We start from the raw sequence: 72089 nt of genomic DNA, 5'->3' as shown, positions 1-72089 counted from the left end.
GGAAGCTAGCAAGGAAAGGGGAGGGTATGAGGAGTCCTCTGTGTCATACTGAGGACTCTGGGTTTTCATTGCATGGCATGGAAAATGATTGGATGGTTTTGTGCAAGGTTCTGACAATATCTGAATTAAAATTTAGTAAGATTAGTTCAGCTGCCATGGTGAGAATCAATTGAAATTTGTGACTTGAAGAAGATTAAAACAAGATGACCAGTTAGGAGGATATTGCATTGATTCAAAATAGAGATGGTAATTTAAATAAAACAATGCAGACATATTCCTCGATTGGCAGAATGTCTCGGGTTTACGTCATTTCTCATTATGATTCTATGTGAATTAGCACCGTTTTGCAATCTAAACATATCTTAGATAAATCCAAAATGCTTTTAGAAGCTATAAACCTGCAGAGGAATCCACATATTGCTTTCCTTGCCACTACCATTGTTTCGGCTAAGACACATTCTTGGAAACTATGGAGAAACTAACATTATAGTTGAAAAATAAAGTTTAAAAATAAACAGTAGATAAATAGATGAGAGATAATTAGTATTAATAAGAACATTGCAATAATTACAGAATAAACATTTTTAAGTAGACATAAAATATTAACAGAAGTTACCATATGAATCAAATCATGTTCTGTGGCTATAATGTGATTAAATCAGATAGAAATAAGAGAATGGTATCTAGGAAAATTCCCAATATTTGGAAATTAAACCATAAACTTCAAACAATCCAATGTATCAAGTATGAAGTAACAAGGAAGACTAGAATGGACTTTGAATACAATGCACATATAACATGTTAAAATTTATAGAAGATAGGTAAAGCTGTACTTACTGGGGAATTTATAACATTAATTGCTTATTTTAGGAAATAAGAAAGGTATCAGCTAAATAATTTGTTCTTCTATCATAGGAGTAGAAAAAGACAACCAGAATAACCAAAAGCAACCAAAAAGCAGCAAATACTAAAAATAAAACAGAAATAAAAATAGAAAAACAACAGGGAAAAATCAATTAAACCAATTTATTTATGTTTAATTTTCTCTTTGTTTCCTTACTTCTTGAGGTAGAAACAGATCATTGATTTGTTAATATATATAAAAGCAATAGAACAAACCACTAAATAATGGACATTTCAAGGACACACAAAATAAACTTTATAGTGGGCCAAAATGTGAATCTTACTACATTTCAAGTATTTAAATTTTCAAAAAGTATTCCCTGATTGCAGTGAAATTAAATTAGAATTCAATAGTTTATCAAGAATCCTTAAATATGTGGAAATCAAGCAGCATATATCTCAATATGTCAAGAATTAACACAGGAGTCACAGTGAATATTAGTCTTATTTTAATTGAATAAGAATGAAAATACAGAATGTCAAAATGCGTACTGCAGAAAAATTAAGATTCAAATGCATATATTACAAAAGAAAGAGTTTAAAATACAATAAACAAATCTTTCTTAGCAAGAAGTAAAAAGAACTGCAAATTAAATACACACAAAAAAGAAATGATAAAGATTGAATTAGAAGCCAAATACATTAGCAGTAGACAGGTAATATTAGTCTTAACCCAAATACTTTTTAAGCCTAGATGTAGTTTTGAAAATAAATGCCTTTAAGATCCAGGATGACGATGTGAAACACCAAAGATGAACACACAGGGTCCAAATTGTCGCCATCTCTAGGAAATATAAAAGCATCCTCTACATGGCCATCATTTTCTAGATAATTGCTAAGATCCATGATTCAGAAGAAAAATCTTAGCTACACGGTTACAGATCACCTTATTTTTTACACCATAGACAATAGGATTGAGTGCAGGTGGCACAAGGAGGTAGATGGTAGACAAAAGAATGTGGGTAGAGGGGGCAACGTGTCCAAAACGGTGGCTGAAAAAAGAGAAAAAGGCAAGAATATAGAACTCCAGGAAGACAAAAATATGAGCTGTGCATGTGTTAAATGCTTTTAGCCGTGCCTCCTTTTGTTGTAGATGAAAAACAGCTTGGAAAATCAGAACATAGGATATGAGGATAGAAATCATGTCAAATCCAAGAACTGTAAAGCCTACAAAAAGACCGCATGTCTTATTGACTAAAATGTCTTCTGCAGCCAGCTTGACCACAGCCATGTGCTCACAGTAAGAGTGGGCAATAAGGATGGAATGGAAAACATGCAGTCTTTTGATTAGAATGGTTAATAGACCAACCAGCACTATAGCTCGAATTGCCACCACCACTATCATGCGACCCACAATGGAAGGAGTGAGGATGGATGTGTGCCTCAAAGGATCACAGATGGCAATGTAGCGGTCAAAGGCCATGGCCAACAGAACGCCAGACTCCATGCCCTGCAAGGTATGGATGAAAAACAGCTGGGCTAGGCAGGCATCAAAGGCCATGGAGCAAGATCTGAACCAAAAGATGGCCAGCATCTTAGGGACAATGGCTGCACAGAGTCCTATGTCAGTGGCTGCCAGCACAGCCAGGAAGATGTACATGGGCTGGTGCAAACTACGTTCTGTAGGGATGATGATTAGTAAGATGCTATTTCCCAAAAGAGCCACTAGGCATACGGCAAAAAAAGGAAACCCAATCCAAAACTGCACATGCTCTAGTCCAGGGATGCCAATCAGGGTAAGCGTTCTGGGGTTCAAATATGACATGTTGATAAATGCCATTGAAGTTGGGATTCTGTCACCTCACGAGTGATTCCAATACCTGAGGAAGAAAGCTTGGATGGAAAGTGAAAATGTTTCAGTCCTTATTAACATCCTACCATATTGTGCATTGAGCAAATAAATTCAGTGGTTTGAATGGCAGTTTGGCCAGATTATTCTGAGGTTCTACAATAAATGTCAAGATAGAGACAGCAAACAATTATGTAAAAGCTTTACTAGAGCCATGTGGGAGATAAAAGTGTGAAACTTTCAGGATTTCTGACTTAACTCTTGTGGAAATGGAAACTTGACACTAAGAGCACTAATTTTCTGCATCTTCCATGATCTCTACTCTAGTTTGCCTGAAAAGTCACCATTAGGTGTCTCTTCTTTATCTGCTTCCAGAATCCAGACAATTTCACCAGACCTAGCCGTTCTTCTAGGAGCCTTGGTGTCCCACAGAAAATTCCATTTCTGTTGCCCTGTGTGCATTAGTAAGGAATCTTATGATAAATTTTACTATTAACCACACCACTCTTGGTTCCAATAAATGAAATATTTAACTCTGAGTCATTATCATTTGTTCTCCAGTGGGGTTTATTAAAGGAGAGTTTTAGTTGTCTTATATTAACTCATTCCTTCATCAAAATACTGAATAATCCATTATTTTTCAGGGCACAAAGCATGGTTCTTAGAGGATATTTGATGAGTCCAGTCTTCTTTCAGAAACAGTCATTGGTTTCTCAGTGAATTACAGACCATTTATGTTTTAGGTAGACTTGCTGTGTGGAATAGGAAATGTGGAATACAGAGGCTGTTTTTTACGAGGGCGTGGAATATTAAAAGCAACAAGAAGAAGAATATAAAGGTTTCATATTCAAGAAGAAATAGCAATTTAAAATCAGATAGTATATAGCCAAAAGCAAAAGCTGGCAAGTTTAGATATATACCAAAGCTGGATTAGCATAAGTGTGTGTATTTGTATGTGTTTATCAGAAGCTAAAAGTCAGAGCATTACCAGACTCCTTGGGTTCTGGGTAAGATTTCATACTTTGCTTTGTAAAATGGACTCCCTACTTTCTCTTTTAAATAACTTTACACTATACCATGAGTAATTAACTGTGATTTGAATCCTGAAGATCCACTGAATGTAATGCCCACCTCATAATCCCTCTTTAGTTTACAATCTTGCCAGATTTTGATTTATGTTCCTTTTAGGGAGAATCAAATCCATTTAGCAAAACCTTGTTTTCCCCTTTAGTCTCACTTTTATTTATCACTTTCTAATTTTTCAACCATTTCTAATTTTGCTCCAAGCTGTCCATACCTAAACACTGATCCCAATCTTTCCCATAAAGAGATGTTTTCTATCTGGTCATATTCATACACCCTGAAAAAGGATCCTCTTTATGAATATCACTGGAAATCTATTTTCTCTTTCTCTCTGGATAGCAATTTCTGGAAAAGTGTCAGACAACCAACTGTATAATCTTCTCATGGAGTAAATGTGTAGGAGTTTAGAAAACAGTTGTGGTACCATAATTTTTATACTAAAGAAGAAAATATTGACACTGAGATCTCTTTGCTTGTAATGCTGCAACAATACTGCTGAGTGGACTGTAGTCATAATAGCCATAAATATGGGCTAATGCAATAAAAATTGTAAGAAAGAATTTCCTTTGATGCTTACATTTTATATTGGAATATATGGTAGAAGAAATGGTGAAGTATGTGGACTATGTTTGTATTTCTCAATATGAGTTGCCAGACATTATAAACACTGAAAAAGAAGGAGATTTCATAAGCTAAAGCTATTGGTATTTCTTTAATCATTCAATAATTGTCTAATAGTCTAAAGGCAAAATAAATATTGTAATTACACCCAGCCACTTGATTATGATTCTTTTATCAGATAACTTGCCTAGTATTCATCAAGTGGTTAAAATCAAGGGCTTGAAAATCAGAAAGATGACCTGCCTACTAATCTTGGATCCCTCAGTTACCATTTATGGCACCTTGTCTAAGTACCTTACCCACCGTTTACTCATCTGCAAATTAAGGACACTAACCTCACTTACCTGAATGTTAAACAAGATGCTACCCAGAAAAGAATAGTTTCTGGAAAAATTCAAGTATGTATATGGTAGTCTAATAAAAGTCCATATTTTCTCCAGACAGAAGCAGGCTGTGGAAGACTGGGGAGAGATAAAACAAAAATACAAAGTAGTGAAAACTTCTTGACATTAGAAATGAAGAAATCCTGCATGAGAAGAAGAAAGTTCTAGAGTCAAAGAGCTTTCTTCCACCATACTGTATTAATATATTAGAATTTATCATTCTTCCAAGCAGTCATCAAATGATCAGAGTTGAAATAAGAAGGTTACAATCTGTTTACATATTTTTGTAGTTAAAAATGCGTATGGTTTCTCCTCATTTACAGGCTTCCTGAGTGTGTATAATTTAATGGGGGAAATACATGCATCTGAATTTCCTTAAACCGGGTTTCTATAAGAGATAACAGGGTCTGAGCTTGATGTCTCTTTGCTTTCTAAAATAGTCTAACTGCTGTCATATAAAGGGTCTTCTCATTCCTGCTGACTAAGAATTTGAAGAACCTTTATGGTAACAGATGATCTCCAGTAAAGGCAAAAGGGCAAAAAGGAGGTTGGAGTGTCCTCTGCCAGGCAGAAAGAAGACTGAGCTGCTGGGTAAATACATCAGATACTAAATCTTTTGAAGACATATGATTCTCCTGTCTATGCCCTACTTTTTACATTACTCAACCACCTGCCACATTTCTACAGAGACCAATGGTAGTGCCTATAAATATTCTTTTTCATTTTCAATAAATCAGTGAACATTAGAAGTAATTGGTATGGAATTGTCTGGAATCCAGAAAGCGTGGTTACAGTCTTGCTTATGTCAATAATTATTCAGGGGCCAGAAACACAAGACAATATTACATAATTACCTATGAAAATATTTAACTCCAAATTATATTAATCCAGCCCTTCATTATTTTTTATGAAAAATTATAAACAGGGAAAACATGGACAAAGGAATCATTGAGTGAAGCAAGATTTAGAAACCCCTATTCTATCATTTTTTTCTAAAATTAACTGCCATCACGGCTTTATCCATTCTCAGTTCCCAAGTTCTAGAGGGAGAAACTTACCTGGATAGAGCTGAGGACTGGCCTGGCACATGCATGGTCTGGTTTTATCAACTTGTTGCCACCAAATTTCCAGCACATGTAAATATTAATGGAAGAGAGTCACTGGGCTTTCCTTAAAGCCTGGACTGATCGCAGACCGTCATTATCCTGATATCCCTAGAGTGTCATTATCCTTCTCAACCCCAGGTTTCCTTACTAGGAGCAAGTTGGTCTCAAAGCTGGAACAGAGAGTCAGAAAGTTCTCTGATTTTTAAAAGAAAGGAGTCTCCCAGGAATGAGAACTAGGAAATACCTAGTCGGGTTTTCATTCAGAGCAAGTTGATTCTGTGATAAGCGAATGTGAGAGATGGAGATTTCTTAAGATGTGGAAATGAAGAATAATTGTCTTTTCTACCCTCTGTCAACTGGCAGAGCCTGTAACTGAAGTAGAAAAGTAGAGCTATTCTGCTTATAAATACAGTACTGCTACTATTACTGCGACAACTACTTAATGACTCTTACTCCTGTTGCCCAGTATTTTATAGTCACTTTCAATTTTCAGTGAGACTTAAATACAATTTTTTTAGGGGTAAGATTTTCCAAGTTTCCTCTGTTGATTGAAACATCAGATAATTCATCACTTTCTCCTCTCTTGATAGAGATTGAAACTAACTTCAGTCACTAACCTCAGTAACATTACTGATCTGCTAAAAATCACCCGATAACAAGTTTTACAGAATATATCCATAATGTGTTTTCCCTGCCAACAATCTGTGGATATGTCAAATACAGGCTGTTCTTCTAACTTCAGAGTTTGAACAGTTCAATTATTTTCCATATAAGACCAGTGATTCACTGATTGCAACATGGACCTGACAAACTACCCTTCTCTAGCAGGTTCCCAGGTAACAGAATGTTAAATTATAATGACCAAAATGCAGGCATAGTTTGCACATAGATTTTTTGTTTTTCTCAGAGTGTGGCTTAACTGCCTATGCTCACTTTCCAGCCTCATGTGAGAACATGGCTGAGTGGTTTACCTTGTTTTTAGTATTCCTAATTTGTCAGTAGCTTTCCAAGGTCAGCATCACTTGTCTAGCCTCATTAGACATAAAAATGGACTTGATATGTAGAGGAGAGAAGAAAATATTTTCAGGTACTATCAGTTGCCTTCTGTTTTTTTCCTTATTCTCATCTCTGTATCTTCAGAATCTATTTTTCTTTTGTACTCCTCCTCCCCTTCTACCTCCTCCTATTTCTTCTCTATTTCACTCAGTTCCTCAGGGTCACATCGCATCAATCTTCTACACTTTAATGTGCACTGCTACATTTAACTAACACCCTCTTACTTGTCCTAGATGTACATACACATGTATTTACATGTGTGATTATACTAAAATAATATAATCTCTCTTTTGCCCAGAAATATTCCAGAGATTTTTCCCATTGTACCTGATAGCTATGTTCTTGAGATAATAGTTTATGTTCGTGTTTTCTTTCTTTCATACCATATTAGTATGGTTTAATTTGTTTCTTTTTTGCTGAAAGTTTCCATGCAAAAAAACACATATCTACATTATGACCTAACAATTCCACTATTCGGTATTTACTCAAGAGTAACAAGCACATGAATCCACCATACGATTTGTACAGCAATTTTTATAGCAGCTTTTGTATACTAGCACTAAAACAAAAATCAATCCAAATGTCCATCAAAAGTATAATGAGTCTTAAGCATTCCATTTGAGAAACTTAACACATGTATACTACTGTGTAACCATCTACCTAAAATAAGATATTGAAAACTTTCCAATATCCCAATGATTCCATAGGGACCTATTAGTGTCACATGTTATTCTTGCTTATCCTTTGAGAATACTACACTGGAGCTGTTACATATAGAAGCTGCATGTGTAGATAGCTTCTTGGCTCTGAATTACTTTCTTTATGAGCTAATTAAGGTTTTTATGACATTAGTGAGTGATGGAGATAAGGAAACTAGCTGAATGATGGATGGAAAATTTTAAGTGATATCAGATTCCCCCACACAATACCTTCTGAGCTTTCAAATGATAAAGATTCAAGGGAAGAGATATAAATCTTGAATAGAGGGAATGCACATTATTTTATTCTCCATGAATTGAATGAAGAAACCTCTTGCTTATGGGAAACATAGATCTTTTTTAAAGGATATGATGGAAGTGAGGATTATCTCTCATTTTGACCATATTTTATACTCTATGAATATATTGAAGGAACTAAAATATGGATACCTTGTGAATTCTGGACTCAACTACAGGTTGCCATTTTCAAGGAGATGATATTACAAAAATTGTATCATGAGTGCTTGTACAAAAAAATATTTTGTGAATAAGTGTGTTTACCTGTCAGTGTGCACACTTTCCAGTTCTGCTCTTGCAATGTTCTGTATTGCATTTATACATCCAACACATACTTATTGATCACCTAATGGGAGAAAGTCACCAGTCTAGAGACTGCATATAATCTCATCTAATGTGAATATCTTTGTACTCTTTGAGTCCCAACTATATTAGGTAGGTTTTAATTAATTATGTCATGATTCCTCTTTCTCATGAAACTTTGTTTATGTTCTCTTCCTTTTCCTTTGTTTATGTGTACATTGATAGATAGGAATATCTATATATTTGTATATAATTGTGTCTATCTTTATCTATCTCTATTTAAATCTCATGAACCAACGTTATATATATTCTTGACAGTTTTCGCCAAAGTGCCATTTATTCAGAAACACTTTCTTTGATTCAGTAAACTCAATTTCGGTCCCTTGTTATTATTTCTACATCACTTATCCTTTGCTCCCTTCTGGGATAATTTTTTTGCCTAATAAATTACTTGATTAAAGTTGTTTTATAAAGGCAAAATGAATAAACTATAGTTTCATTGCTCAAGTGTTATTCCATACAGTAAAACTCACTGTCTAGCAAGTGTGAAAGCCTAGAAAACATTCCCTTAAGTAATGGTATTCGAAGAGCATGAGTGTCTTGTCATGATTCTGTAAAGCACCTTTAGAGGTAACTCTTCTAAAGTTCTTACGAATGTGTATTACATGTATAAAAATTCATTTGAGACATAAGAAAATCAGATTCTTTTTGAGGGCTGATAGATTTAGTACTACTCAAGGTCACTATCTTGATGGGAGATGGGAAACACAGGAAATTAGTAATCTAGTGTTTCCTTACAATTGAGGCATTTGTGGTGATTTAGAGCCCTTCTCTTCTTTAACCTCCTACTCCTTGCCTTGTGTTCAACCACCTGATCCTAGGGCTTTTCTGCCATGGAGACTTGACTATCCAGTGGAATTATGAGAAGAAACATAATAAAGAAAACTGCCTTAGTAAGTAACTGATGTCTCTGACATTATTAAGTCAGTTTACCAATCCAATAAAGTAACTGCCTTGTGTATGTCATAATGTGAGCTTCTGAATCAACAAATGAAAATGCACGATAAGGATCTATCTGCCTAATGAAATGGTCTAAGTCAGAATAAATGAGGATGGTAGGTACTGAGTAGAGTTAATGTTAAGAAATACATTTTCCTTAAAATTAGATATTTATTAGTACAAAAGAACATATAATATGTCCTACTTCAAGGATACATGATAGAAATAAATAAATAATAGGAAATTACCACATACTATTTTATTTTTCAGATTAATTACATATTCAATGTGACAAATGAAAGCCTGAATATATAGATTATGTTAATACTATTTTAGAAACCACACCAAGGACTTCAATATAATGTTCATACAGAAAGGGACAGAGACCATTTGTTTCCATTCTCTAAGTGTATTAGAATGTGGATTGGGGAATCTTCTAGCTAAAACAAGGGTCCTTATAATAACTCCATGAAATTTCACGGGGCCTCTGCTTGATCTCTTCCATTCATGGAAGTCATTCACAGGAGAGAAATACTAAATATGAGCTCTAAGAAAGAGCACTCCAAATGCCCTGTTTCATCCAACATAAGGTCTGCTTATCACTGATGTGAAAGCAACCTGCAGAGAATTACAGGGCATAAATATAAATCCAAGATACCATTGAATGGCATTTCTATGTTCTAGGGAATAATTTTCTATATATTTCATAGTTTGATATCTGAAGTATATACTCCATAAACTCTAATTTTTTGATTGTCTTAAATTCAGGATTTCAACATTTGCTGTGTCCATATTACACTGGAGTAAGCACTTTTGGTAAAACAGTGGACAGTTTTGACATAAAGCTTTTTGGCAGTTAAGACTAGGGGAGCAGAAAGGGAAAAAAAATCAAGGAAAATACTATGTAATAAATGATATTATGGAGAGCTTACTATGAGATATGGATGAAAAATATGATCACTCATGGAATTGTTACCTATAAAAGATTTGCTACTAATTTGATTCCAAAATAGGTGTTGTTCAGAAAGTCCTGATAAAAGGAAATGAAGGAGAAAAGTTTCCAATATTCTCCAGATAACTGTTAGTGTAACTGATATTTCTCTACAATGGGCAGGGGAAACAGTAAACACATGAAGAAGCTGACAGGGATAAATTGACCTTACCTCCTACAACTTTCTTCCTTGCTTACTAAGTTTTAGAATCATCGGCCTTCTTATCTTTTCCTGTTTGTTCCTTCTGTATGGCAATTTTTCTTGATATTTTCACTAACAGAATATATAATATCCCAGACTCTGAATAATGTAAGCTTCCTCATTCAAGTACCAACATAAATGTTCCATTCTCACCAAGTAATCTAATGCCCACACCCACTAGTCACTATTTATCACATTATGGTGTCTTACTTTTCTTGTCTCTTACTTGTATGATCTTTCCATTTTTTTTATTCCCAGTTCCTAGGACATGTTTTGCTATAGAGTAACTGCTCAGTAAATATTTGTTGAATGAAGTAAAAACATGACTATAGATGGAATCTCTGACTGAAAATCAATGGACAAAGTGACTTATACGTCCCTGTGATACTATGAAATGATTTAAGAATTGCTTTTTGGTATTTCTAAGTACAATAATTTAGTGAGTTGTAAATAATTTCCTTATTGTGTTCCTAGAGAAAGTAAATACTCCAGATTGTTTTTAACAACGGGCACTTAAAGGTCCTTCTGAAACATATCACCATACTTTTTGGCACCTGGTTGTGATCATATTGTCACAGCAACTTTAATTTCAGAAGAACTAACAGAACCCAAAGGGAACAAAAAAATGCCTCCTCTCAACACTTCTCGCCCCTCCCCCGTCACCTTCTTGCTGCTGGGCATCCCAGGACTAGAGCACCTGCACGCCTGGATTGGGATCCCCTTCTGCTCCATGTACGTGGTGGCCGTGGTGGGCAACGTGACCATCCTGGCTGTGGTGAGGGCGGAGCGCAGCCTCCACGAGCCTATGTTCCTGTTTCTGTGCATGCTCTCGGGCACCGACCTGGTCCTCTCCACATCTACACTGCCCCGCATGCTCTGCCTCTTCTGGCTCGGAGCCCATGACATCGCCTTTGATGCGTGCCTGGCGCAGATGTTCTTCATCCACAGCTTTACTGCCATGGAGTCGGGTTTCTTCCTGGCCATGGCCATTGACCGCTATGTGGCCATCTGTGACCCACTGCACCATAGCACCATTCTCACCCGTAGTCGCATCATCATAATCGGTATCATTGTGGTGTGTCGGGGGGTAGCCTTCTTCTCTCCCCACCCCATCCTTCTCAAGCAGCTGCCCTACTGTAGAACACGAATCATTGCCCACACCTACTGTGAGTTCATGGCCGTGGTGAAGCTGGCATGTATGGACGCAGGGGCCACCAAGAGTTACAGCCTCAGTATGGCTTCTATCATTGGTTCATGTGATGCTGTCCTCATTGCTGTATCCTACGCCTTCATCCTGCGCTCTGTATTCCGCCTGCCCTCCCGAGAAGCTAGCTTTAAGGCTTTGGGTACATGTGGCTCCCATGTCTGTGTCATTCTTGTTTTCTATTCCACAGCTGGCTTTTCCATTTTCACTCACCGTTTTGGGAAAAACGTGCCAGCACATATTCATATTTTTATTGCAAATATGTACCTTTTAGTTCCCCCTTTTCTCAACCCTATCGTGTATGGAGTAAGGACCAAGAAAATACGGGAGAACGTTCTTAGGATATTAAGCGTCAAAGTTGCTTGATTTTAGTTGGATCAATACAAGAGATGATTCAAGAATAAATCTAAATTGAAGAGATGATGAAAATAACTGGCTGTTCTCACTCACATAACCTGAAGTGCATTCATCATCTGTAAGTTCTGTTATTTACCAGATGACTATAAATTCCAAAAATTCTAACTCAAGAAGTTGTTTTAGCTTTCTCATTTAGTAAATATTGGAGAAGAGATTGTTAGTCTTCCCCTAAACATGTGTCTTTTTGAGGATAATTACAACTAGAGAGTGAACAGTCTAGGAAAGGGAGAAATGATAAATAGACATTATAGGAGAAAATATAAAGAAGATTCTCTAGATAACAAATGCTGAATAGCATATACCTACCAGTTTCAAACCATTTTGATTCATGTATGTGGCTGTGATTTCATACAAGTGAGGAATATCATGCTGTTTCTCTAATGGGATCAAATTGAGGGCTTATTATTTGTCTAGATAAAGGAGTACACTAATAATACATAAATTTTAAAATTTAGTATTTAGAAGAACCGAACGCCCTAAGAACAAAGAAACAAACATGAAATCTCTAATTTTGGTGTCATGGCTGCTCTGTTTTCTAGATAAATTTTGATAAAAATGGAGTGTATTTTATAAAATAAGTCAATATTTTGGAGTCTATTGACTGCCAAAATTGACATCATGAATTCCAATTTCATATTTAGTAGTCAAAATAACCAAGTTACCAGGCTATTATGTGCATTACGTCTGTTTCATTGATTAGGTGAAGTACCACGGACTTCTAAGGAGAGTTAATTTTCACTAGTTTTGCAGCCCAGTCAGTCATCCATTTCTCATATTCTTATTATAGTCTAAGATCTATGGGCTTTTTATGTTTTTGATCTCTAAAAATTGTTTTTGGCATACTTGTGCTTTGAAACTTTTCACCACTCCTTGTTTATCAGCCTTAGGAGTTCACAGGCATAGTCAAACAAAGACAAACATTTCTGGAGTCACCAATACTCAGTTCAGAATTCAAATCTGGTTATAGTGTATAGTTTTCTATTTTGAAGAACTTCACGTATTTGTCATCCTTTCCTTGACTAGGAAACTCTGGATCGCAAGTAATTTGAAGGCTATATTAATGAGATTTATTTAGAAGTATTAGGTTTGAGATTCATGTAGAATATTAAAAAGCATATATCTTGTAGGAGAAAAGTCTCAGCTAAGGTGAATATCCAGGTGTCTTCAACTTGTAGGTAAAAATGAGGTCTATTATGAGTGAACTCACTAAAAGTGCAATTGGGTAATAAAAAAAAGAATACAGAGAATCTGAAAAGTGCTAAAGTGTGTGCTGCCGTGCCCCATCCATCTTTTTGAAGTGTCTCAGTTTTAAATATTTTGTATCAAGGATTGAGACTATGGTGACTCTAAGACATTGTTTGGAAGTCAGAATGCTATGTTCCTGGTCAACATTTTTGCCTAAACAGCCTTCTCAATTCTGACATAGCTTTCCTTTCCCACTGATCTGCCCATTTAATTGCAGACCATGGTCCTTCAAATGTATGAATTTTCATTACAAAGAAAAAAAACATTTCTCCTAAAAATAGAATAAAAGCAGAATGCACCAGAAGCATGGAAAGATATTTATGGTTTTTCTTCTTTGTCTGTTTTGTTTTATCAGAAAAACCTTGGCCAGATTAGAGATGATATTTCACCTTTTTACACCTCTTTTATTTAAAGATTGATTAAAAGATTGTTTAAGGGTTTTATTTAAGTTTTTTTAAAATCTAAATGAGTGTTTATAGTAATAGTAAATCAGTTTCAACTTTCAAAGCACAGTTACATATTTTTATGGAGCAGTTTTTTTTGAAACCACGGAAAGCTCTGCCTATGTTTCAGTTAACTATACATCTGCATTACATTTGTCAAGACATTCTCAGTTTCCTCTTCTTGTCTCATTATAGTTACTAATAGTGCACTCTTTCAACATTTTTTGCATAAAATGTTAATGTGTTACCACTGTCAGAAGGACATCAATGACTCAAGTTATGTTTTTAACAATTTTAGACCACCGCATTTGTATATGTAAATTTGTAAGTTTGTATGTATGTATGTACTCATTTTTTTGATATGTAATACAGTTAGTAAGTTTGGACAAATGTATGGCATGTGTAGTCCATAACCAAATTACCATATACAACATTTCCCATTACCCCCAGAAAGTCGCCTCCATTTCCTCTCTTGAAAGTGCACTGGTAGGTCAATGTATATTTTATACAATAAGAGTTGTTATTTTGTTTCACTATCTTACTCCCAATTTTTGCTTATTAATTTACAGTTTTGATTTAAAATAATACAGTCTTTTATTTATACCTATTTTGTCTCGTTGCTCTAGTACTCTGCAAAATGCTAGATGTCTGTTTAACCCTAAATTAGTTAATCTTTCTTCCTCCACCCTTTCTGCTTCACTTTCTCACCCCCTTCCCCTCTACTTTTACTTCTTATCCTCCTTTTTAATAATCTTATTCCCATTCTCATCTTCTCATTCTTCAGTTTTATATTTTCACTGATGAACAATATTCCTTAATTAGAAGGCTCACATTTTGTTTCCTTTAATTAAACATGTCTCTTTCTGATAGATGCTTAAACTGAGAACATAGCTTTCTGATAGATGCCTAAACTGAACACATATTCTTATATTTTGTAGAATTTAAAGTCCATGATATTTTTCTGGGTAGTCTTAATAGCTTATTGGTTAAGAGTTTAGGCTTTGGAGTTAGACTGCCTAAGTTCAGGTCCAATATTCTTCCCTGGATATTTATATTTAAGTTTAATTCATCTTTGCCTGAGTTTCCTGATATATCAAAACAAGTGATAATAGAATCTGCCTCATGAGGTTGTGTGAGTATTAAATGAGATATGTAAATCCCAGTGACACAAAGGAAACACTCCATAAATGTTATTTTATTTTTCCCAATGATTATGATTTTCTATGTTCTCCACCTTTCACTTGTCTAAAGTGTTTAAAGAGAATACACCTATTATATTCTATTTAGTGTCTTCACAACTGTGTTATATTTGTATTTTTTGATGTTTATATAATGAATATATTTGATTCCATTCTCTTAGTCACATATTTGCTAAATCTGGCAACATCTCAAAACATTTTTTTTTTTCTTTTCCTATGGAGTATTTTGCTTACTATCATGTACTCAAGATACTATTAAAGCTTTCAGAAGAATAAAACAACTTTATTGTTTTTCAACAGAACAGTAATAAGAAACATTTTCATCTTTTTTGTTGACATGGTCATTCATTAATTTATTTAAATGCCTTTTAATTTGGATTAGATTGATTTGGACTAATTTTCATAACTCTCTTATTCTTTCTTTATTATTGAGTAATTCTATCTTTTCCTTAGAAGAAATTTGCACAAAGATACCATAGAATTCTTTGATACATTAGAACTCTTTGACGCCAGATGTACCTGGTAAACATTGAAACAATCATTGATGTTACGTGAGCTCAGGAATCCTGTGGATTTCTCTGATTGTTTAGGACTTCCAACTTGCTTGTTTTGTCATGTGAACTGAGTAAGCAGATGGGATCAAATTAGAATGCCATGGGCTAAACTGTAAAGACAACAAGCTATATTATGCTTCACTCCACTTATATACTGTCACATATGCTTTTCTTTCTTCCTCAAATACCTTATACTGCTATACATCATCGCCATGCCCTTTCCACTCCTATCTATCTTTTATGGTACAGATCAGTGTCAACCAACGGAATCCTTCCTGAATGTTTCTCTTTGTTAAGATATATTTATATGTTAATAATAAAGAAAAATATATGTATAAAATCATTGCTTATGTTGTCAGCATTAGATGGAAAATAACTAAAGGACATTTCACGGGTGGTTTTAATTTTTTCAATTGTGGTAAAACATGTATAAACATAAAATCTATCACTGTAACTATTTTAGCAGTACAATTCAGTGGTATTAAGTCCATTCACATTGCAACCATCACCACCATTCATCTCCAGTACTTTTTTGTCTTCCCCAATTGAAACTCCATATCCATCAAACATTAAGTCCCCATTCTTCCTGCCCCTCATTCCCTGACAACTACCATTCTAGTTACTATTTCTATGAATTTGACAACTCCAGGTACCTTATATGTGGAATCATTCAATATCTGTCCTTTAGTGACTGGCTCACTTCACTTAACATATTGTCTTCAAGGTTCATCCATTTTGTTTGTAGCATGTGTCAGCATTTCCATCTTTTTAAGGTTGAATATTCCATTGTATGTATGTATGACATTTTGCTCATCCATTCATCTGTTGATGGACATGTGGGTTGTTTCCACTTTGCTTATTGTGAATAATGGTATCAGGAACATGGGTATCCAAGTATCCATTCAAGTCCCTAGTTTTGCTTCATTTGGGTATATGCTCAGAAATAGAATTGCTTGACCACATGAAAATTGTATGTTTAATTATTTGAGGAATTGCCATGCCCTTTTTCCACAGCAGATTTGTCACTATACGTTCTCACAGCCATGCTCAACAATTCCAATTTCTTCACACGTATGCCAGCACTTGTTATCTTCTTACTTTTTTTCTGTAATAATCATCCTCATGGCTATGGAGTGGTATCTCATTTTTAGTTTTCAGTGTACATGTATTTTGCCTTCCTACTTAAGTTTATTCCTATTTTATTCTTTTTGATAGTAGTGTAAATAGAATTGTTATTTTACTTTACTTTTTCAGATTGGTCATGGTTAGTACACAAAAATACAACTGATTTGTTATTTTGATTTTGTTTATTAGCTCTATCAGGTTGTTTTGGTTTGTGTGTTTGTTTTCTTTCTTTTTTTCATGTGTACATGTGAAATCTTTATGATTTTCTACTTATAAGGTCATGTCATTGTGAACAGAGATAATTTTACTTCTTTCTTTCCAACTTGAATGTCTTTTATTTCCTTTTTTTGCCTAATAGCTCTGGCTAGGACTTTCAGTAACATGTTTAGTAGAAGTGATAAAACCAGACATTTTGCCTTATTTCTGATCTTAGTGGAAAAGCTTTCACTGTTTTACCATGGAGTATGACGTGACCTCTGGGTGTTTCATATATGGCTTCTATTATCTTGAGGTTGCTGGCAGCTTTTTATTGTTCCCTTTGTAATCTTTAAGATGAGATAACTATGAGGGCAACACTGTGTCCTTCTTTTTACTAAAATCCCAATTACTAAAATCTCTAGCCCTAAAATTATTATAAAAGGAATCTAAACCAATCACCAAAATCTCTAGCTCTATAATTATTATTATATGAAAGCAATCTATATTAGTCAGAGTCTGACCACATAACAGAAAGCACTTGAATATATTGTACAGGGCATCCTTAATGCAAGCAGCTATTTACACAAATTATAGAATTGCTGAAGATTCAAATATTTGAGAATGAAGTCTCCCAGAAATTAGAAACAACTGGAATCCACATTGACTCTAGGCCAGTGAAACAGAGAGAGAGGCACCAGCATTATAATTATACTCAGTGGAAATTAAGAACATGGCAGTCCCCTCTGGCAGGATCTCGTGCTATGGAATAAATGCAGCTGAAAAAGTGAGAAGTAGGAAGAAATGGCATTCCCTTCATCTTCCCTAACATTTTTCTGCCAGTGTCCCCATTTAAGAAACCCAGTAGAAAGAAAAATGATCTGTTATCCTGGGAAGCACAGCCTGAAAAGTCCAGCCTTCCTGAAATACAGGGCAAAAAAGGAGGATGAGAAGGATCACATCTGTAGGAAAACAAATCTAATCTTTACATAACATCCCATAACAATTAGTGATATCCCTATACATAGGGATAGTGCATACACTATACTTAATCAAGGAAGTGAAGTTCAGGGGGATTTAGAAATAGGAATATGGCTAAGAAGTTTTCTGAAGGTTTAAAGCTTTAATTGTTTGGTTTTTTGTTTGTTTATTTGTTTGTTTTGGAACTAAGTCTAGTTCAAGTAAGCTGCTTAAGAATATCTGGAGGAATATGAAGATGTTAATATGATCATCCTGAATTATTAATAGACTTGTCCCTCCATGATGTCATCCACTTCTTCCATCTCTGATTACATATAGTTTAAACAAGCATTTAGTTTACAACATTTGCATGTGCTTAAGCCCAACAAGTATAATAAATCAAGGATCTTAAGAGTCCTGGAGTCAAGGATCTTCTTTTGGTTTCTAAGCTCAGAGGTCAGGTGATAAAGATATCACAAGAATGAGTCCCTTAAAGAGACCAAATTGTACCTGGAGACACTGTGTGAAGTTGGTAAAACTGCTCACAATTAGACAGCATTCTCATGAGAGAATATACACATATATATATATGTAATGTTCCTTGCAGGGATCTGGTTCCCCAGGATAGGAAGTATTAGGGTAACTGTTATAGCCAGAATTTATCTGAGTCTTTGGCTGGGAAGTGAGAACATCTAGTTACAGAGGTAAGAGAACCAGGCTATAAGCAATAGAGGGATGGTTGAGCTGGGAAGGGAGGATTCAGTGCTTCCATGAGAAGAGAATGTTGGAACTTAGGATGGAAGTTATTGGTCCAATAATAAGTAGGGAATAATCAGACCTTGTGGTTGTCTGAAAGATGATTCAACCTCTTGACTACAAAAAGTAATACAGAAAACAGAGACTAATTCAGTATTCAAGCTGAGACTTACCCATTATTCACAACTTTTAATAACCTAGTCATAGGATTTAGTCAGAAAATGTATTGGTCAAAACCCTAATTTTCTTATTACACATAGTTTTATTCAGATTAAAGGACATTATATAGGCTCATCATATGCTGATTGCTGATATTTAAACCAAAATAATGATTTATTTTTACTGTATATATTTAAGGTATACAACATGATGTATTGATATGCTTACCTTGAGAGAGAGAGAGACATATACACACACACGTACATACGTATACACACAGTGAAATAAATATTATAGTCAAGCAAATTAGCATACCTATTATCTTATATAGTTAACTTTCTGTTTTGTTTGTTTTTTAAGATTATCTAAAAATCTAGTCTCTTGGTCAATTACTAGTTTACGGTACAATACTATTAACTCAAAATATTGATTTACTAATTTAAAATTTAGTATTTTTCCAAAATAATTGTTCACATTTTTCAAGACACCATTTTGGATAACTTGTATCTGTGAACCAAGAGTTTGTTATAAAAGTTTCCTTGGAAAACAAAAAAACTAATGTCAAGTGTATTGTGTGATTTTGAGGAATATATTATACATATTCTGAAAGAGTATGATTGATTATTTATAAAAGAACACAAATATCAACTAACCTGAATACTCATGTTTTCTAGACTTAGCTATTTTCTCTATAAAATTGTCCTTTATAAATGGATAATTTCTTACCATTAAGTTTGGCTAATTTTATGAAGATAAGGGTCTTTCCTTTAACTCAATGACTTCCCTTCCAGTTGAACAATGCTTCCTAACAAAATGCACAAATATATATTTAACACACACACATGCACACACATACAATACTTTTCTACTAATTTTTCTTACCCCAAAATACAGAGTCCCATGTATTTGACGCATTGAAAGAAGGCACTACTGAGGAAATTATTCAACAGTTAATTGTCTTTTATTTGATATCAACATCTCTCCCAGTTCACAATAATAATAAGAAAAAAAGTTGGTATTCACATACTTACAATCTTTGTAATTTTGAATTTCAACAGGATCACGGAATATCCATTGCTTACATAATGTTAGCTTTCAACAGGACCAATCTTCAACCTATCACGTTTCTACTACTTGACATTCCAGGTTTGGAGGCTGCCCACGTGTGGATCTCCATCCCTTTCTGCCTGGTCTACCTGTTGTCACTGATGGGAAATGTTGCCCTTTTGTTAATTGCCAAGACAGACCCCAAACTACATGAACCTATGTATCTCTTTCTATGTATGCTCTCTGTGGCTGATTTGATGCTTACTTCTTCTACACTTCCTAAGATACTCAGCCTCTTCTGGTTCAACAACAGAGAGATCTACTTTGAAGCCTGCCTCACTCAAATGTATCTGATCCATTCTCTGTCTACCATGGAATCTGGATTTATCTTGGCCATGGCTTTTGACCGCTATGTGGCCATTTTTCACCCACTGAGACATTCCACTATCTTAACACCTACAGTGATTGCAGGCTTGGGTCTGACCATTGTCTTCAGAGGAGCTGTACTCCTCAGTCCACATCCCTTCCTCCTGAAGTGGCTTTCCTATTGCAGAACTAATGTCATCTCCCATACCTACTGTGAGTTTATGGCCCTGATAAAGCTGGTTTGCACTGAGACCAAGATTCGTAGAGCTTATAGCCTACTTGTGGCATTCCTGACAGGGGGGTTGGATTTCATACTGATCATCTGTTCATATGTTCTTATTCTTATAACTGTCTTCAGTCTCCCATCTAAAGCTGCCCGTCACAAGACCTTAAACACCTGTGTCTCTCATGTATGGGTCATCTTGGCATTTTATACACCAGCCTTTTTTTCCTTTCTCACCCATAGGTTTGGCCACCAAATTGCTCCACATATCCACATTTTTATAGCAAATATATATCTTCTTATCCCACCCATGATGAATCCTATTATTTATGGTGTTAAAACCAAAAGGATCAGGGAGAGATTCTTTAAATTCTTAACCATCAAATGTTTTTGTCTTTACAAGAATTTGTGATTCCTCAGTTCATCAACAAAGATAAGGGTTTACAGGGAGCATTAAAAAAAAAAACTTTTCAGCTAAAGTTCTGATTCATATAGAACTATTAAAGCTGTTTAAGTATTTTGACTTCAGTGAGCAGTAATAAGCATAGAAGATATATAGGAAGCAGAAAATAGAGAAAACTTTCAATCATTATTCATTTTTCTAAACCTAGATTTTAGTATAGACTTTGGGACTTATTAAGCCATAACTAAATTTATATTAAAATAATTTTACTTTTGATGAAGTCCAATTTATCTTTTATTTTATGGATAACTTTTTTGTGCCATATCCAATAAATTTATTGCATAAAGTTGGGCTATGAGAATTTTCCCCTACAAAATCTTCTGAAATTTTTTTGTTAGGTAATACAGGAGGTTTTGGTTAAGATTCTTCTATGATATAAGAATAATAACCTATAATTCATGGTTGTGAATTTGATTCTTAAGAAAGATGATGTACATTAATAATTGTGAACATGCTTGAATCTAATTTTCCTTTTTTTAAATAAAATATTCTAATGTCTATTTTACTCTCCTGAATTAAATATGTGTTTTTAAAAAGCAAAATAATAGCTAAATCAGAATATAAAATAAAAATATCAACATATATACTTGTACATGACAAATCAGAAGACATAATAATCAGGTCATTGTACAATTATTACACAATAAATGAATACTGTAAGTTCTGAATATTAATACATAAAAACTGAATGTAAGCTTAGGAATGTCAACTAATCCTAGTTTGTTTTACTGGTTCCTCAAACGCCATGAGAAAATTATTGTTGCTGTTGGTAACAGAATTTTCCAATATGTTGAATAAGTTTTTGTAATGGTCTTAATGCAATAACATATAATATTTCCTAGGCATAAATGATAATTACACTTCTAGAATATCCAGTACATGTTTCCATGTTAAAAACATGTAAAGGCAATTTCTAATTATATCTAGACGAAGTCGAACTCTATATTAAGAACAGTAACTACAAAGCAAAGCAAAATTCTGCATACAGAACATTATGATTTTTTTTTAACCATACAATGTCTAGGTGGATATTTGAAAGTCCTCTAAAACACTAGAATATTTGGGGAAGGGGAAATGGAAGGGTCGAAGAAATTTTTAATGCATTGCAGAGGTTTATCTCTGATTTCTGTTCATTGACTCTAGTAGTGCCTCCCAAATATGGTAACAATGACAATAATAAAAATGACCCAAAAATGTCCAAAATGCCTCCTAAAGATCAGCATTAGAGACCACTCATGTTAATTATCATGTGATCTCAGCATCTAACTCATGTTAAACACACCATAAATGTTGGCTACTCTCATTATTTTTATTATTTTTGAAAAATAGAATAGGTTAACTACATACAGTAAGAGAACACCAAAATGAGACACATCTTAGCTACGCTGATAATTATTAGGCTTGAAATTAAAGAAAACCAGGATATTTTACCCTAAATTATACTTCTTTGAGATATTTTGATGATTATTCAAAATGGGGTCTACAAACCATAATGATAGCTTTGCAAAGCTGTCTTTTATGAGGAATATTTGCATTTTTAAAGAAAAATCTATATTTATGAAACAAACAGCCAGGCTATCTCTGAGGCCCTCTCCCTTCTTATCCTGATTATTAGGATTAATGGAAAAGATTCACTCTGGAAAAATAGACTAAAATTCCTAATATTTTTAAAAGTCTGACAGAGAAACTTTTACCACAGGCTACCATCTATTCTTTCCAACAGTTGTCACTTGTGAGGTTTTCTCTGCATAACAAGGCACCTTTGCTTGCCAGCCATGCCTTCCCTCCCTTCTCCCTCCCACAACCTGTCTGGCCATGCTTCAAGCCTCTGTTCGGTATATATCTGAAAATCTTAGATATTCTTCCACTAGAAAGGAACTGGGACCAAGACTGAGTCTCCACTTATTATATTGTCTTTGTTTTCCTTTATTTTAAAGAGAATGAAGATTTTGTAACTAATGTAGAGGTTTTATATAATTCAATGTTGCCACAACTAGAAAAGGATTTGCCTTGAGATTAATGTATAACTTAGGAATTATTAGTTTGAAAAAATATAAAAAGAAGGAAAAGGACAGAAAAAGGAAAATATGGTGGTCAGCTGAAAATCTGCATACAGATTTCCCATTAAATAATAATATTTTTCTTCACAGTAACTATTTAAGAATTAGGGTAATTTTGAGGAGAAATGCAGAATCTGTTATGTTGCTTAATATGATATATTAAGCAATATGATATATCATCTCTAACCTCTTCACAATGACTGTATTTTTTCTAATTGTGCAAATAAAATATTTGTTTGAAAAATCCGAACACTGGAAAGGTAAAATGAAGAAAGTAAAAATAACTTATAAATCCATTATACTGACAAAAAACACAATGATCTTCCTTTCATGAAACTATGTGTTTTGGATATATATGAATTATATATTAATAATTTCACATACATGTGAGCAGTTTCTATTTACTGTTTATTTTTTCATGAAGCATTTACATAGTGTTTAGCTTTCTCCATAACTTACATATTCTCAAAAGCCTCTCTCCAGTTAGCCAATGTGACCAACTTCTCTATCTTTTCATACCATTTATCATTCTTTTACTTTGTAGTTGAAAGAAAATATTAGGATCAAAAGAGTATAAGAGTCTTTAAAATTTACTTAAAATTCAACATATGTTTTAAACAAGATTACGTATTATTTATTGTCTACTTACTCAAATTTTACTTTATGACTATAATAAATTGTGAATAACTCCATTATCAATATCTAATATAATTGCCACAAAATATTCAATTAAAATGCTTATTTATCTGTTCATTCATTCATTTATTATAACACATTTTATTTTTAGTTCAGTTTTATGTTCCCATCAAAACTGCAGAGAAAGTACAGAATTCTCCCATATGCTCCATACACGCAGCCCTGCCCATCATCCCCTATACACGCTACTGACATCCCATACCAGGGTAGTACATTTGTTAGAATCAATGAACCTACACTGGCATGTCATTATCCTCAGAGTCCACAGTTTGCATTATGGTCCATTCTTGATGTTGAAAATTCTGTGGGTTTTGCCAAATGCGTAATGGCATGTATCCACCATTATATTATCATATAGAATAGTTTCATTGCCCTAAAAATCTTCTGTGGTACTTCTATTCATCCCTCCTGTCTCCCATGCCTCTGGAATTGACTGATATTTTTTATTGTCTCCAAGTTTTGCCTTTTCCAGAGTTGCATATAGTTGGAATCATACAGTGCATAGCCTTTTCAAATTTCAAACTTCTACCTGAAGTCGTCCTTGCTGAAGGCTTTATCTGATCTTCCTGCCCCTCTAACATTCTGTACAGTTATATCTTGGGAAACATGCTGTGGTTTGGAGGCACCTGAACCAGAAAACCCTATTTTTAATGGTCCCTAATACCACTAGAGTAAATATTTACATGGTACAATACTTCTTAGCTTAAATTCTTAGCTTAGTACATAGCAGCCTGTTACTTTCAAAATTGTCCTTGTTTCAGTAATAAATCATGTGGCCAGTCAAGCTATGGAATAATATGTCATCAGATCCAGTTTGTCTTGGACAGAAAACCTCATGCTCATAAGCTTCAGCCATCAGACTCTGCAAATCCACCCTGAGAGACAGAGGGATTAATGTCTTCTACTAGCCTCATGTCCTGTTTGAAGACTTTGGAAGCTTAGGCTTATTTGTTCTCTGTTAGGGTGTGAGAAGGTTTATCAAATACTAACAGCTCTGATGGTTCAGCTGAATTATGTGACAAGGAAAGCTAACTTCTATATATCCTACTGCCTATGTGAAGTGTCATTCAGATCACTTCCATCTTCTCAAAATCATATTTTGGCTTCCCATTTATTTAAAATAAAATCCAAAATCCTAAGTTACTCTATGAAGATCTCTAAATAAAAACATTTCTGACATAAAAATCTCTTCACTACTCTTATTTAAGAGGTTCCAGCCTGACAGAAATTCTTTTAGTCCCTTGACCCTGTCAAGTTTATTCCCATCTCAATACATTTTCATTTCCTCTTCCTTTTTTTTTGTGCACCCTTTTTATAAAATATCTTCACATCATTTCTTCATACACTTCTCATGATTTAGGTCTTAATCAATGGTCACCTTTTCTTAAGGGCTTTCTTTGACCAACCAACTTAAGGTAATCACTTCAAATATTCATTAAAAAGTTATTCAATTAAATTACTCTATAGCATATTATTTAAAATGTTAATTATCTGAATCTGAACCTTGAGGAGAGGGATGGTGTTTGTCTTTTCCAAAGCTGTTTTCAAAGTATTTAGCATAAAATCTGATACATAATAGACACTTAATAAATATTTACTGAATATCAAAAGTTATAATCACACACATACACATATATGTATGTACATCACTTATTATGTTGGAATATATTATATCAACATGCTTTTTAAAGGTGTAGGAATTTTTATGAATGTATGAAAAATAACTTCTATGTATCCTACTATATATGTTTGTGTGTATATGTACATATATATAAATGTATGTACATATGTGTATACATATAGGAATGTACATATATGAATGTATATATAAGAATGTTATATATACATGTTATATATATGTAGAGAGAGCATGAGAGGGAGAAAGGTTGGGAGAGAGTGAGGGAAAGTGTGTGTTATAGTACGTATAAATATATTTTGGTTGTTTAGGAACTGATAGCTATACATTGTGTTTATTGTTTTATTGAGGAGCATATGTGTGTTCATGTGTGCATATATACAATATTCTTATCATCCTATTAAGTCTAACAGTATCATTGACTTTATATCTGTGTTGCCCTCTCATCTAAGTCCCCTGTCTGACTATATCCTTAAATGTAACTAAATTACTGTGATGGTCAGAGGCAGAAAACTTTGGGAAATAAATTTTTTTAAACAGGTTAAAGTTCCTTTCATCTCCCTCAAATAATATTTCTTTACCAACTGAAGCATGTGATGGAAAAAAAATTAGTTTTCCCTTAGGAATCACTTATACTTCCCAGAAGATGAAGAAACCACTGTCATATAGTTCCAGCCCCTGAGACTGTCCCAAGTTGGGCTATAAAACCTGCAGTGAGGTTTCCATGCAGTGAATGATTCAAATGTCTGAGTTCCTGGCTTTGATTCAGTATGATACTATTAATCTGGAGGGACAGGCAACTCATCTATGTGTGCTCAGTCCTGAAAAGTGAGAAAAGCAATCATAAGAGGAAGAGCTTCCTATAGCTGAGGAGCAAATATTCAGAATTACTGTAGATTCCTAAGATTCAACTATTCTGGAAATAGCCTGAGAGCATGCAGCAGAGGCAGATAATCTGGTCCCTCTAAAGAGAAGTTACAGATATCTCTGAACTGCCTCATTACTAACAGGTAAATCCTTTTAGCCCTACCACATAGAAGAAGCCACTTGTAAGATCTGTTTGCTCTTGAGGTTTTCTTTAGTCATCCTTCAGAATTTGTAGTCTGTCAGTATAGTAGTGCTAACATTGGAAAAGAAAGTATGTACAGGTATATACTCTAGACATAAGAATAATTTATCAAGAAATCACAGTAATGGCCACTGCTTTCCCAATTAGCATATTGGCATCCATTTAGATGTTCGACTAGAAAGAGTTTAGGATTATTTTATGGATCTGCTATAAGCCATGTTATTGAGTCTATAAATAATAACATGCATCCTTATTGCTTGTGAGTACTCATAAAAGGTAGTCATGATAAGAGCTGTGAAACTTTTGATGCACTTTTGCTTTATTTTGATTGCATATTGTAGTAGAAAAAAGGTGGAGTTTGGGACTAAAACGAGGATTTGTTTTCTACCTCTGGAATATGATGATTGTGTATGTTTGGATGAATATTTAGCCTATGTATAATTTTATTTTTGTAAATTAAGAATAATAAGGGTCACTTCAAAATAATGTATACAAAACAGCAGTTAGACATGTAATAACCCTTAGCATTTTTTGGTACATATTATAACACAAAAAAGTAGTAACTGTTACTATTTTCAAAACTTGATGATTGATTAATTGAGTTATTGACTGATCTACAGCTTACCAGTCTTTCTTTTCTAAAGTATCCTATCATCTCAATAAAAGTAAGATAAAAAAAAACATTTATGGTTACTCATATACACACACAAACATACACAGAGATGTATACATAAAAGAGAGAGAGAGAGAGAGAGAGAGAGAGTGTGTGTGTGTGTGTGTGTGTGTGTGTGTAGAATATATATACTTTCCCAGGGATATTAGAAAATTCAGGAAGCATATTTATTTTGGGGTGTCTTAGTGTCAATGGCTTTGTTGCTGTCCTGGAAATATTACACATTTAAGTGATTAGACTCTATTCTTTTTATGGCCAAAAGAGAGGCATTCACCATGGAGGCAAATTTCAAAAATGTATTGTCATTCACGTAGGATGTAATTATGAAAAGCTTATTGTTCTCACAGATATCTATTTTGGATTTGTCTCATACTTAAAGTCTCCAAGACCATAATTAATTTGTAGGGGTAGGCCAGGTGCGGTGGCTCACGCCTGTAATCCTAACACTCTGGGAGGCTGAGGCCAGCAGATTGTTTGAGCTCAGGAGTTCGAGATCAGCCTGAGCAAGAGCGAGACCCCGTCTCTACTAAAAATAGAAAGAAATTATATGGACAGCTAAAATATATATAGAAAAATTAGTCGGGCATGGTGGCACATGCCTATAGTCCCAGCTACTTGGGAGGCTGAGGCAGTAGGATTGCTTGAGTCCAGGAGTTTGAGGTTGCTGTGAGCTAGGCTGATGCCACGGCACTCTACCCCGGGCACCAGAGTGAGACTGTGTCTCAAAAAAAAAAAAAAAAATTTGTAGGGGTATATCTTCTTAAGGACAATGTTGTAGATTTTCCCCTTTGTCTTGTTTGTTAGGATATGAGGAACCTATGTTACTTATCGGGACTTTTGCTCAGCCTAGCTAATACAAGTAGAATGAGAACACCTAATATCAGTCAGAATACTATGGAGGTTCTGAGTCCCAGGCAGGGTCGTAAGCAGAGAAGATTGTTTCTACTCCACCACACCACTACTTAATAAGATTAATAGCTGACAATAAGGGATGCAACACTTCTAATTTCCAAAAACCTCACAAAGGGAGACTTAAAATATAGATAAACTTTTCTGGTTGTGTTTTTATACTGAGTAATTCTATTGCAGATTTAGCAGAGTGCATGCACATAGCACTGCTACAAGTACAAAGGTGGAAAAAGTTGGCAAGAGTATGTTTCATGTAGCCAGTATCACCATGCATAACTCTAACTTCACCACATTCACCAATCCCAGTACCTTCATCCTGATGGGCATACCTGGTTTAGAAGACTTTCACATTTGGATATCTATTCCTTTCTGCTCAATGTATGTTGTTGCTCTCATGGGAAACATAGTCATCCTTTTCATCATCAAAACTGAAACTATTCTCCATGAACCCATGTACTATTTTCTTTCCATGTTGGCCATCACAGACCTCATCTTGTCAACCTCTACGCTTCCTAAGATGTTGGGTGTCTTCTGGTTCAATTATCATGAGATCAACTTTCATGCCTGCCTCATTCAGATGTTTTTCATCCATGCTTTCTCTGGGGTGGAGTCAGGGCTTCTTGTGGCCATGGCACTGGACCGGTATGTGGCAATTTGCAATCCTCTGAGACATTCATCCATTCTTACAAATTCTGCAGTGGCTCAGGTTGGCATTGTGGCCCTTCTACGTGGGTTATTGCTAATGACACCACATCCCTTCTTGGTAAGAAGGTGGCCATATTGCCAGACCAATGTGGTCCCGCACACATACTGTGAGCATATGGCTGTGGTGAAATTGGCTTGTGCAGACATTTCCATCAATAGTCTATATAGTTTGGCAGTTATTATATTAATTGTTGGGACTGATGTGACATGCATCTCTCTGTCCTATGTGCAGATTCTCCGTACTGTATTCAGTATCCCTTCTAAAGGTGCTAGATTGAAGACACTTAGCACCTGTGGGTCCCATGTTTGTGTGATCCTCACCTTCTACATCCCTGCTCTTTTCTCCTTCCTCACCCACCGCTTTAGCAAGCATATACCACGCCACACCCACATCCTGCTGGCCAACATGTACTTGTTGGTACCCCCTATGCTGAACCCTATCATCTACGGAGTAAGAACAAAACAGATCCGAGAATGTGTTCTACAGTTATTCAAAACTAAAATCAGCTAATAATTTTGGGGCTTTCTTTTCTGCTCATTCTTACCCTCCTATCATTGTTTGATGTAAATTTCTTGGATTCCATTAATAGCATCAGCAAGACCAGGAATTAGAATCTCAATTCTTCCACTTACTACTACTGTAAGTGGAAGTTTATCTACAATTCACCTAACCTATCTTAGCATCTGTAAAACAGATACTATAATACCTATCCCATAAGTTAATGATTATAAAGTGTTTAGCACTTACATTCTAGCATACTTAAGCATTCAATAAAGGTCAGATTATTTCAGTATCATTCCTTTTGTATGCATGTGTTCACTTGGTATTTTATGAAATCCATTTATTGGTATATCTTATAAGATTAACCACATAGAAAGGTCTTTCTGAGTGTGTGGCTTTTTTGGAGGGAGTAGTTTTAACATAAATGATTCAGATGATAATTAATCAGAGTTTGGTTAACTATGTACTATCACCATAACCATAAGGAAAGCTAGTGAGAAGTAGGAAGAAGAGAAACAAGTGGCAAGTCATATGGCTTTCACCTTACAACTGATGAGGAGGGTGCAACTTAGGGACTCCTTTGAGCATGAATATGAACTCTCAAGGGATTCATTCACACTGCTGGTGCAAGCACTGAGTATCTTTCAAACTTGTGAAAATTTAAATATTCAGCATTTGTTATTCTTGAAGTGTGTGAGTTAATAAAGTATATAAATGATACTGATAACATTAATGCTTGCATTTATCTATCCATGCTATATATATTTAGTAAGCATCTATTATGTACTACAGACATATCTGGGCTTAAAAGGCATATCAGGAAACAAAATAAGCAAATTGATTTCCCTTAGTGTACTTTAAACTAATAAAGAGAGATGGTAAGTAATAGTAGGTAATGTAAATTTATTATTCCATAGCTTTTTCTAGTATTAGTTAATGCTATGAATTTCACTCTAATCAATTTTTTAGCTGAAGCTTACACAATTTTTTGATTGCTGATTTTCTCTCTACTTATTCTATTGGGTACTGAAAGAGGAATCTTGAAACCTCAAAATATAACTGTGTATTTGACCATATTTCCTTTCAGTTTATCAATTTTCTTTTATGTAATTTGAACCTTTGCAATTAAGTAAATATGTCTTTGATATGGTTATATCTTCTTGGAGAAATTATGTCATCATTGTATGTGTTTATTTTTGGCAATATTTCTTATTCTGAATTCTACTTTGTCTTATATTAATATAGCCATTTCAGTTTTGTTTTAAATACTTTTTACAGGCCATATATTTTCCATCTTCTCAATTTATTTGTATATTTATATTTAAAGTAGGTACTTTAGACAACATAGTTAGATTTTGCTTTTTTTTAATTTGAAAATTTTTATTTTCATTTCCTTTTTGTGCCATATTTTTCTTTTTTTTATTTCATAATATTATGGGGGTACAAACATTTTGGTTACATATAATGCCTTTGCCTTGCCCAAGCCAGGGCTACAAGTTTGCCCTTCCCCCATACACTGCGAACCACATCCATTAGTTGTGAGTTTACCTACCCCCACCACCTCCCTCCCACCTGACTGGCACCCAGTAAATATTAATGTGAGCACCTTAGTGTTGATCAGTTCGTACCAACTTGATGGTGAGTACATGTGGTGCTTATTTTTCCATTCTCCATACCTCAGTTTGAAGAATGGACTGAAGCTCTATCCAGGATAATATGAGGTGCTAGTTCACCACTGTTTTTTGTAGTTGAGTAGTATTCCATGGTATATGTATATACCACATTTTATTAATCCACTCATGTATTGATGGGCACTTGGGTTGTTTCCACATCTTTGGAATTGTGAATTGTGCTGCCATAAACATTCGATTGCAGATGTCTTTATTATGGAATGTCTTCTTTTTCCTTTGGGTAGACGCCTAGTAGTGGGATTGCTTTATCAAATGGTATTTCTATTTTTAGCTCTTTGAGATATCTCCAAATTAGTTCCAGAGGGATTTCACTAATGTACAGTCCCACCAGCAGTGTAAGAGTGTTCTTATCTCCACATCCATGCCAGCATTTGTTGTTTTGGGACTTTCTGATAAAGACCATTCTCACTGGAATTAGGTGATATCGCATTGTGGTTTTGATTTGCATTTCCCTAATGATTAGAGAAGTTGAGCACTTTTTTATGTTTGCTGGCCACTATTCTGTCTTCTTTTGAAAAGTTTCGGTTCATGTCCTTTGCCCACTTAGATTAATGAAACCAAAAGTTGGTTTTTTGAAAAGATAAACAAAATTGACAGCCCTCTTGCTAGATTGACAAAAACTAGAAAGGAAAGGACTCTAATAAGCTCAATTAGAAATGAAAAAGCAGAGATCACTACAGACATCACAGAGATACAAACATTATCTTTGAATACTATAAAATCTATATGCCCCAAAACTACAAAACATGAAGGAAATGGACAAATTCTTAGAAACACACAACCTCCCTAGGCTCAATCAGGAAGAAATAGAATTCCTGAATAGACCAGTATCAAGCACAGAAATTAAAGCAGCAATTAAAAATATTCCAACAAAAACAAGTCGCAGATCCAAGGGGTTCACACCTGAATTTTATCAAACTTACAAAGAAGAACTCATAGCTATAATCGTAGAAATTATTCCACAACATTGAGAAAGATGGGGTCCTCCCCAACTCATTCTATAAAGCTAATATCACCTAGATTTTGCTTTTTTATTCAGTTTCACTATCTCTGTTTTAAATTGGTGTGTTCAGATCATTTACATTTAATGTAATTAGTGATATGGTTCAATTTAGGTCTATCATTTTATTATTCAGAAGTTTCATCTGTTTGTTGTTGCTTTTCTTTTGCTTCATTTCCTACTTTACAGTCTACTTTTTTATTGATAATAATTTATTTACTTACTTATTTTTAAATTGCCAGATAGGCACAGAAAGACAAATATCACAATATCTCACTTATATGTGGAATCTAAAAATGTTGATCTCATAAAAGTAGAGAGTACTATAATGTTTACAGAGGGTGGGGAGGTTGCGGGTAGGTGTTGGGGAGATGCTGGTCAAATGATATAAAACTACTGTTAGGAGGAATAAATTCAAGGGATATATTGTACAGCATGGTGACTGTAGTTAATGATGATGTATTGTATTCTTGAAAAATGCTAAGAGAGTGGATGTTAAATGTTTACACTGCAAAAACTGACAATTATGTGGGGTAAAATTGTGTTTATTATGCACAAAATGATATTTTGAAGTATATATGTGTTGTGTAATGACTAAATCTAGCTAATTAACATATGTACTGCCTACTTTTGGATTTGAATAGTTTTATTTTATTTTTCATTTTTATTGCTTTGCTAGAACAATTCAGCCAAATAAAATTCACTGTTTCACACATACATCAAACAGCTCAATAAACAGATAAATAAAATAAACACTACCTTCATAGACAAAAAAAGGAAAAAAAAAAGAAACCTTTTATCATTGGCCTTTTTAACCATCTCATACAAACCAACTACTTCATAGTACATGTAGCTAAGTCCATACACAAAAAAGAATACTGGAATGCTTGGAATAAGATTGTTTTTGTGTGGTTTTGGGGTTTTTTTACAAGTTTTTTTTTTCTCCTTTGAGATTATAATGAACATGGTCATACCACAAGTCAAGTCAGAAGTAGGACAGAGAACATCCAAAGGCGGGTTTGGTTGTCCAAAGATCATTAAAAATGGCTGACCCTAACACTATGCACAAGAATATAAAATGTTAATAAAAATAGAAACAAATTTCCTTTGTAAAGTACTTTTAAGAAAAAAAGCAGGGCTTTGGAAGTTTTGGTTCTTTTTTCCTCCCCTGTTGCAAATTCTTGTGGTTTTGTTGGGTGGTGGAGAGCAGTGTCACCTGCAGGTGGCACTGCTTGTGAGGGGCAAAGGGGCCTCTCCACTGGAGGTGAACAGTTTAGATTCTGAGATGGGAAGTGGAGGGTGAATAGGTCACAGGTCACAGTGGCCATTTTTTTTTTTTTTAAGTTTAACTTTTCCTTTTTTGCTGTCTAGTCATCCTCATCAGTCTTCTGCTTCTTGGTGTCAACATCATCGTCCTCATCATCTTCAGCTGCCCACTTGCCCGTGGTGCCTTCAGCTTCCTTATCTTCATCTCCATCCTCTTCCTCATCATCAGCTTCTTCCTCCTCTTCCTCCCCACCTTCTTCCTCTTCTTCATCTACCTCCTTGCCAGCCTCCTGCTCCCTATTTTCCTCATGAGCTTTCCCATTAGGAGGGGCAACTCTTCCATTCTCTGTCTCCTCCACAACCTCCTTCTTCTCCTTCAAGTCCTTGGTGGTGATCTCCCAGCTGGTGTCCAACACTACGTGTGACATAGAGGGGTACACCAGTGATCTGATGCAGGGGATGGAAAGGAAAGGAGAGTTGGGGACTCTGGCAATAAAGCTGCCAGAATCCGCAGTGACAGAGGTAGCTGCCGCAACAGGAAGCCAGACCCAAGAACAGTGCAAAGATAGCTTTTCTCAGCAGCCAGTCTTGAATAGTTTTAACATCGAGTTTTTATTTATTTATTGGCTTTTGGTTGTGTATCTATAATTTTATTTATTTATTTATTTAGTTAGTTAGTTAATTAGTTAGTTAAGGGATTGCTCTAAAGCATGAATTCTCAACCTAGGTACCATTACCAGTTTTCATCAGATAATACATTGCTGCGAAGTTTCTTTGTTCACCCTCAGTTAAGAAAAACACTTTAATCTATTGAAAGTCAAAGTGAAAATTGCATAAAGGAACCACTGAGCATGCGTTTAGGAGACCCTAATAACGGCTAAAGAGATGTCTGAGTGCCCCTTTATGTAGTGTCGATTTTGAGCAGCCTACGTGCTGTACAAGTTGAAGGATACCCTGAAGTAATTTATCAACTTCTAAATACATTTGAATCACTGTTTCTTTACAAATATTCTCACAACTTGGTCCCGAATTTGTTTTGTCCTGACCCCATAAATGACTGGATTTAAACAAGGAGGGACCACCACATACAAATTGGCCAGGAGGATGTGAATGTAGTGAGGAACATTTCTACCAAACCGGTGAGTCATGAAGGAGAAAAATGCTGGTGTGTAGAAGGCTAAGATAACACAAACATGTGAACCACATGTGCTCAGTGCTTTGAGCCTGGCATCCCTGGAAGGAATGTGAAAAACAGCTCGTAGGATCTGAACATAAGAGAGGGCAAAGAGGATTAAGTCAAAGATCAGAGCAGCAATGGTAAATAACCCATAGATGATGTTGACCCTTATGCTAGCACAGGCAAGACGAGCGATTCCCATGTGTTCACAGTAGGTATGAGGAATAATGTAGTGTCCACAAAAAGGCAATCGTTTGAGAAGAGGGCAGAAGGGGATGACAAGGAGGACTGGCCTCCCCACTACAACAGAGGCCATGATGGCTACCACTTTGTTGGTGAGGATAGTGGTATATCTCAGGGGGTAACAGATGGCAACAAAGCGGTCAATTGCCATGGCCAGGAGTACAACAGATTCCATACCAGTGTAGGTGTGGATAAAGAACATTTGGACCAGGCAGCCTTCAAAGCTTATCTTCCTGAGGTTGAGCCAGAAGATTGCCAGCATCTTGGGGATGGTAGAAGTGGAAAGGCCTAGATCAATAAAAGAGAGAAGAGCAAGAAAATAGAACATGGGTTGATGAAGACTCTGCTCAGTCTTGATCACGCAGAGGATTGTGAAATTCCCCACAAGGGCTATCAGATAAACAATAAAGAAAGGGAAGGCAATCCAGATATGGAAAACTTCCAGGCCTGGGACACCCAGCAGAAGGAAGACAGAGGGATATGAGGATGTGTTATTGACAGAGGACATCCTGCTGAGGACTCTTGGGAGATATTCTACAGTCTTCTTCAGTATTTCTGGGGAGACACAAAGGAATATATGGTGGTTGGCTATCAATATATATAACAGCATGCTAAGTAAAATTTAAGAACATAATAGAAGGGGATTAGGGGACAATCACCTTTATCTATCCTATTTAATATAAAATTGGGTTTGTGGAAGTTAGAAACAGTCTTGTCTGGTAATAGTATGATGTAGTGACTCATGATCATCTTTAGCTCATGCATTTGTCAGATGCTTATCTGTATATACTAGTATCAACTGAAACCCCTCACAGTAACCAGAACTTCCCCGAACACATACACACACAAGATCCAGTAAGTAGAACTTTTGTAACATATTTAAGTTACCTTGGTTACCAAGTTGAGCAGATAGTTAAGAGAAAAATCCTCCAAAATGTTATAAAAAAAGGATGAGGAAACAAAATGAGATGAAATTATGATGATCAAGAAGATATCTACTTATGAAGCCCATCTATCTTTCATAATCTCTGCTCACTAGGTGTTACTTTTCTCCTTGTCTGCTTTAGTAAAACTGCATTTATACCTTTTAATAAGACTGTGTTTATGCCTTGGCTGATGATCATTATTAATATTTTTCTACTCAGTTGAAAAAGTTATGATTTACCACATAAACAAATGATGCATAAAACATATGATCATTCTAGTAGAGGTAGAAAAAATATTTAATTAAATTTAGCATGTATGTATGATATTTAAAGATAACAACTTTAAGCAAACTAGCAAAAAAAAGAAAACTTTTTAAAATTTGATGAAAGGAATCTGAAAAACCAATACTTAACATACAGAATGGTGAAATACTGAAAATTTTTCCCACAAAATTGCAAGTTAGGCAGGAATATCACCTAGAGTCAATTCTATTTAATATTTTACTGGATATCCTAACAAGGTCAATGTGTCAAGAAAAAATAAATAATAGACATTAAGATTGGAATGAGAGCAATACTTTCCTATTCGTAAATAACACATATTTTTAGGTAAAAATAAGAGAATTTACAACCAATCATTTAACTTATCAATTACTCAGGTATGAGAATCAATACTTTTCCTATATAATATTAGCAAACAGGTAAAATTAAAATTTTAAATTAATTTTTTTAAATTTACAATTCCACTTACAATGTCATTAAAACAAGAATTACTTACCAACAAGTACCTAAAATAAAACATGAGAGAGGAATTAAAAAGAATTAAAAAATATTAGGTTGGTGCAAAGGTAATTGTGGTTTTAGCATTGTTGAAATTTGCCCTTCGATATTAGGAACACATTCTTAAATAAGTGTGGTTACGTTATACATCATTTTAATGCTCATTTCTCACTTTATGTTTTTTTGCTAATGACTTCTTACTTGCTGTTTATTTTATATTTGTTTTAGACTATGGAATTGATGTTAGACAAAAAGCAAATTCGAGCAATTTTCTTATTTGAGTTCAGAATGAGTCATAGCAGTGGAGACAGCTTGCAACATCAACAACGCCTTTAGCCCAGGAATTGCTACTGAAGCTATAGTGCAGTGGTGGTTCAAAAAGTTTTGCAAAGAAGACGAGAGCCTTGAAGATGAGGAGCACAGTGGCTGGCTAGCAGAAGTTTACAAGGACCAATTAAGAGCAGTCATCGAATCTGATCCTCTTAGAATTACAAAAGAAGTTGCCGAAGACAGTTCTATGGTTGGTATTTGAAGCTGATTGGAAAGGTGGAAAACCTCAATAAGTGGGTGCCTCTTAAGCTGACTGAAAATCAAAAAAAATGTTGTTTTGAAATGTCATCTTCTCTTCTTGTGTGCAACAAAAACAAACCATTTCTGGTTCGGACTGTGACATGCAATGAAAAGTGGATTTTATTCAGCTGGTGATGACCAGCTCAATGGTTGGACTGAGAAGAATCTCCAAAGCTCCAAAGCACTTCCCCAAGCCAAAAGTACACCAGAAAAAGGTCATGGTCACTATTTGGTGGTCTTCTGCCAGTCTGATCCACTACAGCTTTCTGAATCCTGGTGAAACCATTACATCTGTGAAGTAGGATCAGCAAATCAATGAGATGCACTTAAAACTACAACTACTGCAGCAGGCATTGGTCAACAGAAAGGGACTAATTCTTCTTCATGACAATGACTGGACAGTGGCACAACCAAGGCTTCAAAGGTTGAATGAATTGGGATACGTAGTTTTGCCTAGTCTGCCATATTCACCTGACCTCTTGCCAACCGACTACTACTTCTTCAACCATCTCAACAACACTTTCTGTAGGGAAAAGACTTCAACCAGCAGGATGCAGAAAATGCTTTCCAAGAGTGTGTCAAATCCCGAAGCACAGATTTTCATGCTACAGGAATAGACAAACTTATTTTTCATTGGCAAAAATGTGTTGATTGTAATTGTTCCTACTTTGATTAATAAAGATGTGTTTGAACCTAGTTGTAATGATTTAAAATTCATGGTCTGAAACCACAATTACTTTTGCACCAAACTTAAGGCATATCATATCAATGGTTAGGAATACTTAAATATGTTCAGATGCCAATTCTTCCAAGAATGGCCAATAACTTTAAGAAAGCTTCAATCAATATTAATAAATTTAGTCTTATCTTGAAATAATTATAAGAATATCCTAAATTCATTAGAAAAAGAGTAACAAAATGGGGATCTTGTTTTAAAAGACTTCATACTTATTATCAAACTAGAGTAACCAAGACAGTGTGACACGTGCACAATGATGGACAAATAATTAAATAGGAAGAGCAGAAAAGGACCCTCTTTATATGCTGGAATTAATTTTTATAAAGAAACCAATGTAGTAATTCAATGAAGACAGAGTCTGTTCTAGCAATGATACTAGTGCAAAGGAATGTACTTCTGTAAGCAAAAAAACATGATCCTTGATTCAATCTTCACAATATATGCAAAATATGCATTGCATTTTTAAATTAGATCTAAATTTTTTAAAAGTTCAAACCTATTATCTATAGAATAAACAAAGAAAAGTATCTATGAGACCCTGTGGAAAGTGATGGCTTCTTAAGCAGTACATAAGAACAATAACCACAAAATACCCTAATACATGTTATCAAATTCAAAAATTAACAATTAAGAAACTAAATAAAGAAGGCACAGCCTAGTAGAAAATGTCCACAATCCTTATCTGAAAAAGAATTTCTGCCAAGAACATATAACTATACTTACAACTAAAAGTTAAAAAAAACAAGCAATGGAAAAAGAAGAAAAGAGACCTACACTGACACTTGGCAAAGAAAAATATACAAATTGCATTAAAATTCTTAAAAGCATTAGGCATCAGGAATGGTACATTAAAGGTATAATGACTTATTTTACTTTCACTAGAATGGCTAAAATTAAAAAGCGTGACAATACCAAATTTTAGCAAGGATGTAGAGCAATAGATTCTACACTGGTAGTAAACATTGAAAATAAAATTTGGATAATAAATTGTAGTGTCTTATAAATTTATTAACACACCATCATTGATCACTACACACTATGAACTCCTAGGTATTTGCTCTAAACAAATGAAAATGTATGTTCACACAAGCCTTGTATAAGAGTATTAACAGCAACTTTATTCATAATTGCCTCAAAGTGGAAACAGCACAAATACCCAACAATTAGTGAATCAACAAATCAATCTTGGAAAGTTTACCTGATGAAATTCCATTGGGCAATAAAGATGACTTGATTACTTACACATGTAGCAGCATAGATGAATCTAAAATCATTATGATGAGCCAATGTTTGCCACTACTTACAAAAGAGTATTTGCTATATTATTTCATTTGTATGAAGTTCTAGAACACACATACAAAGTAGGTGCTGAAAATATCAGGTCATTTTTTGCTACAGGTTGAAAGGGGTCAGGAATTAACTGGGAAGGAACAAAAGAGGATATTGTAAGGCGATGGAAAAATTCTATATATTTATAGTATATAGGATATATATGTAAAGATTCTGCTATATACTCTAAGTTTCAATTTCATTTTAAAGTATAATTTACACATTTTAAATGTACAAGTATCATTTGTACATTTGTGACAAATATTCGTGCATAAACATATGTAAATTTTACGTTTAAAAATCAAATTCATGCTGGACGTGGTGGCTCATGCTTGTAATCCTAGTACTCTGGGAGGCCAAGACAGGAGGATCACTTAAGCTCAGTAGTTGGAGACCAGCCTGAGCAAGAGCCAGACCTCGCCTCTACTAAAAATAGAAAAAGTTACTCCAGAGGTGGTGGCCACACCTGTAGTCCCAGCTACTCAGGAAGCTGAGGCAGGAGAATCCATTTCACTCTGGGACTTGAGGTTGCCATGAGCTATGATGCTGTCACTGCACTCTAGCTGGGGCGACAGGGTGACACACTATCTCAAAAATAAAAATAAAAATAAAATTCAAACTTGGAGAAAATAGCAGAATCTTTACAGTTGTTGAGATTACGTGCCAGACAGAGTATTAGCTTGTCTGTTTAGTTGTATATGTTTCGAACGCTCTATAATGAAATGACACAAAATATAAATCTAGTCAAAATATATGTCATGATTCATATTTTAAAATCTAAAAAGCCATATAATTTGCTTTCATAAAGTATTTAATTTTGGAACTTATTATATAAATGAAATATTTCATTTGAATAGAATATTAATCTCATATAATAAAAAGAAAGCCAAAAATCTTAACATCTGACTATAATATTTTACAGTCACACTCAAAGAACATAAAATAAAATGTATAACCTATGTTAAGATTAACTATTTGGTGATAATTTCTGTTTTGAATGGGATTTAGCTTTTATTCCTGATATTTTTGTTCTTGTTTACAATTATCTTTGAAGTCAAATGCTAGCAGTGATATATTCTTTATGATTGTTTGATACAAGTTCATTGATAACTGAGATCACTCTAAATAATGATGAAGTACACAGCCAAACAGCATGCCAGGGCTATATCCTAGGACGAACCCTAATATATCATTCAAGATTGTTCAGACTGATCATTTATGTTTATCATTTATGTATCACAGTATTTTCCTGCCCCACTAAAACATCTTAAACATATTCCTCAACACATTCAACCAAATTACTCTATTATTAAAATTAAAAACCAATGACCAGGAAGCCAGAGGCCTAATGGGTTTGTACCAATAGGGTTGGCCTAAAAGACATATATTTTTCTCCAATTCAGACAAATACATAGCTATTTCTCTGCTTTATTTTACTGAACTTGCATACCAGCAAAAGGTCCATCAAAGAAAATATATTCCCAAACAGTGTGCTAAATGCTTATGCAAATATTCTCATTCAAATTTAATAACAACTCTATGATAGATAACAACTCTATAAACTAGATCATACTAGTTTCATAGGAAAGCAAACCTAAGGAGCAGAGAGTCTGAGGAACTTGTCTAAGGTGACGCATAAACATGATTTGTATAGTTAGAATCAGAGCATGTATCTGTATCCCTATTACACAATTTCCTTTGAGTGATAATGCCTTTGCTAAGGTTAATATAGAAATAGTAATTATAAGTTAAGGCAGAAAAGTCTTCTATTTATAATTTCACAGTTATTTAAAGCCTCTGGACCAGCACAATAAGAAAAATAATTCTATATAGATAGTAGCATATATATGTTTATTTTTATTTCTTCCTGTCTGATTCCTTGGGGTGTTCAGCAGTTAGAAACTGAAATAATTTTTTAAAAAGAAATGTGCGTGTGCTTCAAGAAAAGAAGAAAGGAATTGTTAGTTTAGACCATCAACTACCTGGGCTAGAATTGGTGGGAATTTAGGGATGGTCCCAGGGCCAGGATGAGTTGAGACTGAACAAAGGAGAAAAAACACTGAGAATTTGAGTAAATCTTGGCAATTATACCAATAAAAATATGTTGACCTTTTTGGGGAGCACACGAAAGGAAGGCAAGTGTATTTCAGGAAGCTATTTTTTTTCCTTTCACTAGGAAAAGCTCTTACAATTAAAATGTAGAAAATACAACTTGTCATTCTCAAAGACCATATCTCAACTCTATTTCCTATTGTGCTGATGATACATTTGATCCCATTATAAACTTCACATGTATTGCATGCATATAAAAGAAAGTTTTAGTGATATAAAGTGCAAAGAAAGGATGGCATAAAGGTGGAAATGTTTTGACTTTTGAGGCCATGCATACAAAGCTTCTCTCTTAACATCCAGAGTGAAAGTTATTCATCTTCTTTGAATCTTTGGCTCTGCCATCATTATGGGACAATTATCTGTTTCAACATTTCCATTATAGTAACTCTAATTCTGGCATTACAAATATGTGGCATATATATCATTAATTACTTCCTATATCTAATGTCTAAAGCAGACACCAATAATACATTATTGTATTGTTTTTATTCAGCCTCGATAGAATCAGATCCAGACTTTCTCAATACTCCTGACATTCACAATCTGTTGATAGATTTTAGCCTTACAGATGAACCAGCCTTTTCTCAAAAGTTGTGAGGGTAGGGATTTATTTGAAGGCCCCATGTTTTACATGGTTTCAGACCTTGATTAGCAGATAAATCCTCTTACTACACTGTTCTTGCCAGCAGATGTCCACTCAGTGTCAGATTCAGCCATGGACTCTTTCTCTCTATATCCAAACCCATCTGTCTACTGTGACCCACTGGAAATCAGTTAGTTTGGTGTCTAGAGCCACTCCCTTTGGACTCAGGCAAACATGGATGTATGTCTTAACTCTCCCACTTATTAATGACCCTAGAGAAATCATTCCCTGAGACTTATTTTATTTTTCTCTAGAAGTTGAGATAACCATAGCATCAACCTTATAGATGGCTTTAGTGGTCAGCAAGTTAGTGTTACATATGAGGTACCCAACAGAATGCCTTGACACTGGGCCCTTAGTAACATTAGCTGGAATATTTTGTCATTATTATTAACCATGGGTATGGATCTTGGTGATTACATTTAATTTCTAAATAAAACACATCTCACTAATAGTATAGATATTAGATTTATTATCCTAGAAGGGACCATGTGAACTGAGTCCCAGTCATTCAGTCTAATTTGAAAGTGAAGATTCTCATCTAATTAGATTAGGAGCCTGTGTTTTAAAGTGTTTTCAGAATATTTAAGGTACACATTGTGTATTTAATTAGGGAACAAATGCGAAAACTTTTACGACCTCTTCATTGATACCCATTTAAGAAAGACTTTCTGCCTATAATAAATATACAAATTAATTGATTTTCGTTCTGAAACATGGAATATGTAGGTTATAATCAACATAGTCTGAACAAAATGGGATTTCATGACACAAATTTGCATTTTTATCACTCCAACTGTGAAAAACACATTACAGAATCTTATTCTTAAACACAGGCTAACACACAAATAACGTAGTTATTGACATCCCTGTTTGGCAGTGCAGAGTACAAACGTCATCCACAAGGCCTTACAGCTAATAAGATAGATACAGCAACTGTTTCAAAGACGCACTCTCTTGACTAACATGGTGACCTCCCTGATATAGTTCATGGTTCCAGACACTTATCACTCACTCAGGCCCATATCTGCAGTGAAAGTGAAGCATACAAGGTCTTGGTGTCCTTCTCTTTAGTGGTAGCTGAAATAAAGGGGCCTGACACTTTGTTTTATGGCATATCTGTAAGTGGTACTACCTGATATAACTTCCAGAAACTCTCCTCAATGTCCCCTGTGCTGGTCTGCCCCAGCTGTCTGAGCCTTTTCATGGGAGACACCCACAAATATAAAATATGACCTGGAGTCCCTTCCTAGGAACACCATCCTGCCTGTTTTTACAGTATCAGGCTGATCTTCCTGCCCAGGATCCCAAGAGGAACACTTTATGAAGAGAAGGTGGCTCCCCTGAGAACATCTTGGGTCAGGCTCTTCAGAGACCGAGGCTGTCTGGGTATCTGAGTTAGCATTCTGAAGCCTCTTGCTTCAAATCTATACCTAGAGAGCCAGAAATCCCTTTTGTATTTCGTCTCATATGCACACCAATTTTTTATGTGGTTCATCTTCATTTCTAGCTTTTATATCTGTTAACTTTCTCTAATTATTTTCACCAGGGTCTCTTCATATTTGAAATATATATTTCTTCAAATATATCTTCCCCATCTTTTATTCACATTTCTGAGTTAATAGCTATGCTCATTGCTTTATATAATTCCTTTTTAAATTATATCTCATGTTGACTACTAAATATTTTCTTAAAATTTAATTGCCTATTTTACAGTCCGTTTCTACATTAAATCATAGCAGAGAGGTCAAGGAAATCTTCCTGGAACTAAATAATTTGTTTCAAATTCTGTCTCACATGATAATTATATGACTATGTGTAAGTTACTTAACTTCTCAATCTCAACTTACTCATTATGACATGTGAACTACCTAAAGAACCAAATGTAATTCCTAGAACATTGTAAGTGGTCAAGAAATGTCAGATGCTATTAGTTGTAATATTAATATTACCTAGTGTTTATATGTTTCCTAAGTCATATGGAATTGAGAGGTGCTTGTTCCACAGGTTATACATGTGTTGAAGTTGTATTTTTTGTTTACTCAACTGAGAAATAGGCAGTTTCTTTTCTGACATTAAAAATGCTACATATACCAAAATAATATTACTATATAATATTGATGCTGCATGTGATCTTTTCCTGATATGTGTCAAAGAACTCGTCCAGAGACTGATTGTAACAATTTATTCAAACTTCATATTTTATGCATACTTTCACATTTATAGGTTCATTGAATATTTTGATGAAAATAGTGGTAGAGAAAAATCTGAGGGCATATGTGCTTTTTGTTTAATGACTCTATAAATATTTTCCTTAACCCTGTCATCTTGCTGCTATGTTGCATTAGCTATAAAACTTAGTTTTATGATATTATTACTCTCCTCTTTAATTGTTCATTCTCACGTTCAGATTACGTCACTCCAAGCCAACCCATGTGGGCAAGATATTATCCTGGAATGGATTGGGGAAAAAGAAAAACAGTGGGTGACTTTGTACTTTTCATTCAAACTCTAACCTGGTTGTTAGCTTGGGGTAATATTGCTCTCTGGTAAAAAAAAAAAAAAAAAAAAAAAAAAAAGGGTAAGTCCTGTTTCTGCAGCCTCCTGGCTAAATATAAAGCTTCTGTCTCTTCTTATGGAAGGATTTTAGTGTCTATTCACCTCTGCATAGAGTCACTGCTTCTGTACACATTCTTTTCCACATCATACCATTGCCTCAGTTTCTTAAGCTATAGGAAGAGGGTGCGAAGAAGTAATAACTTATTGTAGTTTTAGGAATTTGATGAGTTAATACTTTTAAAGTTGTGAAAACTATGCCCGAATTGTAATATGCATTTTATAAATGTTTGCTATTATTATTACGATAGCCACTTTTTATCAACTTCACATGCTTTTTTATGTAAATGTTTTTTTACTTATCACATAAGTGTTGACATTGGAATGCTTACATTAAATGTTTATCAATATTTCCTTTGACTTATTTTTCTAATATAAATTGAAGACTTTATAAATCTGCACATAGTTTACCATTTTCTGCAGATATCATTATGTTGCAATTTTGAGAGTAGAGAATAAGTTCTGTTTTTTTCCAACTCAAGCTTCTTCATCTCTGAAGTCCAAATTTCATAATTTATTTCTAAAAGCTCTAATTACCCTCTCTCTGATCTGCTTAGTTCTGACCCCATAAATAACAGGGTTGAGAGCTGGTGGGATGACAACATAAAAGTTGGCAAGCAGAATATGGATGTACTGAGGAACATTTCGGCCAAACCGGTGAGTCATGAAGGAGAAAAATGCTGGTGTATAGAAGGCCAACATAACACAGACATGAGAGCCACAGGTGCTGAGTGCCTTGAGTCGGGCATCCCTGGAAGGTAGACGAAAGACAGCACGAAGGATCTGGACATAGGAAATGACAATGGCTATGATGTCAAACACCAGGATAGAGATAGCACATAAGCCATAGATAATATTGACTTTGATGCTGGCACAAGACAGGCGGGCAATGCCCATGTGCTCACAGTAGGTGTGGGGGATGATCTGGTGTCCACAGAAGGGCAGTCGTAGGATGAGCAGAACAAAGGGGATGGCAATGGCTAAGGGTCTCAGAAGGATGATCAGTGCTATAACTGACAACACCTTGTTTGTCAGCACCAATGTGTAGCGAAGAGGGTTACAGATGGCCACATAGCGATCATAGGCCATGGCTACAAGCACAGCTGACTCCATGCCAGTGCACAGGTGGATGAAGAACATTTGGCTGAGACAACCCTCAAAAGTGATTTCTCTCAGGTTGAACCAGAAGATGCCAAGCATTTTGGGGATGGTGGACGTGGACAGGCCCAGGTCAATAGATGAGAGAATGGCCAGGAGGTAGAACATGGGCTGATGGAGACTGTGTTCTGTCTGGATCATAAAAACAATTGTAATATTTCCCAGTAAAGCAGTCAAATATACAACACAAAATGGAAAACCAATCCACATATGCACAGCTTCTAGCCCTGGAATTCCCAGAAGGAGAAAAAAGTAGGGGTGGACCTGCGTGTCGTTAGGAGGAATCATGTTTCTGAGGCCCCTTTACAGCTGCAGGAACCATAGAGCAGATACCATTCACTGAGAGACTCTGGCCTTTCTCATCCAATGCTATTGATTTCCTACAAAATTATATAAAAATATGTTTATTCTAATAACCAAGTCCATTGTGATATATAACTTCATGATTTATGGAAACTTAAGTATGTGATGCTTTTGATGGATTTCAACAAAAATTGCATTTATTTTCATATATGTACAATGCAGTTAACAAGGATCAATAGAATATCAGATAAATGGCTAGATATTTGGTAGACTGCGTTATTTCTCTTCTTTAAAAAATTCTGTATAGCTTAATAATATTTTAAATAACAATAAAATGTATGGTTCCTTTTCAATTTTAACATGTGTATTTTCCTAGCTGTCCCAGGAAACAACTATTTCACAGGGAATTACTATAGCCTATGGAGGAAGAATTTCCATGAAATTATTTTAAAAGTTCCAAACCCAGTGGTAGAAGAGGTTAAGTCAACACGTGTACCTCTTTCATCAGAAATGACATCATTGCCATTAGGGTGGACAAAATTAAATCCAGGAAATATAGACTCATGGCAGATATAATTGATGTAGTTGAGATGGCCTCACCATTTGAATTTACAAATGGTGTTGAACATAGCAGAGGAGAGACCAAGATGTCAGGCTGGAAGCAGCCCGCACAAGCTGCTTTCAAGGAGAGGTTTGAAAGTTGTAAGGGGATACCCACCTACAAAGGGACTCTCTTGGATAGAGCATTGTATATCATCAGAGAAGTGACAGGAGACACTCACAGTGAAGGATACAGGGATGGGGAGATCCACATGCCAACATCAGAGGGTCCCTGGGGGAGAAGCCTACATGTAGAGGAGGGATAATGGAGAGAACCCTAGGACCCCATGCTTCCTGCACAGCCACTGTGACTCAAGCTGTGAGGCCCCCACCACCCCCACTGTGGGCCTCCATTATGATCAGGGAACTGCTTGGAGAGTGTGCAGTAAAGTTGCACAAGAGAGCAGGCTCAGCAGGGACATGCTGGCCTCTGTTCCTGGGTTGTTGCAGCTGATGCCATTCTGTCCTCTCAGGTCTGGAGCACCAGGTCTACACAGGGATAAGCTTAGCTGCAACTGCCACCACATCACCCCTTTCCAGGCTGGGGAGGGGGCAGGGAGGGCAGATGCTCTCCCAAGCCTGTGACTGAAAACCAGGTGCAACTTCCCCCCAGGGAATTCAAAAGGAGTGGCACCAACACCACTAGAGAAGTCCCACAGTAGAAGCTATGGTGGGACCTGTGTGAGGAGAAAGCCTCGGCCTTCCAGCAGTTCTGTCCCTGCTGCCCTGCATGCTGACCAGCAGAATAAGACCCTAACCCTGCATGCTGCACAGAGGTCCATGCCCCCATGGCAATGTGTGATACCATGTCTGTGTCCCAGCTCTATACCATGGACCCACTAGCCACAGCTGCTCCCTGACACATACTGCCATTACACCAATACCTGACTTGAGCGAATGCCCACAGCCATGACACCTGTGACCACCACCTAAATAGCCTTGCCAAACAGCCACTGCCATCACTGTGGGTAGACCTGACCAGAGCAATCTTTCACAATGCTGCCTCCATGGCTCACCTAGATCCTTTTCTGAGATTCCAATGGTGGCCTGGGGGCCATCCCACCACTCCACACAAATATACCACAGCCCTGGCTTGGACTATGACAACCACAGGGGAATAGGACAACATATAACAACTACATTATAAGCTAATAGTACATCTGCCCCTCTCCCATCAGATAAGTCTTCTGGAATTGGACACAAAAGCACCATCTAGAGACCTCTCTTCCTTTTCACTAAATAGAAAACTTCTCAGCAAAGAACAGGAGCAATGCAAACCTATCTGTCCTGAACTGAAAGAAGTTGTTTCAGATGAGAAGAAACCAGCAAAAGAACTCTGGCAACATGAAAAAAAAACTAGCTAGTTATATAGCCCCTAAGGATCACAACAGACCTACAGCAACAGACCTCAACCATAAGGAAATTGCCAATATGACAGAAATGGAATTCAGAATTTGGGTGGCAAATAAGATGAATTGGATTGAATAGAAAGTTGAAAGTCAAGACAAAGAAGCTAAAAAATTATTTCAGGACATAAATTAAAAAAATGAAAAAGTCCCTAAAGGGATAGACAGAATAAGAATGAATATAGCAAAACTTAAAAAAATGAAAGAGTCACTTAGGGAACTTCAAAATACAGCAGAAAGCTTCAAAAATAGGCTAGACCAAACAGAAGAAAGAATTTTAGAGCTTGAAGACAAGGCATTCAAACTAACCCAGTCAGACAGATACGCAGAAAAAAGAATAAAGAACAATGAAAAATCACTCTGAGAAATATGGGACTATATAAAATAAGCCAAAATGTGAAATGTAGGTATCCCTGAGGGAGAAGAAGAAAAAGCATATAGCATGGAAATCCTATTTGAAGGAATTATTGAGGAAAACTTCCCTGGTATCATCAGAGATTCAGATACCCAGATACAAGATGATTATTGGACACTGGGAAGATTTATAGCAAATAGGACACCTCCAATTCTTCATCTACACAAAATAGATGCCATCCCATATTTCTACATTTTTCTTTCATTGACTACTGCCCCTTTATTCATCTGTCAAGTTTGTCTCATTAAACTCAGCCCACAACCACTATAATCACTTTTGTTTACTTCTAATACCTCCTGTTGCCAAAGAAAAGTTACAGATTGAAGCCAGTTGAAGCCTCTTCAGGTGAACTATCCAACATACATGAAAAACCTTTCCTGTGTTCTTTAGTTAGTTTCCTTTTACATTTCCTTTAGTAGATACATTGAATTTATACTTTTGTAACATTTTATCTTATTATGCCCTTTCTCATCCTGTCTCCCAGAGCATTAAGACTGCCATGCAAGCTAGTAATATTTCAATCCTTTTCACTCCTCTCTTATTTAATGATAGAATTGTTCTTACTCTGCCAGAAGCTAATATTTCCACTTCTACTTTGGCTTTCGTCTCCTTACAGTCTACAGTTACCACCTCTTATTCTCTCTTTCTCTTTCTCTCTCTGAACGCATGTGTGTGTGTGTCTTCCCATCTTCATCTCTCTCATATTTTCACCTTGTCCATTCCTTCAGGATTTCCTCCCATACTCTTGACTCAATTTAAAAACAAGCAAGATTCTTAGAATTGTTTACAACGTTATTTTCATGTCCTCCTATTTCATTCACTGTCCAATGCTCTATAAAGACTATAAACTGAAAATGGAGTGATTTATATTTTATGAACAGTATCAATTATGTCTCTTTTCACAAAAGCCTTGAATATAACATGATATTGTGCTATTCATATCCTCGAAGCAATACACCACTATTGGTCATTATTTTCCTTAGATCCCATCAATACTACACTCAGTTTTTTCAAATTGTGTGAAAAACTCTTAATATGAAATTGACCCTTTAACAGAATTTTAAGTATAATATGATATTGTGACCTATAACCACAATGTTGCACATTAGATCTCTAGAACTTATTCATTGATGACAACTGAAATTTTGTGCATGTTGATTATCAACATCCCATTTCTCCCTTTCATCCCCCAGCAACCACCATTCTATCATTGGTTCCTATGAATTTGACTATTCTAGATACCTTCTATAAGTGTATAGAATGCAGTATTTGTCTTCTGGGACTGACATGTCACTTAGCATAATGTCGTTAAGGTTCCTCCATGTTGTCATGTGTTAAAGGATTTTCTTGATTTGTAGGACTGAATAATATTCTGTTGCATGTATTTACCATATTTTCTTTATTCATTCATCTGTTGGTGACCCTTTAAGTTGTTTCGATATCTTGACTATCTGGAATAATGCTGAAATAAAAATGGGAGTGCTAATGTCTATTCCAGATTATGTTTCCAATTCTTTTGGATACATATCCAGAAATGATATTACTATATCATATGAGAGTTCTATTTTTAATTTTTTATTTTTGCTAGTGGCTGCACCATTTTGCATTCCAACCATCAGGGTACAAGTGTTTCAATTTCTTCCCTTCCTTGGCAACACTTATTATCTTCTCATTTTATTTTTTGTTGCTTGTGTTGTTGTTTGCTTTTTGTTTTTATCATAGTCATCCTAATGGATATGAAGTGCTATTGTGGTTTTGATTTGCATTTTCCTGATGATTAGTGACATTGAGCACCATTTCATGTAACTGTTAGTCATTTGTATATCTTCTTTATAGAAATGTGTATTCAAATCTTTAACCTATTTTAAAATTAGGCTATTAGTTTGTGAGATGTTTTTTGAAATTGAGTTATGATTCCCTTATATATTCTGAAAATTTATCCCTTATCAAATATATGGTTTGCTTACATTCTCTCACATTTTGTAGGTTACCTTTTTACTCTGTTGGTTGTTTCTTTTGTCATGCAAAAGGTTTTTAGTTTGAAGCCCCCAAATTAAACCTGTCTATTTTTGCTTTTGTTGCCTGTGCTTTTGTTGCTGTTTTTATTAATAAAACACATATCATTCCAGTAATTTTTTGAGTATATGAAATTATTCTTTCATAAATATTGAATCCATCTCATTTCTTGTTTGCTACCATACTAACATTCATTTACAATGTCATTATTTCTTTCTTGTTTTTATTTCTAGTTTTTGTTAATGCCACTTCCTCTCCTTGCTGTATATGTTAAGGTAGCCCTGAAGAATGTTGTAAAATGAATTTCATGAAAAACCACCTATCTATGAAAAGCTAATGTGTCATACCCCTACTTTTCTCTAACGTGTATATTCTCACAGCCAAATAGAGCTGTAAATTATTCAGGGGTTTTGTTTTCTGGGTTTTCCCCCTCTTATATATGAGCAATACACATCAACATTATAAGATCCTTTCCTGAAGTAACTCTGTTTAGCTGGTGATTTGAAAAATGTATTTGACCCATACAAATCTTTTAAGGAGATACTTAAAAAAACATGGGGAATAAAGTGTCAGACTAACAAATTTTGAACATAATATTATTGTGTGTTACATAAAAGTTTTCCTCTGGTGCGTTTAAATGAGCATTAATTGTTTTGCCTCTGTTTCACATGAAAACTGTACATCAAATGCAGCTATGTTACTAGGAAAGAAAAGTAGGTAAAAGACACTCCAGATCTTCTCCTTAGCCCAATGTATGCTATATTTTTGAAGTTTTTTAAATTGCCTAAGTCTTCAAAAGTATGCATTAAGTATAGGTTTGTGCTGGACATTTGCATACATTATTTTATTTCATCTTCATGACATACCAAAAAGATAGTCATTACTGTCCCATTTATAAGGAAGAGAAGAGTGAGGCTCAAATGAGTCATATGACCACTTACTAACCTTAGAAAGGATCAGACTGAGGATTTTAGATTTAAAGTCCATGCTTATTACAATATGTCATGCTGCTTCCTAAGTATTTATGAAAATTATTCAAAAGGCTGTTAATGATATGATAATGAAAATATCATCAGAGTAGGATATACTGAAATAAACATGGAGGAAAATAGCCAATGTGATAGAATTTTGAGTATGGGAGAGGAAACCTCTAAATATAAAAGGCCCTTAGGTAAGAAAAGTGAATGCCTCTCTGGATTTTCTAGATCACATCAAAATATTGTGGTCTTCACTATTTTCCTCATCGTTTCTCTTTTCATTCATGCCCATGCTCTAACTCATGTCTTCATATAAGATACTGACCATCCTTCAAAAGTGCCTGTCAAATTCCATTGATTTATAGCATTATTGTTTTTCTTATATTTTCTAGCAAATGTCTGTTTAGCACTGTGCTTAGGGATGGGGATTCCAAGGTGAAAAAGAGACATCACAGCTTTATTGAATCTCTCCTGTTTGGCAGCACTCAGCTGGGCAGTTCTATGTGCAACAACTGAATTTGCCTTCAAAGTTACCAGGAGTTAATGTAGTCAAGAAATAAACTAAGGCTTCCCCCATGGTTCCCAAAACAAACACTGGTAGAAGGGATCCATAGCACGGAGTTCCTAACCCTGACTTTCCATAATAGCCAGTGGAGTTTTATATAAAAGTACAGATTCTAAGTCCTGACTCTGGAGTTTCTGAATCACTAGGTATGGAGGACCACCTCCCAAATGCTATAAAGCTCCCCAAGTTAATCCGGTTCAACAATTTATATGAATTTGAAACTGCTCTAGGAAAAGATTGTGTACATAAGGAATTATTAGCTGGAATGTGTTAAATAATATAAGTGTGAATATAGTAAAGCAAAGTGTAATTCAGTATCTCCTAATCCTAACTTTATATTCTTTTTCCACTTCTTTGAAACCCCAAAACAAAAATATGGGTACCATTTCTAGCCTTCACTATGATAGCATCATGTTTTGTAGTGGTTTATGCTTTTGCTCAGCTGGAGTAACTTGTGGAGAAAAAAAATAAATAACCAAACAAACAAACAAAAAAAAACCCAAAAAAACCTTTTGCATCACTGCAGTTATATCTTTCAAGCACTTAAAACATGTACATATTAGTAGCTCTCAAAATAAATATGTTAAGACACATGACTGGTGTGTGGTAAATATAATAATACTAAAAATAGATTAGTAAAGCTTTCTGCAGGATTTTTATGTGTCCAAGATACGCTGTTAGAGGAAAAAGGATAAGAAAACCTTAAATAGTATTGACCTAAGCAAGACACTTTCTCTCTTTTGAAGACTCTAGCAGTTCAGAGATTTTCAGAACTATAGTTATTCTCCAAACCTCATGCTGAAGACTTCCAAGTATTTCAAAATTATTGTGCAAAAATATCAACCAATTTGGTAACATATATTTTATTTTTTGACCCTATTCACAGCAAAAATAGTAAGTTAAGTGATCAAAGACTTTTCAGTTGACTAGATTGTGATAGTTTTGAGGGCAAGGAATAATATATATTTGCATGGAAGAGAAGGTGAATGGTAGTGGTGATACACAGACAAGGGTAGTAACTTGGAGCCAAAAATATATTAACAACTTTCTGTGGCTGTAACTTGGGCTCAGTTAACCAAAACTGACTTTGTATTATGTGATAATGGATGGAGTCCAGGCTTTGGAACTAGAATTCATTTAAATGAGAGTTCTGATTCTTTCAAGCTGTCAATATCGCATAGACATTATTTCTTAAAAAAAAAAAAAAACACTTCATATGCAATATTAAAATACTATAATATGTATGTTGTAGATTTCATTAAGAAATTATAAATGAATATGAACAACATATTAGGAGGACAACATAAATTAGAAAATTGTAATAATTGAATTATTTGACTTTCTCCACTTGGTCATACATTGCTATTGTAATATTTGTGTAAATTTCCAATGAGGAAATAATTTAAATTAGTTTATAGATGTGATATTTAGATAGAACATTGCTTAAATATCTTAGATATATATGAATCTAGAAATGTTTGGAAAAACATTGGAATTGGTTTGTAAATTATGAGTTAAGTTTGTTTTTTGTTTTTGTTTGCTTGTTTTAACAACAGCTGGGGAATTTAAGGAGTCTTTATCCAGTATTTTGTACCACCCCTTTAGATAAAGGCACAAATTGTAAAATATTCATCTTGAGAGCTGACTGGAGAACAGAGGGATATACAAATTTAGGTAAAGTTCTGCAAGATAGTTATAGGATAGTGACAGCTAAGGGATGCCAAGGGAGGAAGGATTGATGATTAAGATAAAACTATAGTAGGCAAAAGGACAAAGTGAGTTGAATGACAAAGACTTAAAGACAACAGAGAGTTTTAAAAGCATTTACATATGTATACACATGCACACATAACACTTAGTCAAATATTTAAGAATGTTTTAATAAAGTCTTTGTTGGAGTACACATCTGAGTCTGTTTAAATTGTTACCTTGTTATCCTCCGGGCTCAACAATGCCTTCCAGGTTCAGTCAGCTTTCAGTCAGCTTTCGTTTTATTCTATTTGTCTGTTGTCTATTTTATCTACTTAACCTAAATTTCAATTAAATGGCCACAATACAATGGTTCCCTTCTTAGTGACCCTTTTCTAGACCCAAAGCCAGACTTACCAGCAAAACTTTCTAGATAAGCTAGTTTATCTGCACCAGAATGTTTCCCCTTTCACCCGCTCTCACTGAAGTGGGAGATTGAAACTGTAGCAACTGCCCTTAAAATGAAGTGTGCAAACACAGGCACTCCCTGGAGAATAGAGATGCCCACAGGCACTGAGTGAGATGTTCTATATATATGGAGCAGAACATCACTGGTGATAAAGGTAAATGTCTTGATTCTGGGAGCAGATTTCCAAGCTTAGGATGAATAATGATGCATTGCCGTACCTCTAGGAGAGAGGAGAGAATATGAGAAAGGCTTGCCTCTCGGTTTTTCTCCTCAAGATCCCTCCAGTTCTAGATTCCCTGTCATGAGCCCCAGGTACAAGGTCCAGGTCACAAAGAATTTTGAGGTGTTTTTCTATAAGGGTTAGGCAAAGCCCCCTGGCATTTCTCTTTTATTATCGTGGTTGTTTACCTTGCTCTTATTGGGTCAAATGCTCCAAAATTTACCAACATTTTCTCTCCCACCCTACCCCTAAGCCAAATTCAATGTTAAATACAATCATTAAATATCGAAACCCAACTAATATCTCTCATTTCTTGGAGAGGAATATTCCTTAGAAAACCGTAGTTGAGGAAGACTATATATTAAAACAAAAATCAGTTGTTTTGAGCAAAAATTGCTACTTCTTCCTGGTTTTCATTAATAGTTTAAGAAAGGCTATTTAATTTAATTTACTATAATAAAAAGACAGATGCCTCTATAAGAAAATGTGAGAACAGAAAATTTGCTAAATGGATGGACTGGCCATAGACTGCATGGGTTGCATCCCCTCACACCTACTTAATGGCTATATGAGTTTGGGCAAGAAATTTAGACCATGTTTCCATTTCCTAATATATAAACTAAGCAGAATAATACCTGGTGCAAAGTACTGTTGTGAAGATTCAATAGCTAACACAGTTATACTCCTTAAAAATTTTTATGATTGATATATTTATATGTATATGTGAGTGTGTGTGTGTGTGTGTGTGTAATTTTCAAACATTAAGGTCATATTTTGTGTTGTAAAATTCTATATTTTTGTCAAATGTATAGTATTATGCATCCACTGTTATAGTACTTTATAACATAATTTGACCACCCCAAAAATTCCCTGGCGCTTTAGGTAATTAACATCTCTTCAGTTCTCCTCCAATTGAAAACCACTGATATGTTTTCTGTTTCTATAGTTTTTTTCTCTTCCAGAATATAATTTTACTAGAATCATACAACTTGAAATCTATTCAGATAGGTTTCTTTTACTTACCAGTATGTGTTTAAATGTTACACATTTCTTTTCATGGTAAGATATCTCATTTCTTATGAATGGTCAATACTATTTCATTGTATGGATGTACTCCAATTTGTACATTCATTCACCTATTGAAGGGCATTTGGTTACTTCCAGTTCTTGACAGATAAAGTGCTACAAATAACCCTGTGCAGGATTTTTGGTGGACATAGTTTTCAGATCAGTTAGTTTAATTCCTTGAAGTTTAACTGTTATACCAAATAGTGGGATTATATTTTGCTTTGTAAGAAACTGCCAGACATTCATCCAAAGTGGCTGTGCTCAATGTAAATCGATTAATTCATACAGTAACATCTCATGTACCCAATAAAGATAGACAACTATTCTGTACCCATAATAATTAAAAATAACAAAATAAAAAGTGGCTGTGCCATTTCTTTAATCAATGTTTTATTGTTTACAATATGCAGATTTTTTGTTTTTAGTTAAATTTACTCATAAGTATTTTACTTTTATAGTATTATAAATTTGATTGTTTTCTTAATTTCTTTTTCATATAATATATTGGTGCTGTATAGAAACACTATTGATTTGTATTAGTTGATTTTGTGTCCTGGGAATTTACTAAATTCTTTCATGACTTACAACAGTTTTTTGGTAGTCTTTAGGGTTTGCTATATATAAGATAATATTACAGAGAGCTTCTACTGCTCTGCATCCTCCCCTGCCCTTGATAATAAATCTTTCAATCCATGAACAAGGATTATTTTTCCATTTATTTAGATCTTCTTTTCTTTCTTTGTAGTTTTCCACATAGTTGATTCTGTACACATTGTGACAGAATTTTACCTTAGTATTTCATTTTTGGGGTGCTATTTTAAATGATACCGATTTCTTCTTCATATCCAATTCCATCTTATCATTTGCTGGCATGTAGGAAAGCAATTGACTTTTATATGTTAATTTTGTGTCCTGAGGCCATGTTACAATCATACATTAATTTTAAGAGTTTTTATTATTTGGACAATTATTTGCTATTTTCTGTATATGTTATGTTATCTGCAAATAAGGATAATTCAATTTTTTTCTTTCCAACACTATATAATTTCCTTTTCTCATCTTACTGTTTTAGCCAGGACTTGAAGTTTGATGTTGAGTAGAAGTGGTAAAAGAATGCATTTTTAGATAATTTCAGATCTTAGGCTTAATCTGTTAAGTTTCTCATAATTATGTTTTAGCTGTATATTTTTAGTTTTTTTAAATATTATTTGTAAAATAAGTTGTGTACAGTTTTTATTTATTTTTATGTGGATACTATCAATTTATTTTCCTTGTCTTCTAGCTTTTAGGTACAATAGGACAATATAGTGATGAATGTATAACAACAGGTATCCCTGGCTCTTTCCCAGTTTCAAAGAAAATACTTGTAAACTCCTAAGATTATGACTTTGCATGACGAAGTTTACTATAAATGGATTGAATCAGGTTAATGAAGTTTTCTTTCATTCTTACTCCTGGGTTAGAACAGAGTTAAGTGCTGACCCCACAACTGCAGCCAGGGGAAGGGCTGAGAGCCACCAAGGCCACGCCCCTCAGGCTGATGACCATAGCACACACCTATGGATGAACCTTAATCAGAAGAACAGAAAATGTCCTTCCACTCACACACCCATGATCAGTCTAAGAGGATATGAAAATCCAGTAACAGTAGAATACTGCTAGGAAAGGGATAAGAGAGGAGGCAGAGAATGAAATGTGATTAAATCTAAGTCACAAGAAGACTGGAGGACCTGAGGGAAAACCTTCTTTCAGTAAACCATCTCATACCTGAGATACAAGGTAGCACTTCAGCAATTTGAAGACTGTGATATACTGAGGGTACTTTCTGCAAAGATCAGGAGCACAGCAGCAAGTTGTACTTGTAAACATTTTACTAACTATTATAGTGCCTTCCTAGCAAGTGGAAGAAAGAAAGTAAAGTATAATACATATTTCAGCAAAAAATAATTGAAAATAAAATTTAATAAATTCAAGTTAAAATAGCAAACAAATTATAAAATACTTAGGGGAGAATTTACAAAGCATGCAAAATTTGTCCACTGAAAACTAGAAAGCATTAGTGAGTGTATTTAAAGAAGGCCTCATTAAATAGGGAGATACATCATATTCATGGATTGAAATATCCATGTTTTCCTAATTAGCTAGTTTGCTTTCCATGTCTCTCCTTCTCAGGACTAGTCTTGATAGTGAATAGGTGTTAAAAAAAAAAGGTATGTAGAAAATAATAAATGTAAATTACATAAATATGAAAACAAAATTGGATAAAATCATAAAGAGGGCCATGGTATGCTTTATTGTAAGTTTGGAATTAGCCTTGAATAATGTGGAATTATTAATATTAATTGGAGTGTAGTAATCAATAAATTAAAAGAGGGTCTACGTGTTTAAAAATATAATGGATCAAATCAAGATGTGGCTTCTCCTGGATCATTGTAATACAATGTAAGGATTAAGGCTGGGGGATATTTGAGAATGTTGGTGGTATGCAGGTAGAGATCTTAGCTTTTTATTTTACTGATATTTATACCATGCCTAGAACAGTGCCTGGCACCTATCTATTGTCAACTAATTATATATTGAATAAATTAACTGGTAAATAATGGAGCTCATTTACTACCAGGTTTAAGAGCTTTACTACAGTAAAGGCTGGAAGGCATCTGAGATTACTGAAATATTCAAGTAAGATAATTTCATATTCAAACATTTTTGAATTATTTATTTTGTGCCAGTTAAAACTTCATGAAAAGTGGTTATGGATGTGGAAGACACTCCTTAGTTACTGATAGTGGAGGAAACAATCTTCTGTCATTGTGGTTTGTTTTGTGTTCTTTAATTGCTTTTTTGTCCATTTTTCCATTTCCTAAGTTTTTATTGTTGTTGTTATTCTTCTATTTCTTTGTTTTGTTTCTTTTATCAGAAGCTCAGAAAATAAAGAAAAAGTTAAGGTCTCAGATGAGATGTGTATCTCTGGATGATGGAAATATTCTCTGTCTCTAGAGTGCCACCAGACTCCTAAGGGACACATCTTCAGTGTTATAAGCCCTGTTGCAGTCATGGTCCTTGCTGCCCTGAAACACACTTCCAGGGGAGCCCAACATATAGGGACTCACACATTTGTTTTCTGAAGCTTGGATTTGTGTGAGTATTTTAGCACTAACTACAAGGGGCATTTCGATATCAAACATGCTATGAACAGATGGTAGTCTGTTCCTTATACTAAAGAGGTGATTGTTATGAGAGAAATCAAATGTTATAGATAACAATGAATAATGGTAACCAGGGAAGATGATGAGAAGACAACATGTCAATACTTGTGCTGATGCAATGAGGGAATATCTGTTCTTTTTATCCCTCTTAACCTGACACTACCAAGGTGGGCTTTGAAGAACTGAAGCCTCTTGAATGTAAAACAGACACTATCAAGCAGAAACTATAATATTAATATCATTTAGCTGCACAAACGATGGTGTCAGATAAATCTTTTTTTACAGTTCTAGATTTGTCAGGCACAGTGGGTCATGACTGTAACCCTAGTACTTTAGAGGCCCAGATGGGAGGATCACTTGAGGCCAGGAGTTTGAAATCAGCCTAAGAAACATAGCAAGACCCAGTCACTACAAAAAAATTTTAAAAATTAGCCAGGAGTGGTAGCATCTGCCTGTAATCACAGCTGCTAAGAAGGCTGAGACAGGAGGATGGATCACTTGAGCCCAGGCTTTGGAAGCTGCAGTGAGCCGTAATCACACCACTGGACATTAGCCTGGGCAAAGGAGTGAGACCTGTCTTGAAAATAAATAAACAAATAAATATATAAGTAAAGTTCTGGGTCCATGATCAAGCTATTTAACTTCGTAGAGAGGAAAATTTCATGGTGATAATACCTTCTCCATGGGAGTTGCTTTTTACAATTATTTGTGATAATGCAGGTAGATGTATGTAGAGCCCTTAACACTGCAGTGTTTTTAATCTAGTAATGCTAGATTTATTGATATTTTAAATATAACCCTATTGGATTATAGTTTAAATCTGACTTGTACCAATAAGCAAGAGTTGAGATTAGCAGCTATCTTTCTAAAGCCACTTAATGTCCCATTCTGGCGAAATCTGTTATGTAATGAATATTATGTGGTATAGGGGACAGTTTGGTTTGCAATGGTTCTTTTAGTGGCTGTGGTCCTATGTGTTTGAAAGGTGCCTGGGACACATAATATATTTTTGGTTTTTAGTTGCATAGATGTATAATTCATTGAGCTAAAATATTTAAGGGACAATATTCAATCGCTCTATAATTAACAGATTCAGAGAAGCCTACTATTGCTCTACAGGTAAGTGCAGCCTAGGCTATTTTCCTTTAGCTCATGCCATTTTATTTGCTCTATGTTGCAGCCACCATCATTACTGGTTGATTTAAATATAAGTTCTTAGAAACCAGAGACTTCTATTGCTTATTTACATCTATCACACAATCTCATGCTGGGGGAAATACAAATCATAGACATTTCAATGATGATACTTTTATTGAAAACATTTTGGCATTTCTATAGTTTCACTGAGGAACAGAAAAAAAAAACTATTTAATTTGTATGCTTCCTTTCAGTGTATTTATTATAAATTTTAATATAGCAGAATGAAGAAAATCCCCCAACCCCACACCTATAGATTTCTATTATTATTATTTAGAGCAATTTAATATGCATTCAAAGTACATTATCCTTCTTGAGCAATTTTTTTTAAATTAATTACATCATACTATATATCTAGAATCAGAACAGCATAGGATAAAAAATAAGTTTACCCTGGACTTTACTACTTGTTAACTTCCAGACAATATCTAAGATACTTGACCTCTCTGTGGTTCATTTAGATGAGGTGTGTAATGGAACATTACCAGGTACATTATTAAGTGACCAAACCAAATATTTGTAAACAATTTGTCTTCTGCTTTCACATATAACATATTATGGAATTTGAAAAAAATGCCAATAATATTAAAACATTTTGTTAGTTGCTCTGTTCATCAAATCAGTATAGTATTAATATAATATATTCACCCAATCTAATATGTCTAAACTTACCTAATTACCCCTCTTCATACCCTCAAAAAGATACAGCACAGACAAGACTCCAAATTAACAGAAAATAATTATTTAGGAACATTTTTTCTCTCTTGAGCCCCTATCTATCTGTTCATTACCCTGGTAGACAGTAGAGATAAACCTTCAGGGGCTTTTCCCTTTCACCTACATCAGAGACAGTCCACGTCAAATATCTACTTGTTTTTTGTTTTTCCAGGGCCCCAAGCATAGGCCACCTCTAATCTCTCTAGAGCCCTAGATGACTTAGGTGAGTAAAAGGCAGATAGCCCCTTTCCTTGTTTTGCTCCCTTCCTAATTTCCCCGTAGAATATGGAATCGATGCTTAAAATAGAGAAAAAGTGCTTTGCAAACTTGTGGGCCTCCCCACAGACCGGCCCACCTTGGATGATTTTTTTAACGTAATGTCTGTAGAACTCTCTATTTTTAGAATTTTCAGACTGTAGTGTAACTAAAAGTGTGATATAAAAAACTGAGGAAGAAAAATGAAAAAGAGATCAAAGTAAATTACAATTTATATTTGAAAAGATAAGTACTTGGAAAGGCTAATAAAAAAAGAGGAGCAGTTTGAGAAATTTTTAAATTTTATAATAAAATGTAATATTGCTTAAAACTCATCTTTATAAATTTGAAAAAAATTATTATAATATTTTGCTAAATGAGAAAGTTTATAGTTAATATCAATATGTAATATAATGCTTACAAAAATAAAGAAAATAGAGACATACTTAGAAATTAGGATATAAATTGTTTATATATATAACTGATAAATTTTGTTTTTATTTTCATTGTGCTTATTCACATATGCTTTAAGGAATAAACAAAAGCTACTTAAAAGAACATCATACTTTAATTTCCAAAAGCCCTTAAAAAAAGAAAAACTAATTTTCCTTTTAATAAAATCTGGCTGAGGTCCAGTTTGGCAGTAGAGGAATGCAGTTATATTATTTTCCACATATGCCTCTGGTGTCATACAGGACAATGGATGCTATCCATATATTTTATACTTTCTCATTAGACTTGAAGAAGATTGGAGGTGTTTTCCTCACTGCCCCATCATGCCACTTGCCAATGGCACCTTCTTCAAACCATCTATCTTCACGCTAATTGGAATTCCAGGCCTTGAATCCGTGCAACACTGGATCGGGATCCCATTCTTCATTTCTTTTATCCTGGCCATTATAGGAAATGGCCTCCTCCTCACCATCATCCGCACCGAGCGCAGTCTCCATGAGCCCATGTATATCTTTTTGGCTGTGTTGGCAGCTACTGACCTTGGCCTGACCTTATGTATTACCCCTAAAATGCTGGCGATCTTTTGGCTGCAGTCAAGGGAGATTCACTTTGAATCCTGCCTAATCCAAATGTACTTTACTCACACTTTCCAGTGCATGGAGTCTGGCACCCTCCTGGCCATGGCCTTTGACCGGTACGTGGCTATCTGTGACCCCCTGCAGCATTCTGCTGTCCTCACTAAGAGGGTGCTCGTCGTCATTATTATGGTGGTGACCATCCGAGCCTCTGTGATCATCATCATGTGTCCACTTCTAATTAAGTTGCGCCTGAAGTATTTCCGGACCACACTCATCTCTCATTCCTACTGTGAGCATATGGCTGTGGTCAAGCTGGCTGCCGAGAATGTCAAAGCCAACAAAGCATATGGACTCTTTGTGGCTTTCTCTGTACTTGGATTTGATGTGATCTTCATTTTCTTGTCCTACGCCTTTATCTTCCGGGCTGTCTTTAAATTGCCACAGAAGGAGGCACGACTCAAGGCATTCAATACGTGCACAGCCCACATCTTTGTCTTTCTCCAGTTTTACATTCTCACATTTTTTACATCTTTTATACACAGGTTTGGCTTGAGTGTCGCTCCTTATGTACACATTCTGCTGTCTAATCTTTATCTCCTTGTTCCACCCCTGCTTAACCCTATTGTCTATGGAGTGAAGACCAAACAGATCCGAGAGGGAGTTATCAAAATGTTCACTCCCAAGAATTAAATTACGAGCACTCTAATTTCTCTTTCATTCTTCATAATAATGTCCCTAGCGATTCTTGTCATGCAAGTTGTACCGTGTTAATCTTTGTATTAATGTTATTTTAGTTTCCACAGGATACAGATTTTATAAATAAAATTACAAATAATTTACATACACATTTTCAGACAGCATTTTAGTTATTTAAATCATTTTTATCAATGCTGATTATGTTTTTTATGAAACTTAATTTATAGTTTTTATTATCCTTTTAGATATGTATTCTATCTTTGGGATGAAGTCAATTTTACACAATGTTACTTTAAGTTGTATGCTTTATACCAGATATTACTGTCACTAAGTATTCTCATACTTTCTATCACTAGGTTCTAAATTATGAATGCATGGTGAAATTTTAGCATTTTATTAATAATTGTTGGTAAATTCTCAATTCTGTAAGGCCCCAGTAGCTCATATATACATTTACATATAACATGCTACAGTATGCATGTAAAATTCCAATCTCATTTTTTTGTAGTCACTGTGAGTTTTACACTATATGTTCTTATTAGAACCAAATGTTTCCTATGAAAACAAAAACTAAGTGTCACTTAATGCTATTTTTATCATCTTTTAATTTTCTAGAAGTGACTTATTGCAGACTGAGAGTTTATTTAATTTTATAAAAAGCTTTTTGTTTATTTTTTCTCAATGTCCCTATAGAGTAAGGAGAATTGTGTTTTTCAGGGATAATAAAGAGATAAATGCCATCGAACTTCCCTGGTCTCCTACCTGCTAAATCTATGAGTGTGGGAAAAGGCCTTACTGTCTGTGCATCACCAGGCTTTGGTCTCTAAGTAGCTCAAAAGTCTAATTATTCATATATAGTATTACCTATTTCTCAACATTCTCAAAGAATATAACTCTAATGGAATATGTCTACCTTACAATGATTTAAAGATTTTAATATCATCCTAACCTTCTAAAAATCCCCACATTTGCTTCTATGTAATGATACATCAATTGCTGTATACTCCATGAACACTTTTTGAGTAGGAACTTGATTAAAAAATAGATACTGAAACTATGGTTTCAGGAGGCAGATTTCATATTTCCATCTTCTATAAGGTCAAGATAATGATTAATATATCACCTTTTATTTCATTTTTGTAAATATCAGTTCAATATTCCCACTTGACTTATTTTTTTCTAATTTCTCTTGGTATTTGGATTAAAAATGCACATTATGTACCAATTTCGTATTTGACTTTTCACCCAGAGCTCTACTTGTTTTCCACAACAGCTGCTCCATTTTATATTCACTCAAGTAATGTCTGAGGGATCCCATTTTTCCACATCCTAAACATCACTTGTTATAATTAGCTTATTTTTATTACAATCATCCTAGTTTATGAAAAGTGATACCATTATAGTTTTAATTTGCATTCCCCTGATGACTAAAGATGTTGAGGATATTTTCATGTACTTATTGGAAGTTTATATATCTTCTTTAGAGAAAATACAATTAAAATTCTTTGCCCATTTTTAATTTTTAAAATTTTGTACTGATGTGTAATGCCTTTACATATTTATGGGGTATTGTGTGATATTTTGTTATGTGCACAGAATGTGTAATTATCAAGTCAGGGTATTTAGGGCATCCATCCCCTTGAGTATTTATCATTTCATTAGTTGGTGCCAGGTTTTGGGAGCTTTCAAGTCCTCTCTTCTAGCTATTTTGAAATTCACACTACATTGTTGTTACAGTACATTAGAACTTATTCCTTCCATCTGACTGTATTTTTATACCTCTTAACCAAGCTCTCTTCATTCCCCCCGGGACACACATATGCATCCTTATCAATGTCTGGGAGTTTTCATCCTATTCTCAACTTCCATGAGATCAAATTTTGTGGCTCAAACATGTGGGTGAGAACATGTGGGTGAAAATATGTGACATTGTCTTTCTGTGCCTCACTTATTTCACCTAACATAATGACCTCCCGTTTCACCATGTTGTGGTAAATGTCAAGATTATATTCTTTTTTACTGCTGGATAGTATTTCATTGTGTGTGTATACACATATATATTTATATATGTATATTATATATGTATATATACACACCAAATTTTCTTGGTGCATTCACTTGATGATGGACATAGTTTTATTCCATATATTTGCTGTTGTGAATAGTGATGCAAAAAACATGAGGGTGTAGGTATTCCTTTGACAAACTGATTTCCTTTCCTTGGATAAATGACATACTGATTTCCTTTCCTTTGGATGAATACCAAGTGGTGGATTGCTGGATCACATGGTAGTTCTATTTTAAGTTACTTTTTTTTTTGAGAAATATCCATACTGTTATCCATAATGTTGTTCTAATATACATACCCACCGATATTGTATAAGAGTTCCCTAATCTCTGCATCCTTGCCAGCAGTTGTTATTTTTTGTCCTTTTAATAATAACCCTTTTAATTAGAGTGAGATGATAGCTCACTGTGATTTTCATTGGATGGTTAGTGATATTGAATATTTCCTTCACATACTTGTTGGCCATTTGTATGTCTTCTATTGAGAAATGTCTATTCATATTCTTTGACCACTTGTTAATGGGATTATTTGGGGTTTTTTGTTGATGTTGTTGAGTGTCTTGGATTCCTTGTTTATTATTGTTGGAAGAATAGTTTGCAAATATTTTCTTCCATGGAAAATGTTGTCTCTTCACTCTTTGTTTCCTTTCCTGTGTAGAAGAATTTTAGTTTATCATAGTCCATTAATTCTATTTTTCATTTTGTTGCCTATGCTTTTGTAGTCTTACCCATGAAATCTTTCCCTAGACCAATGTTCTAGAGTATTTCCCTATGTTTTATTCTAGTAGTTTTAAAGTTTTAGGTCTTATGTTTAAATATTTATTTTGACTTGATATTTTTATATGGTGAGAGAGAGGACTCCAGTGTTATTCTTCTATGGATACCCAATTTTCCCAGCACTCTTCATTGAAGAGGGCGCCCCTTCCTCGGTGTATGTTCTTGGAGCCTTTGTCAAAAGTCAGTTAGTTATAAGTACTTGGATTTAGTTCTGGGTTCCCTATTCTGTTCCCTTGGTCTATGTGTCTGTTTGTATATCAATGTCATGCTGTTTTGCTTGCTACAGCCTTATAATTAATATGCATTGAAATCAGGTGCTTCAACACATCCAGCTCTAGTTTTGTTCTTTTTGCTCAGCATTGCTTCGCCTATTTGGGTTCTTTCTTGGCTCCATATGAATCATAGGATTGTTTGGTTTTTTTTTTTCTATATCTGTGAAAAATGACATTGATATTTTGATAGGGATTGTATTGGATCTGTAGGTTGTTTTGTGTAGTATGGTCACTTTAATCCTATTAGTTTTTTCAATCTATGATCATGGGATATCTTTCCGTTCGTTTGTGTCCTTTTCGATTTCTTTCACAGTGTTTTCTAGTTTTCTTTATAGAAATCTTTAATCTCCTTGGTTAAATTTATTCCTAGGTATTTTATTATTTTTATAGCGATTGTAAATGAGATCATTTTCTTGATTTCTTTTTCAGCTAGTTCATTTTCGGTACAGAGAAAATGCTACTGAATTTTGTTTGTTGATTTTGTATCCTGCAACTTTACTGAATTTTTTTATCAGATCTAAGAGTTTTTTTGATGAAGTCTTTAGCAGTGTTTCTAAATATAAGATCATGTCATCTGTAAAAAGGAGCAATTGAACTTCCTCTTTTCCAATGTGGATGTGTTTATTTCTTTTTTTTGCATGATTGTTCTGGCCAGGACTTCATTATTATGTTGAAGAGGAATGGTGAAAGTGGGCATCATTGTCTTCTGCCAATTCTTAGAGGAAAAGGTTTTTGGCTTTTCCCGATTCAATATGATATTAGCTGTGGGTTTTTCATATATGGCCTTTATTATGTTGAAGTACGTTCTTTCTATGCTTAGCTTGTTGTGAGTTTTACTCAGAAGATATGTTGAATTTTATCAAGTGCTTTTTCTGAGTCTATCCGAATGAGCATAGTTATTTTTCCTTCATTCTGTTGACGCTAGCATATGTTGAACCATCCTTGTATACTGGGATAAATCCCATTTTGATCATGGTGTATTATATTTTTCATGTGCTGTTAGATTTGGTTTGCTAGCATTTTCTTGAGGATTTTTTTGTCTATGTCCTTCATGGATATGGGCCTGTAGTTTTCTTGTTTTGTCCTTATTTGGTTTTGGTATCAATATAATGCTGGTCTTATAGAATGAGTTAAGAAGAATTCCCTCCCGCTAAATCTTTTAGAATATTTGATGAGAATTGGTGGTAGCTTTTCTTTATAAATTTGGTAGAATTCAGCAGTGAAGCCATCCGGTCCTAGACGTTTTGTTTTGTTTTGACTGGGAAATTTTTATTACTGTCTTTATCTCTTGCTCATTATTGGTGTGTTTAACCTTTTTATGTATCCATGGTTCATTCTTGGTAGTTCTATGTATTTAGAAATTCATCCATTTCCTCCTGCTTTTCCAGTTTGTTAGTATATGGTTCAAAATAATCGCTGTTGGTTTTTTGTATTTTTGTGGTATCCATAGTAATATCTTATCCTTGTTTCTGATTTTATTTATTTGAATCTTCTCTGTTTTTTTTTCCTGGTTGGTCTAGCTAGCAGTGTATTGATTTTGTTTGTCTTTTCAAAAAAACATTTTTTTCTTTTGCTGATCCTTTGTATTATTTTTGTAGTCTCTATTTTGTTTAGTTTTTCTGTGATTTTTATTATTTCTTTCAGTTTACTAAATTAGGGTTTAATTGTTCTTGCTTTTCTAGTTCTTTAGGGTGAATCATTAAATTGTTTATTTAAAATCATTGTACAAAAGCTTTCTTTAGTGTTTATTGCTATAAAATTCCCTCCTAGCGCTGCTTTTTCTGTATCCCGTAACTTTTGATAATTTGTGATGTCATTTTCACTTGCTTAAGAAGTCTTTTTTTTTTTCTTAATTGCCTTATTGGTCCAGTGGTCTTTCAGGGGCATTTTGTTTAATTTTCCTGTATTTATATAGTTTCCAAGGTTCCTCCTGTTATTGATTTCTAATTTTATTCCACTTTCATCTGATTTTTTTTTTTTTTTTTTGGTTTGTTGAGACTGGTTTTTGGCCTAACATATGACATATTCTGGAGAATTTTCCATCTGGTGATGACAGTAATGTGTATTTTGCAACTGTTTAGATGTAATATTCTATAAATGATTTTTAAGGTCCATTTCGTCTAAAGTGCAGTTTAAATTCAATGTTTCTTTTTTGATGTTCTGTCTACATGATCTGTTTAATGGTAATAGTGGGTGTTTAAGTTCCCAATTATTATGGCATTAGAGTCTATCTCTCCCTTTAGATCTAATAATATTTACATCATATATCTCTGTATATATCATCCTGTGATGGGTGTATATGTATTTAGAATTTTATATGTCCTTGCTGAATTGATTTCTTTAACATTATGTAATGATCTTCTCTGTCTCCTTTTGTGTTTTTTGATTTAAAGTTTACTATGTCTTATATAAGTATAGCTGCTCCTTCATCTGTTTGCATGGAATAGTCTTGTCCATCCTTTCACTTCCAGTCTATGTATATCTATACATAGGAGGGGAGTTTTCTGTCCATCGGATTCTTCAGTTCCAGGATTTCTTTCTTTCTTTTTTTTTTTTATGATATCTACCTCTTGGTAAATTTCTCATGCATTGAATTGTTTTTATTATTCATTTGTATTGCTTATTTATGTTCTCTTGTATCTCACTGAACTTCTTTAATATCATTATTTTGAATTCTTCTTTGACATTTCATAAATTTCTCTTTCATTGGAATCTGTTGCTGGAGAATTATTGTGTTACTTTGGAAGTGTCATATTTCCTTGTTTTTCACATTTCTTGTGTTCTTTCATTGATATCTTAGCATCTGATATAAGGGTCTGTTCTTCCAATTTTTTGGATTGGCTTTCCAAGGGGAAGACTTTTTTCTGAAAGCTTATTCATGGTGTTGGTTGGGTAAGCCACATGAGCTTTAATTCTGTTAACATGCATTCATGTAGTCTCCATATGATTTCATCAGCTATAAACAGCATCAGTGGTGTCTGTGATTTCCTCAAGGCTTCAGCTTCAGGCTCTCAAGTGACTAATGCTAGTAGCTGTGATAAGTTGGGCAGGCCACACTCCAGCCCATCAAGTGGTGTGTGGGGGTGAGTGCCCATTGTGGTGGTAGAGGCAGGCTAAGTGGCCTGTCCTCAGGTCCCTGGGAACAATACACAGACACTGGTGATTTTGGATGAAGTGGGGAAATCCCCACCAGGTTGCATGCTCAGGCATGGAGGTAGGGTAGGGTGGGGTGGTGGTCCTAGTCCTCATGATGCACAATGGCACACATTGTGGTAGGCAGGGCAGGTTGATCCCCAGGCCTTCTGGGGCAGTGTGCTGGGTTGGTTGCAGCATGTTAATGTTGGTAGGTAGGGAGATCCTGTCCTCAGGGCCCATGTGAGTGGAGTGTGCTGTGGCTCTCCTGCTGGTGGGGGGCGGGGGAGATGGGCTGTTGTTTTCAATGGCAACAGCCTCAAGCAGGAGACTCTTTAGTTCTGGGGAGCATGCAGTTCTTTCCCTGGCAGTGGCAGCACCAGTGGCAGCCCAGGGGAAAGCCAGTTTTCAGGGCATGTGCAAGTACTTGACAGCCCTGATTCTGGAAGTGGTCACTGCCAGAAGCACACACTTTGGTCCTGGCAGTGGCACTGACAGGTGACAGTGGTCGAAGGAGAGAGCCTGTCTAAAGGGCATGTATAATACAAGAGCTTTGCAGCCCTGCTGTTGGTTGGGACAGGTTTGCTGTTAGTCCCAGTGGCTCCAGGCAGGTATGTTTCAAACTCTGGGGAACACACGCTTTGGTTCCCTTTTTCCTGGGTGCAGGCTCCTCAGAGACACTATCTGTGCTAATGTGCTAGGGATCCTCCCACTCCACTGGGTCCAGTGAGCATCAGACCACTGCAACCCTCTGGGTGTATGACAGGGGATGTCAGTGGGACTCCAGGGATAGGAAGATGAAGGAGCTATTGGGCCCCAGGGCAGGATGTAGTCTCGCGGGGCCTGTACTCTAAAAATGGTGTCTTGCTGCAGCTGCTTAGGCCTGACAGCTATGTGCAACCCAGTGTGAGCTCCCATTCTGGAGCAATGCCTTCACATGGTTTCCAGGCAGCCCCCTGTACTGGTTTCATTTCCTGCAATGGTTGAGACACTGGTGAATAGGGTTTTTCCGTGGATAACTTCGCAGGAGTACATGGTGGGATTGTTGACTGCTGAAAAGGTCTCACTTACCCTTTGCCCTCATTGGGGAGCCTCTGTGGGCCTGCAGCCTATCCCTGTTTAGCCAGTTGCCTCCCTTCCCTCTCCTTCTGTGCCTCAAGTGTTCCCTGACAATTCTCTGTTGAATTCCAGTATTCTTTTTTAGATACTGTAGTCAATGTGTGATTACATACTTGCTATTTTAGTTCGTTCTGGAGGAGGTGGATGCTGGATGCCTCTAGTCAGCCTTCTTTAAGACCCTCTTGCCTTGTATCTAACCGGAGGTTTAACTGGGTTACCACCATTTCATTATTTTGCCATGAGTTCTTTATGATACAGTTTCCTGTCAGATATGTGATTTAAAAATATTTTCTCCCATTCTGTGATCTGTCCTTTCACTTTCTTGATGATATCGTTTATAAAGTTTTATATTTCAGTGTAGTCCATTTTATATATTTGTTCTATCATTGCTTTTTTGTGTCATCTAAGAAACTGTTGACTAATGCAAATTCATAAAGATTTACTCATACGTTTTCTCTTGGGAGTTTTATAATTTTATCTTTTATAGTTAGATCTCTGATTCATTTTGAATTACTTATGTATTTGATTTTCTGTCTATGGTGAAATGTTACAATTTTATATTTTGCATGTAGATATCCAGTGGGCTTGCCACCATTTGTTGAAAAAACTATCTTTTTTTCCCCAGCTAATTTTCTTAGCACCCTTAGCACTCTACTTGTCTTAGACTCCCAATTATTTTACATTGATATATATGCCCATGTTTATTCCAGTATCATGTTGTCTGTATAATGTACTAGGTTTTGAAATCAGGAAGTTTGAATCCTCCACCTTTGTTTTTCTTTTTACAGATTATTTGGCTATTTGGGTCCTTTACATTTCCTTATGAATTTTAAGATCAGCTTCCATAATTTTGTGAAAAGCAATTTGGAAATTATTGTCATCTTAACAGTGTTGGTTATTATTCATAACCACAAATGTTTTCTATTTATTTAGACTTTCTGTAATATATTTAAAATATTAAATATATTAAATTATTTATTATAGTTTAAATTATTTATTTTGCAGTTTTCAGTAAAAAATTTCTGAACCTTTTTGTTAAATTTATACTTGTATATTTTATTGTTGTTAATACTATTATAAATTAAACTGTTTTCTTAATTTCAATTTTGGGTTATCCATTCAGTATAAAAATATTACTTTCACATCATGTTCTTCTAATTTATTAACAATTATTGTGTTTAGAATATATACATATAACATAAAAAGTGTCATGTTAGCCACTTTAAGTATAAAATTCAGTGAATTTAATTATTATGCATTCACAATGTGCAACTATCACAACTATTTCCTAAATTTCGAATCACCCCAAACAGAACCTCTACCTATTAAGCAGTAATTCCTTATTCCTCCCAACCTCTTGTACCTCTAATCTATTTTCTGTGTCCATGATTAACTTATTCTATATTCCATATGCATTGAATCACATAACTGGTCCTTTTATGCCTGGCTTATTTCACTAAGCTTGATGTTTTTAAGGTTCATCATGTTGTAGCACATATAAGAACTTTATTCTTTCGTAGAATTATTTGTTTTATTCCTATTGAGTGGTATGAGTTTTCTGCATAGAGTGGATAGTAACTCCTTATCAGATACATCGTTCTCAATTTTTCCCCATTCTATAAGTTTTCGTTTTGTTGATTGTCACCTTTGCCATACAGAAGATTTTTAGTTTGATATAACCTTATTTGTTTATTTGTGCTTTTGTTGCCTGTGCTTTTACTGTAATATTCAAGACTGATTATCAAGATTAATATCAAGGAGACTTTTTCCTATGTTTTCTTTTTGAAGCATTACATTTTAGTTTTTACATGTATATCATTAATCCATTTCAAGTTTATTTTTGTGAGTGGTGTAAAATAGGTGTCCAATTTTATCATTTTGCTCTGGACATCCAGTTTTCCCATTACAATTGAAGAGACATTTTTTCCCTCTACTGTATTCTTGGCACCCTTGTCAAATATTAATTGACTGTATATGTGTGGGTTTATTTCTGGGCTTCCTATTCTGTTCCATTAGTCTTTGCATCTGTTTTTATGCCAGTACTGAACTGGGTTAATTGATATATCTTTGTAATGTAGTTTGAAAGCAGGGAGTATGATGACTCCAGTTTTGCTCTTTTTTTTCTCTAGGTTGCTGTAGATATTCAGAGTCTTTTGTAGTTCTGTATGAATTTTAGGGATTTTTTAAATTTTTTTGAAAATTGTCATTAAAAATTTCATAGTGATTGCATTTAATCTGTAGATTGCTTTTGGTAATATGGACATCTTAACAATATTAATTATTTCAACCCATGAACATTGGATATCTCTCTATTTATTGGTGTCTTCTTCAATTTCTTTCATTGATGGCTTGAAATTTTTGGCATATAGATATTAATATACATTTTTCCAAAGAAGATATACAAATGGCCACCAATATATGAAAAGATGCTCAGTATCACTAACTTCAGAAAATGTAATTCAATATCCAATGAAATATGACCTCACACCTGTTAGGAAGGCTATTATCAAAAAGATAAGAGCTGACAATTGTAAGAATGTGGAGAAAAGGGAACCCTTGTATGCTTTGAATGGGAGTATAAAATTGTACAACCACAATGGAAAAC

At 34.9% G+C, this 72089-nt stretch overlaps 7 protein-coding genes across 7 annotated transcripts; 3 read left to right on the top strand and 4 right to left on the bottom strand.

The window, feature by feature from the left end:
* Positions 1-1738: 1738 nt before the first annotated feature.
* LOC123641669 (olfactory receptor 52A1-like) lies at positions 1739-2683 on the bottom strand. The gene has a single exon (XM_045556558.1). It carries the CDS (start codon positions 2681-2683, stop codon positions 1739-1741), a length of 945 nt encoding a protein of 314 aa, XP_045412514.1.
* Positions 2684-11056: 8373 nt separating this feature from the next.
* LOC123641942 (olfactory receptor 52M1-like) lies at positions 11057-12001 on the top strand. The gene has a single exon (XM_045556887.1). It carries the CDS (start codon positions 11057-11059, stop codon positions 11999-12001), a length of 945 nt encoding a protein of 314 aa, XP_045412843.1.
* A 7772-nt stretch (positions 12002-19773) lies between these two features.
* On the top strand, positions 19774-20736 carry LOC123642029 (olfactory receptor 52K2-like). Its single transcript, XM_045556957.1, has one exon. The coding sequence runs from the start codon at positions 19774-19776 to the stop codon at positions 20734-20736; it is 963 nt and encodes a 320-aa protein (XP_045412913.1).
* A 12326-nt stretch (positions 20737-33062) lies between these two features.
* LOC123641581 (prothymosin alpha-like) lies at positions 33063-33422 on the bottom strand. Its single transcript, XM_045556459.1, has one exon. The coding sequence runs from the start codon at positions 33420-33422 to the stop codon at positions 33096-33098; it is 327 nt and encodes a 108-aa protein (XP_045412415.1). The 3' UTR covers positions 33063-33095.
* Positions 33423-33983: 561 nt separating this feature from the next.
* Positions 33984-34928, bottom strand: LOC123641580 (olfactory receptor 52E4-like). The gene has a single exon (XM_045556458.1). The coding sequence runs from the start codon at positions 34920-34922 to the stop codon at positions 33984-33986; it is 939 nt and encodes a 312-aa protein (XP_045412414.1). The 5' UTR covers positions 34923-34928.
* A 9708-nt stretch (positions 34929-44636) lies between these two features.
* On the bottom strand, positions 44637-45575 carry LOC123641579 (olfactory receptor 52E1-like). Its single transcript, XM_045556457.1, has one exon. The coding sequence runs from the start codon at positions 45573-45575 to the stop codon at positions 44637-44639; it is 939 nt and encodes a 312-aa protein (XP_045412413.1).
* Positions 45576-61166: 15591 nt separating this feature from the next.
* Positions 61167-62111, top strand: LOC123642028 (olfactory receptor 52A5-like). The gene has a single exon (XM_045556956.1). The coding sequence runs from the start codon at positions 61167-61169 to the stop codon at positions 62109-62111; it is 945 nt and encodes a 314-aa protein (XP_045412912.1).
* The last annotated feature ends 9978 nt before the right edge of the window (positions 62112-72089 follow it).

This window comes from Lemur catta, chromosome 7 (genome assembly GCF_020740605.2).
Source record: "Lemur catta isolate mLemCat1 chromosome 7, mLemCat1.pri, whole genome shotgun sequence".
In the NCBI taxonomy this organism is placed as follows: domain Eukaryota; kingdom Metazoa; phylum Chordata; class Mammalia; order Primates; family Lemuridae; genus Lemur; species Lemur catta.
This window is presented reverse-complemented; position numbering and strand designations above follow the sequence as displayed.

What these genes read in the sequence shown, in the direction of transcription:
- LOC123642028 (XM_045556956.1), top strand. Translation starts at nt 61,167, where the DNA reads ATGCCACTTGCCAATGGCACCTTCTTCAAACCATCTATCTTCACGCTA.
- LOC123641942 (XM_045556887.1), top strand. Translation starts at nt 11,057, where the DNA reads ATGCCTCCTCTCAACACTTCTCGCCCCTCCCCCGTCACCTTCTTGCTG.
- LOC123641580 (XM_045556458.1), bottom strand. Translation starts at nt 34,922, where the DNA reads ATGTCCTCTGTCAATAACACATCCTCATATCCCTCTGTCTTCCTTCTG.
- LOC123641581 (XM_045556459.1), bottom strand. Translation starts at nt 33,422, where the DNA reads ATGTCACACGTAGTGTTGGACACCAGCTGGGAGATCACCACCAAGGAC.
- LOC123642029 (XM_045556957.1), top strand. Translation starts at nt 19,774, where the DNA reads ATGTTAGCTTTCAACAGGACCAATCTTCAACCTATCACGTTTCTACTA.
- LOC123641579 (XM_045556457.1), bottom strand. Translation starts at nt 45,575, where the DNA reads ATGATTCCTCCTAACGACACGCAGGTCCACCCCTACTTTTTTCTCCTT.
- LOC123641669 (XM_045556558.1), bottom strand. Translation starts at nt 2,683, where the DNA reads ATGGCATTTATCAACATGTCATATTTGAACCCCAGAACGCTTACCCTG.